General features: G+C 39.6%; 2 protein-coding genes across 2 annotated transcripts in view; both read right to left on the reverse strand.

Annotated features, from left to right (window-relative positions):
* Positions 1 to 14,600: 14,600 nt before the first annotated feature.
* On the reverse strand, positions 14,601 to 35,189 carry LOC108711668 (hepatic lectin). The gene is made up of 6 exons (XM_018253616.2): positions 35,071 to 35,189; positions 26,767 to 26,952; positions 25,029 to 25,088; positions 18,722 to 18,867; positions 17,507 to 17,613; positions 14,601 to 15,270 (listed from the first exon to the last, which is right to left on the reverse strand). Exons 1-6 carry the CDS (start codon positions 35,078 to 35,080, stop codon positions 15,147 to 15,149), a joined length of 633 nt encoding a protein of 210 aa, XP_018109105.1. The 5' UTR covers positions 35,081 to 35,189; the 3' UTR covers positions 14,601 to 15,146.
* A 24,033-nt stretch (positions 35,190 to 59,222) lies between these two features.
* LOC108710352 (hepatic lectin) overlaps positions 59,223 to 72,089 on the reverse strand; it is a 15,834-nt gene continuing 2,967 nt past the window's right edge. Inside the window, exons 2-9 of the mRNA XM_041587173.1 lie at positions 71,226 to 71,357; positions 70,501 to 70,617; positions 68,931 to 68,963; positions 67,010 to 67,063; positions 65,409 to 65,471; positions 61,108 to 61,253; positions 60,349 to 60,464; positions 59,223 to 59,494 (exon numbers count right to left, since the gene is read on the reverse strand). Of these exons, the coding sequence (XP_041443107.1) occupies positions 59,368 to 59,494; positions 60,349 to 60,464; positions 61,108 to 61,253; positions 65,409 to 65,471; positions 67,010 to 67,063; positions 68,931 to 68,963; positions 70,501 to 70,617; positions 71,226 to 71,357 (788 nt within the window). The 3' untranslated portion in view covers positions 59,223 to 59,367. The remainder of the gene's footprint in view (positions 59,495 to 60,348; positions 60,465 to 61,107; positions 61,254 to 65,408; positions 65,472 to 67,009; positions 67,064 to 68,930; positions 68,964 to 70,500; positions 70,618 to 71,225; positions 71,358 to 72,089) is intronic.

Here is a 72,089-nt window from a genome sequence, read left to right on the forward strand (position 1 = left end):
GGATATAGAGGACATATTATCTAAGAGAGAATTCTATTAGATATTGACCCTAAATACTGTCAAGCCGAAAGGTCTCAATAAAGAAGGGGATATAAAATATTTCATAAGATAAAAGTGCACACTACAATGAAAATAATTAAAATATAAATATCAACATTATAACAGAGACATCATGATTCTGAATCTGCCCAGGTATATTAATGTTTGAAGAACACTCAAAAATTTTTTAAAAGGGAAATAACACTGATAACAATGTTCACATAGGGCTCAGTAGCTTCTATTTTAAAGTGTACATCATATGTATTAGCTTCAGCCTGGCTTTGACATCTCTCTAGACAAATTAAATAGAACATTAGTGTTAAGAAATTAAGTGCAATACAGATTAATTACTGCAGTTGTAATCCTTAATCCACTCCTGTATTTGGAATTGCACTCTAGACCTTCAGATTAGAGATTTAGGGGCAGATTTATCAAGGGTCGAATTTCGAAGTGAAAAAAACTTCGAAATTCGACCATTGAATAGGGTAGTCTGACATTCGAAATCGAAGGATTTTTAAGATCATACGATCGTACTTTGAATCGTATGATTTAATTTAATCGTACGATCGTACGATTTAACAAAAAAAATCCTTCGACTTCTCAAAACTTAGCCAAATACTGGTTATAGGTTCTAGGAGGTCCACATAGGCTAACATAGCAATTCAGAAGGTTTAAGGTGGTGAAGTGTCGACGTTTTTTTTAAAGAGACAGTACTTTGATTTTCGATTGGCCGAATTTGTGAAGTATTTTCAATTCGAATTGAAGTCGAATTTGGCCTATTCGATGGTCGAAGTACCCAAAAATTACTTCAAAACTCGAAGTTTTTTCATTCGAAAAATCACTTTGACCTTTGATAAATCTGCCCCTAAGTAAACAGACTGGAATAGTCATTATAAGCATTTATAAGCCACTCAACTAATTATTACCTTTGTTATTATTCCAGTAGAATTGAATTTCATCATGTTCAGTTGGATTTGTTGTCATCACGGCTGCTTTCTGTGCTCAGTGTGTATTAGTATGAAACACAGGTGTGTAACTGGTAGATAGGATCCTATGTGCTAGAGAACCTTTACAGCACATGTTAGGGGTTTAATTTAAATAAAACTAAAGTTATTTATTAAAAAAGTATAGTTTAATAAATAAACACAATTACCTGGGGTTTTCCAGAGAAGGGTTTATTTTTGGATCACTAAACCTTGAGTCTACTAAAAACAATTAAACATTAAATAAATTCACATAACAAACAGGAAGCAGAAATACCACACATTTTCCCCATTAGTTTAAACCAAACTAGTTTCCTTCTCCTATTTCCTGTTTTTTCTTTTATTTGACTAACCTATATAAATTGAACTGTACATTATAATGAATATTGTACCCCCTGCTAAAATGTTTTAAGATATTAAAAGTCACCTCTGAGTTAAGGTGGCCATAGACGCAAAGATCCTATCGTACGAATAGAGGATTCGTACGATTTTCGGATTGTGTGTGGAGTGTGCCGACATTTTTCGTCCGGCGGAGATCGGTCGTTTGGTCGATCGGACAGGTTTGATTTTGACCCGACCGATCCCGCCGGAGCCCATTGCCATACGGCCGAACGATCAGATTACCCCCCGATATAGCCATGCTCGTTAATGGCATATCGGGGAAAGACCCGCTCATTTGGCGATGTCTTCTATGCGTCTATGGCCACCTTTACGTATAAAAGCACCACCTGTGACCTTGTGCTTTTATATGGTCTTGTAACTCCTCGGTGACTTATAATATCCTTCAAAATTACACTAGGGGGGTACATTATCCTCTATATAACACACAAGCCAGGAAAATCCTTCAAGTATATCCTTATACACAGTCATCAGTTCTAATCAGTGTTTAGTAATGTCATCTCTGTTACACGACTCAGTAAAAAAACAACTATAATATTTTATAAGAAAGAATGCACCATCTGCTGTGCCTTTTTTTTTGGTCATTGAACTTCTTGGTGACTTCTAATATCCTCATAGTTTATAACAAAGGGCTCATTATTCTCTATATGACAGCTACAGATGCAGCCACTTTGGTTTGTCTGTTTGACACAGAATAACTAAACACAGATATCCCATTTATCTCATTTAACACAGAAAACTGCGTCACAACATCCCATCTAATTAAGGCATTCACCATTGTTCACAATGGTGCTTTGGTATGCTAATGGAAAGGTTAAATGCATTAAATGAGTTAAGATGACTTTAGATAACGCAGTTTCTTCAATTAACCATGAGTCATGACGCATTTATCTCACAAATCCAAGTGGCTTCATCTGTATGTCATAGGTTTCAGAATAATGACTTACAACAAATTCTTTAGACTAGAAGACCAAAACCAAGGTTTATTTTTCCCCAGGGATCCAAATTAAGTCTGAGCAGCATCGGACTAGGTGGGTCTGGACCCACCAGGACTTCTGCAACAAGGGCCGCACACACCAGCCTAGGGGGCCCCAACCCCCCTCCGCCAACTCCACAGACCCTACGACAAGATGCAACTCTCTTCTGCCATCCTCCCCCCACCCCTCTATTGAGTACCTTCTTTTCCTCTGCATTTCTTCTATCAATCGGGGCAGGTGGAGGTCAGGAAGCGATCTTTTCAGATCAGATCAGATGATAAATAATTTTTGGATTCAGCCAACTACTAAATCCCTCACAATAGAAGGATTCCGCCTGGGATTAAGCAAAAAGTGCTTGCATTGACCCAAATCCTAAAGCTGCAAATAGTGATTCTGTGTCAGCACACAACTCCTCCAATGTTTCAGGTGCACGTTCAATGGTGGCCACCCCACACCGTAGACAATTCAATGTAGATAAGAACAGCACCTTCTTAATAGGATAAAAGGCCTTTATTTAATCATGGCACAGACCAACAGCAGCAACGTTTCAAGCCATCTCTGGCTCTTTATCAAGCTAACACACCTGGTCACAAAGATTTCCTTTTAAACAAGTAAAAACAGCGCCATCTATTGACAGAATTGCAACAAAGTAACAGCAATTAACATATAATATAAAGCATACTTGTATCCATTTTAACTGTAGCCATTTGGCACAAAAGTTATTCAGTTTTCTTCAATAGTATGTGCTGGAATCAATTACCTGTAAAAACACAACAATAAAAAATACTATAAAAACACAAATATCTTTTTTATAAAATAGTATGTAGCTCATACTCTCTATTTAGGCCATTAGGCGTGAGAGTATCGAGGCGACGAATCCAAGAGGCTTCCTTCTTAAGTAGCCTTTTCGCTCTGTCACCCCCACGCCGTAGTGGGGGGACATGGTCAACCACTTGGAATTTGAGCTGGTGTATCCCATGTCCCAACTCCACAAAATGGCCCGCAACTGCTTGATCTACCTTTTTCGTTTTTATAGCAGATTTATGCTCTCTAATTCTATCTCTGACCTGACGAGTGGTCTGTCCTACATATAAAAATCCACACGGACATTTTATAACATAAATAGCAAACATAGTCAGGCAGGTATAGTATCCATTGATGTTTATAGGGGTACCTTTTCTGGGATGATAAACATGGGGGCCTTTAAGGCAATTCGTGCAGCAATTGCAACTCAAACAGGGAAAAGTGCCGTGCTTTTTAGGCTGCAGTAACGACTGGGTGTCTTTTTTTCCCCCAATGTCAGATTGCACCAGAGATGACCCTATTGTACGACCCCTTTTATATGACATCATGGGGGGTGATTGAAAACTCGGGATATTTGGAATCCCGTCCCTTAATACCCGCCAATGTTTGCGTAGAATATTTGCTATCTGGGGACTTATACTGTTATATGTAGTGACAAATGGTATACGATCTAATGACCTGCGGGGACGTCCCTGTAACATGTTCTCTCGATTAGAGAGTTCAACTTCAGAGCGCTGTTGGACCAATAATGAGGCAGGATAGCCTCTATCAGCAAATTTGGATTGCATCTCGTCCAGTCTGCGTTGGCACATTACCTGATCACTCACAATTCGCTTCACACGTGAAAATTGTGCTTTAGGCAGTGACTTCTTCACCTGTACCGGGTGAAACGAATTGTAATGGAGCAGGGTGTTTTTATCAGTAGGCTTGGTGTATAAATCAGTCGATAATCGACCAGACATCACATATACTCTGGTATCCAAATAAGGTATGTCACTCTCACTAACATGTATGGTAAATTTAATATGCGGTGAGTATGAATTAATGGAATGAAAGAAGTCATCCAGAGAAGACCGAGGTCCCACCCAAACCATGAACACGTCATCGATGTAAAGGTACCCCTATAAACATCAATGGATACTATACCTGCCTGACTATGTTTGCTATTTATGTTATAAAATGTCCGTGTGGATTTTTATATGTAGGACAGACCACTCGTCAGGTCAGAGATAGAATTAGAGAGCATAAATCTGCTATAAAAACGAAAAAGGTAGATCAAGCAGTTGCGGGCCATTTTGTGGAGTTGGGACATGGGATACACCAGCTCAAATTCCAAGTGGTTGACCATGTCCCCCCACTACGGCGTGGGGGTGACAGAGCGAAAAGGCTACTTAAGAAGGAAGCCTCTTGGATTCGTCGCCTCGATACTCTCACGCCTAATGGCCTAAATAGAGAGTATGAGCTACATACTATTTTATAAAAAAGATATTTGTGTTTTTATAGTATTTTTTATTGTTGTGTTTTTACAGGTAATTGATTCCAGCACATACTATTGAAGAAAACTGAATAACTTTTGTGCCAAATGGCTACAGTTAAAATGGATACAAGTATGCTTTATATTATATGTTAATTGCTGTTACTTTGTTGCAATTCTGTCAATAGATGGCGCTGTTTTTACTTGTTTAAAAGGAAATCTTTGTGACCAGGTGTGTTAGCTTGATAAAGAGCCAGAGATGGCTTGAAACGTTGCTGCTGTTGGTCTGTGCCATGATTAAATAAAGGCCTTTTATCCTATTAAGAAGGTGCTGTTCTTATCTACACCAAATCCTAAAGCAAAACCTGGTTTTGGTACATCCAAAGTTTTTATTTCCATTGTATTGAAAGAACATTAGAGGACATTATAGACAAATGGCAGGGGACCTTTTTACCCATAAAGTGGATCACCGTACCAGAGGCCTCCCCTTCAGACTAGAAGAAAAGAACTTTCATTTGAAGCAACGTAGGGGGTTCTTCACAGTCAGGACAGTGAGGTTGTGGAATGCACTGCCGGGTGATGTTGTGATGCTGATTCAGTTAATGACTATAAGAGGGACTTGGATGATTTCTTGGACAGACATAATATCAAAGGCTATTGTGATACTAAACTCTATAGTTAGTATAGGTATGGGTATATAGAATTTAATTAAAAGTAGGGAGGGGTGTGTGTATGGATGCTGGGTTTTCATTTGGAGGGGTTGAACTTGATGGACTTTGTCTTTTTTCAACCCAATTTAACTATGTAACTATGTAACTATGTAACACATGGCAGGGAGCATGGATTAGAGATGTCGCGAACTGTTCGCCGGCGAACTTGTTCGCGCGAACATCGGGTGTTCGCGCTCGCCGGAAGTTCGCGAACGTCGCGCGACGTTCGCCATTTTGGGTTCGCCATTGTTGGCGCTTTTTTTTGCCCTCTCACCCCAGACCAGCAGGTACATGGCAGCCAATCAGGAAGCTCTCCCCTGGACCACTCCCCTTCCCTATAAAAACCGAAGCCCTGCAGCGTTTTTTCACTCTGCCTGTGTGTGCTGAAGAGATAGTGTAGGGAGAGAGCTGCTGCCTGTTAGTGATTTCAGGGACAGTTGAAAGTTTGCTGGCTAGTAATCGTTTTGATACTGCTCTGTTATTGGAGGGACAGAAGTCTGCAGGGGTTTGAGGGACATTTAAGCTTAGGTAGCTTTGCTGGCTAGTAATCTACCTTCTACTGCAGTGCTCTGTATGTAGCTGCAGTGGGCAGCTGTCCTGCTTCTGATCTCATCTGCTGACTGCTGCAATAACAGTAGTCCTTGTAAGGACTGCTTTTATTTATTTTTTTGTTGTTTTACTACTACTACTACTACTACTACTATAAGAGCCCAGTGCTATTAGTCTAGCAGTGTTGGGGAGTGGGACTGGTGTGCTAATCTGCTGCTCCTAGTAGTTCAGCAGCACCAACTTTAATTTTTTTTTTTTAATATTCATTTTTTTTTTATTTTACTTTTTTTTATTTTACTACCGCTGTAGTAGTGTATAAGTTGACCTTTTAGGCATTATTTGCCCTGTAGGCATTATTTGCACAGTGTTTTCTTCAACCCGCCATCTAGCTGTGTGACCTTGTTCACATTCTGTCTAAATATCCATAATATTACCGTCTCCAGAAAAAACACCGGAGTGACTTTTTTCAAGCAGCCATAATATATTTTACGTAATCCGTATCCACCGCTGTAGTAGTGTATACGTTGACCTTGTAGGCATTATTTGCACAGTGTTTTCTTCAACCCGCCACCTAGCTGTGTGACCTTGTTCACATTCTGTCTAAATATCCATAATATTACCGTCTCCAGAAAAAACACCGGAGTGACTTTTTTCAAGCAGCCATAATATATTTTACGTAATCCGTATCCACCGCTGTAGTAGTGTATACGTTGACCTTGTAGGCATTATTTGCACAGTGTTTTCTTCAACCCGCCATCTAGCTGTGTGACCTTGTTCACATTCTGTCTAAATATCCATAATATTACCGTCTCCAGAAAAAACACCGGAGTGACTTTTTTCAAGCAGCCATAATATATTTTACGTAATCCGTATCCACCGCTGTAGTAGTGTATACGTTGACCTTGTAGGCATTATTTGCACAGTGTTTTCTTCAACCCGCCATCTAGCTGTGTGACCTTGTTCACATTCTGTCTAAATATCCATAATATTACCGTCTCCAGAAAAAACACCGGAGTCACTTTTTTCAAGCAGCATTCATATATTTTACGTAATCCGTATCCACCGCTGTAGTAGTGTATACGTTGCCTTGTAGGCATTATTTGCACACTGTTTTCTTCAACCCGCCATCGAGCTGTGTGACCTTGTTCCATTCTGTCTAAATATCCATAATATTACCGTCTCCAGAAAAAACACACGGAGTCACTTTTTTCAAGCAGCATTCATATATTTTACGTAATCCGTATCCACCGCTGTAGTAGTGTATACGTTGGCCTTGTAGGCATTATTTGCACACTGTTTTCTTCAACCCGCCATCGAGCTGTGTGACCTTGTTCCCATTCTGTCTAAATATCCATAATATTACCGTCTCCAGAAAAACACCGGAGTCACTTTTTTCAAGCAGCATTCATATATTTTACGTAATCCGTATCCACCGCTGTAGTAGTGTATACGTTGGCCTTGTAGGCATTATTTGCACAGTTTTCTTCAACCCGCCATCGAGCTGTGTGACTTGTTCACATTTGTCTAAATATTGATAATATTATCGTCTCTAGAAAAACCACTTGAGTACTTTTTTTCAAGCAGCATTCATATATTTTACGTAATCCGTATCCACCGCTGTAGTAGTGTATACGTTGACCTTGTAGGCATTATTTGCACACTGTTTTCTTCAACCCGCCATCGAGCTGTGTGACCTTGTTCCCATTCTGTCTAAATATCCATAATATTACCGTCTCCAGAAAAAACACCGGAGTCACTTTTTTCAAGCAGCATTCATATATTTTACGTAATCCGTATCCACCGCTGTAGTAGTGTATACGTTGGCCTTGTAGGCATTATTTGCAAGTGTTTTCTTCAACCCGCCATCGAGCTGTGTGACTTGTTCACATTTGTCTAAATATTGATAATATTATCGTCTCTAGAAAAACCATTGAGTTACTTTTTTCAAGCAGCATTCATATATTTTACGTAATCCGTATCCACGCTGTAGTAGTGTATACGTTGACCTTGTAGGCATTATTTGCACACTGTTTTCTTCAACCCGCCATCGAGCTGTGTGACCTTGTTCCCATTCTGTCTAAATATCCATAATATTACGTCTCCAGAAAAAACACCGAGTCACTTTTTTCAAGCAGCATTCATATATTTTACGTAATCCGTATCCACCGCTGTAGTAGTGTATACGTTGGCCTTGTAGGCATTATTTGCACACTGTTTTCTTCAACCCGCCATCGAGCTGTGTGACCTTGTTCACATTCTGTCTAAATATCATAATATTACCGTCTCAGAAAAACCACGGAGTCACTTTTTTCAAGCAGCATTCATATATTTTACGTAATCCGTATCCACCGCTGTAGTAGTGTATACGTTGACCTTGTAGGCATTATTTGCACACTGTTTTCTTCAACCCGCCATCGAGCTGTGTGAGCTTGTTCACATTTTGTCTAAATATTGATAATATTATCGTCTCTAGAAAAACCACTTGAGTTACTTTTTTCAAGCAGCATTCATATATTTTACGTAATCCGTATCCACCGCTGTAGTAGTGTATACGTTGACCTTGTAGGCATTATTTGCACACTGTTTTCTTCAACCCGCCATCGAGCTGTGTGACCTTGTTCACATTTTGTCTAAATATTGATAATATTATCGTCTCTAGAAAAACCACTTGAGTTACTTTTTTTCAAGCAGCATTCATATATTTTACGTAATCCGTATCCACCGCTGTAGTAGTGTATACGTTGACTTTGTAGGCATTATTTGCACAGTGTTTTCTTCAACCCGCCATCTAGCTGTGTGTATTATCGTTTCCAGAAAAACCAACTGAGTTTTTGTTGTTGTTGTTGTTTTTTTAAAAATAATGCCAGGCAAAGGCAGGCCGCCACGCAGAGGCCGTGCTAGGGGCCGTGCTGCTATGCAATCCTGTGGCCCTAGCAAATTGCCCAGTTTTAAAAAGCCAATGACCCTGAACTCCCAAAATGCTGAAGAGGTAGTTGACTGGCTTACACAGCACACCCCATCCTCTACCGTTTCTAACTTTACCACAACATCCTCCTCATCCTCCACTGCTATGGCCACCCCACGTAACACTTCCTCCACCACCGGTGCCCCTTCTTCACTGGGGTCAGAGGAGTTATTTTCCAATGAGTTTCTTGAACTGAGTAATGCGCAACCATTATTGCCAGAAGAAGATGAAGGAGATGAGGACCTTACACCAGATTTAATTCTGGCAGAGAACACGATAGAGATGGACATAATGAGTGATGAGGAGGAGGTCCCCGCTGCTGCTTCCTTCTGTGATGTGTCAGAAGAAATTGATGCATCTGAGGAGAATGATGATGAGGAGATTGATGTTTTGTGGGTGCCTAGTAGAAGAGAGCAAGAGGAGGGTAGTTCAGATGGAGAGACGGAGAGTCAGAGAGGCAGTAGGAGAATAAGACTTAGAAGAAGCAGGGAGGACAGCCCGCAGGGATCAGCAGGGCAACAACATGTATCGGCACCTGTGTTCAGCCGGCCAACGCACCCGCCATTGCCGCCAATACCGCCAACTCCGCCAACTTCTACTGTTACCGCCAGATCGCACACTTCCAAAAAGTCAGCAGTGTGGGATTTTTTTAATGTGTGTGCCTCTGACAAAAGCATTGTAATTTGCAATGAGTGCAGTCAGAAACTGAGCCTTGGTAAGCCCAACAGCCACATAGGTACAACTTCTATGCGAAGGCACATGAGCGGCAAGCACAAAGCACTTTGGGAGCAACACCTCAAAGGCAACAGGCAAACTAAAAGCCACACTCCTTCTGGTCCAGCATCTTACTGCTCTACCTCTGCTCTCCTTGACCCGTCTGAACCACCCTCCACTCCGCCTTCCACCTTGACCACCTGTTCCCATTCCCAGTCATCTGCCACCAGCCAAGTTTCTGTGAAGGCCATGTTTGAGCGTAAGAAGCCAATGTCTGACTGTCACCCCCTTGCCCGGCGTCTGACAGCTGGCTTGTCTGCACTCTTAGCCCGCCAGCTTTTACCATACCAGCTGGTGGACTCTGAGGCCTTCCGCAAATTTGTAGCAATTGGGACACCGCAGTGGAAGGTACCCAGCCGCAATTTTTTTTCTAAAAAGGGAATACCACACCTGTACCAACATGTGCAGAGCCAAGTTACCGCATCTCTGTCACTTAGTGTTGGGCCAAAGGTCCATATGACTACTGACGCATGGTCCTCCAAGCATGGTCAGGGCAGGTATGTCACCTACACTGCCCACTGGGTGAACTTGGTAATGGCTGGGAAGCAGGGAATGGGTAGCTCAACAACAACAGTGGAGTTGGTGTCACCGCCACGGATTGCACGCGGTTCTGCCACCACCTCTACTCCTCCATCGCTCTCTACCTCGTCTTCTTCTTCTTCTTACTCTGCTGCTGGGTCCTCCTTCTCCTCCTCCACACCTGTGCACCCCCAGCTCCCCCTAGGCTATTCGACGTGCCAGGTACGCCGTTGTCACGCTGTCTTGGGGATGACGTGCCTGGAAAGCAAAAACCATACCGGATCTGTACTCCTGTCATCTCTGCAGTCACAGGCCGATCGGTGGCTGACCCCACACCAACTGCAGATCGGAAAAGTGGTGTGTGACAATGGAAGCAATCTGTTGGCAGCGTTGAGACTAGGCAATTTAACACATGTGCCCTGCATGGCACATGTGTTAAATTTAATAGTCCAACGTTTTGTCTCCAAGTACCCAGGATTCCAGGACGTTCTCACCCAGTCCAGAAAGGTGTCGGCCCATTTCAGACGTTCCTACACAGCCATGGCACGCCTTGCTGACATTCAGCAGCGCTACAACATGCCAGTCAGGCGTTTGATTTCTGACAGCCAGACTCGCTGGAATTCAACGCTCCTTATGTTGGAACGTCTGCTGCAACAACAAAGGGCCGTCAACGAGTACCTTTTTGAACTGGGTGGTAGGACTGGATCTGCACAGCTGGGGATTTTTTTCCCCCGTTACTGGGTGCTTATGCGCGATGCCTGCAGGCTCATGCGACCTTTTGAAGAGGTGACAAATATGGTCAGTCGCACCGAAGGCACCATCAGCGACCTAATACCCTTCGCTTTCTTCCTGGAGCGTGCCGTGCGACGAGTGACAGATGAGGCTGTAGACCAGCGTGACGAGGAGCTGGAAGCGCACGATTTCTGGTCGGAATCACCAGAACGAACCCAGGCACCTGCTGCAACGCAGGGAGAGGTGCCAGAAGTGGAGTCAGAGGAGGAAGGTGGCTTTGTGGAGGAGGAGGAGGAGGACCAACAGGAGCAGGCTTCCCAGGGGGCTAGTGGTGACCTTTTGGGGACCCCTGGTCTTGTACGTGGCTGGGGGGAGGAGACCGTGGATGATGCAGTCCTTGATAATGAGGAAGCGGAGATGGATAGCTCTGCATCCAACCTTGTGAGAATGGGGTCTTTCATGCTGTCATGCCTGTTGAAGGACCCCCGTATCAAGAGGCTTAAGGAGAAGGACCTGTACTGGGTCGCAACGCTACTAGACCCTCGGTACAAGCATAAAGTGTCAGAAATGTTACCAACATACCACAAGTCCGAAAAGATGCGGCATTTACAAACCAGCCTGCAAAACATGTTGTACAATGCTTTTAAGGGTGATGTCACTTCAGGAACTCATCAACATTCCAGGGGCAGAGGTGCCAGTAATCCTGCCACGAGCACACCTGCAAGGACAAAGCCCTTTGGCCAGTCTGTAACGTCAGACATGCAAATGTTTTTCTGTCCAAGGCAGCGCCACAACCCTTCTGGATCCACCCTCAAAGAACGCCTCGACCGGCAGGTAGCGGACTACCTGGCATTAACTGCAGATATCGACACTCTGAGGAGCGATGAACCCCTGGACTACTGGGTGCGCAGGCTTGATCTGTGGCCAGAGCTGTCACAATTTGCCATGAACCTCTTGTCTTGCCCAGCCTCAAGTGTGCTCTCAGAAAGGACCTTCAGTGCAGCAGGAGGGATTGTAACTGAGAAGAGAACTCGCCTAGGTCACAAAAGTGTCGATTACCTGACCTTTATTAAAATGAATGAGGGGTGGATCTCGGAGGGTTACTGCACGCCGGAAGACTTGTTCTGACTTCTATGCAGCTGTCCTTCTCTTCAAGCCTCATGACTCCACACACAGCTGTCCTTTAGCGTCCTCCTCCTCCCTCCGCCACCGTTACAAACTAGGGTGCAAACCCTACTGGTTTAATTTTTTCTGGCCTCTGTGCTTCAGTGGCTGCAACCAAAAAACTGGGCAAACAATGTCTACAAGGTCAACGTATGGCAAAAAATGACTATTTTCAGCATTTATATGGCATATTTTTCTGGCAACTGTGCTTCAGTGGCTGCATCCAAAAAAAATGCATATTTTCTGCATTTATATGGCATAATTTTTCTGGCCTCTGTGCTTCAGTGGCTGCAACCAAAAAAATGCATATTTTCTGCATTTATATGGCATAATTTTTCTGGCCTCTGTGCTTCAGTGGCTGCAACCAAAAAAATTTATATTTTCAGCATTTATATGGCATAATTTTTCTGGCAACTGTGCTTCAGTGGCTGCGACCAAAAAAATGACTATTTTCAGCATTTATATGGCATATTTTTTCTGGCCTCTGTGCTTCAGTGGCTGCGGCCAAAAAAACTGGGCAAACAATGCCTACAAGGTCAACGACGTTGACCTTGTAGGCATTGTTTGCCCAGTTTTTTTGGCCGCAGCCACTGAAGCACAGAGGCCAGAAAAAATATGCCATATAAATGCTGAAAATAGTCATTTTTTGCCATACGTTGACTCAACGTATATGGCAAAAAATGACTATTTTCAGCATTTATATGGCATATTTTTTCTGGCAACTGTGCTTCAGTGGCTGCGACCAAAAAAATGCATATTTTCTGCATTTATATGGCATAATTTTTCTGGCCTCTGTGCTTCAGTGGCTGCAACCAAAAAAATGTATATTTTCAGCATTTATATGGCATAATTTTTCTGTCAACTGTGCTTCAGTGGCTGCGACCAAAAAAATGCATGTTTTCTGCATTTATATGGCATAATTTTTCTGGCCTCTGTGCTTCAGTGGCTGCAACCAAAAAAGTTTATATTTTCAGCATTTATATGGCATAATTTTTCTGTCAACTGTGCTTCAGTGGCTGCGACCAAAAAAATGCATATTTTCTGCATTTATATGGCATAATTTTTCTGGCCTCTGTGCTTCAGTGGCTGCAACCAAAAAAATTTATATTTTCAGCATTTATATGGCATAATTTTTCTGGCAACTGTGCTTCAGTGGCTGCGTCCAAAAAAACTGGGCAAACAATGTCTACAAGGTCAACGTATGGCGAAAAATGACTATTTTCAGCATTTATATGGCATATTTTTTCTGGCAACTGTGCTTCAGTGGCTGCGTCCAAAAAAACTGGGCAAACAATGCCTACAAGGTCAACGTATGGCAGTTGTTTAAAGAGAACAGCAGATTACTAGCCAGCAAAGCTACCTAAGCTAAAATGTCCCTCAAATCCCTGCAGACTTCTGTCCCTCCAATACAGAGCAGTATCAAGCAGATTACTAGCCAGCAAACTTACTATCATCTGTCCCTGAAATCACTAACAGCTCTCCCCCTACACTATCTCTTCCAAGCACACACAGGCAGATTTTTCAGATACATTTTTGCCCTTGATCCCCCTCTGGCATGCCACTGTCCAGGTCGTTGCACCCTTTAAACAACTTTAAAATCATTTTTCTGGCCAGAAATGTCTTTTCTAGATGTTAAAGTTCGCCTTCCCATTGAAGTCTATGGGGTTCGCGAACCGTTCGCGAACCGCTCGCGTTTTTGCGCAAGTTCGCGAATATGTTCGCGAACTTTTTTTCCGACGTTCGCTACATCCCTAGCATGGATATCCATCCTAACATGGTGGCATGGTGGCATTTTTGGGTCCCAATACCTAGATTAATCATACTCACTCAACAAAATCTAGATATCTGTTGACATCACTTGGACTCATCAGAGACAATCAAGGGTTTCATTGCAGCAATTTATTAAAAAGCAGATACAGATTTGAAGGCCAGCAATTTTTTGAGAAAGATACGTGGCTGTGCTTACACATTAGTTGACTGTAGGTTGAGGTTTTGAGGCTCATAGGTGAATGGTAAAACAACACAAAATGCAAATGAATAACTGCTGCCTTACTTGTGTCATAGCTTTGTCATCCCTACTGAAAAAAAAAACAGTAGGGACAAAAGCAGGCTAAGCAGCAACACTTCGTTCCTTGCAAGTGTGCATTTACTGTAGGTGGAATGGCACGATAAATGCCCACTTACAAAGAATGAAGTTCTACTGCTGAGCTTGCTTTTGTTCCTACAGTATTTTTATATTACAACACCAAATGTGTAAGGCTGAGTTGATACTTTGGGGCAAATTTATTAAAGGGAGAAGTGACTAACGATGGCGCAAATTCGCTAGCGAAGGAGATAGACTGTAGCGCTATTTCGCACTCTAACGCCAGACGAATGTCCGCTCTGGTGAATGGACGTAACTACGCAAATTCATTAAGATGCCGATCTTAATGAACTTTACCTCTTGCGCCAGACTTGCCTTCGCCACCTCAGACCAGGCAAAGTGCAATAGAGTAGATAGGTCCCAAAAAACGCTGGCGACTTTTCAGTTTTTCAGGGTGATAGGCTGCAAAAGATCGTAATTTTTTTAGGGTACCTGGCTTCCCTCCTACTTTCCTTACATATATCATATACACTATACACTGGGCACATGTGTAGGGCATTATAACAACTTTATTTTAATTTATTACGGTTCCCTGGGCTTGTGTAGTGTAATGTATTTCTGCAACAAATGCCATATGCAAAGTAGCTAACTCTTGCGCAACTTCGTTTTGATTGCCGAATTAATGCTAGCGAAACTTTCTCCATCGTTCATCGCCCTGGACGCAACTTCGTATTTTAGTGAATTAGCGTTGTCCTGGTGAATTTGCCCCAGTATCTTCCATAAAACATGATTTACAAGCCTTTTCTCTAAGTGTTTTTAGTTTAGTGTCTGAATTTAATTCTGAAATGGCTTCTCTAAACCCTCAGCTGTGTGGGCCATAGATTCGTCTTCATGTTATAGGTGATTTTCTGGACATTGACCTTCTAATAAAGTGCTCATAAAGCTGACATCCATGTCTTCAACACAACATGTCATTATTTCTCACAGAATGCTTTCTGCTGTAAGGTGCAATTTTCATCATTCCACTTATTTTCTATCCACATGTGAACACAGTCTTCAGCTTCATTTTTATTATTTGGCTCCCCCTTCATCCAGAATCTGCAGAAGAATTGCAAACTGACGTAAACTGGGCATTGCATGTTTATGCTCCACAAAAAGAATGGTGTTATGAGCCATATAGCCCCAATTTAAAGACTGAAAGATAGTAGGCTGATATAGAAAAAAACAACATCACTTCAAAACAGCACTTTTGGAGCATAAACAGAAAAGAGTCAGGAAATAATTATTTCCCCCTCTGAGGCAAATTGGATCAGCTTCAAATGGGGTTTTCCACCTTCATTTAGGTACAGAGAAGGGCAATGAGGGTACAGAGAAGGGCAACTAAGCTGGTAAATAGTGATGGGCGAATTTATTCGACAGGCGCGAATTCGCAGCGAATTCCTGCGATTCGCCCCAGGTGAATAAATTTGTGAAACTACCGTGAAAATTTGCCGGTGTAAAAAAGAATTGCCGTGGCGTCTGTTTTTTTGACGCAGGCTTCAAAAACAAGACGCCGGCGCCATTTCGCAAATTTTTCACCGTTTCGCAAATTTCGCGGGAAATTCACAAATTTTCCGGCGAAGCGAAATGCCCTAAATTCGCCCATCACTACTGGTAAAAGGTATGGAAAATCTTAGCTATGAGGAAAGACTGGCCAAATTGAGGATGTTCACGCTGGAGAAGAGGCGCTTAAGGGGAGATATGATAACTATGTATAAATATATAAGGGGATCATATAATAATCTCTCTAATGTTTTATTTACCAGTAGGTCTTTCCAGCTGACACAAGGTTACCCATTCCGATTAGAAGAAAAGAGGTTCTGCCTAAATATTCAAAAGGGGTTTGTTACAGTGAGAGCTGTGAAGATGTGAAATTCTCTCCCTGAATCAGTGGTACAGGCTGATACATTAGATAGCTTTAAAGGGCATGTAAAGGCAAAAAAATAAAATCCCATTTTTACTTTCTATAATGAAAAAGAAACCTATCTCCAATATACTTTAAGTAAAAAATTTGCACCATTTTTATAAGAAACCTGACTGTATGCAGTGAAATTCTCCCTTCATTTACTGCTGTGGATAGGAATTGTCAGACGGTCCCTAACTGCTGAGCAGGGAAACAATCATACTTATGAACAGCAGGGGGAGCCCCCGCCTTACTTCCCAGCCATGCAGAACTCAAGCAGATTTGTTTATGACGATCCCTAAGCAGCCCAGACCACACTGAGCATGTGCACAGTCTTAGTCTTGCAAAGATGTTTAACAAAGTTACAAGATGGTGACCCCCTGTAGCCAACTTTGAAAGCATAAATTATTTGTTTGATTAGGCTTGTGGTGCAGTAAGTTCATGTTTATATTTAGTATACAAAATACAGCATTTCTAGCCTTATTCAATTTTAGACTTTACATGCCCTTTAAGAAGGGCTGGATGGCTTTTTAGCAAGGGAGGTAATACAGGGTTATGAAAGATAGCTCACATACAAGTTGATCCAGGGACTATTGCCATTTTGAAGTCAGGAAAGAATTTTTTCCCACAGATGTTTTTTTTTTTTGCTTTCCTCTGGATCAACTGGCAGTTAGGCAGATTAAAAAAAAAACTAAGAGGTTGAACTTGATAGACGTGTGTCTTTTTTCATCCTTACTCACTATGTTACTATGTTACTATGTAACTAGCAATTAGGCAGGTTAAAATAGAGTTAAAATGTTGAACTTGAAGGACAGCATCTTTTTTCAACCTAATTTACTATGTTACTATGATCAGACAGAAAGAGAAAAAATATACTTACATACACATTGTATGAGCAAACCAGAAAATATCAAAAGCCAGCACCAAAAGGTCCCAATAGGATCTGAAACGATGGTTGCATATAATTTGCAATAATATATCACCCATGGTGCTGCCTTTTGATTTATTTGATTTGTATATGTTGGCTTTAGATTAGTTTAGTTGCGTTTAAGCTTCACAAGTGCCGGTATGAACTGATACCTCTATAACTGCTCAAAATACTGGTTTAGAGAATACGGTCTACTGGGTAGCAGTAGGATGTTGTCGTGGTGGGGAAAGGACTCTAACAGCTAGACCTTTTCTCTTTGCTATTATGTAGTTTACAGCATTTTAAAAATAGTGTTGAGATTATATATATACTTTATATACAGTCATTTCATATAACTATAGACATTGCTTCATGTTTTATTATACTGTGAATGTTACATACAATCCTATTCATCATTAAATTGACTCAATAAAATGTTATGGAAAATCAGAACTTTTAACTGAGGACCTGTTTCTTCAGCTTACCCATCAGATGAATTAAGAAGCGTTCCATCAACCCATCTCCACCCATCTTTATACCTTTGGAGACCAATCCAAAAGTCTGTCTGATTAGTAATATTTTCAAGGAATTTCTAGGGAAGCAGAAGACACATCTCACTACAGGATAACGTTTAAAACACTGACATACTACATATTTACATTTTTGCAAAGACAACATCTTTCATCAGGTTGGTATCTAGGACAATTCCTTTTGCAAAAAAAAATCCAAAAACCTCTAAAAGTCTGAATGGTTAAAAAAAGGTCCAATAGGATCAGCCCAGCTCTAACTGACCTCTATAGGACAACGACTATTGTTACTTTACAGTTTTTCGTGTTTTTTACACTTAATAAATTTCAAATCTTTTGAGTTTTAGAGAAATAAAAAAACACTTTTTTTTCAGAAAAACTACAATTTGTGAAAAAAATAGAAATCCAAATATTAGTAAATCGGTCCTTTGGACACCCCAAATGTACCTTCCGAGGCCCTCTTTACCTCTTGTATCAGTTATAATTTGTTTCTTTGTATGTGAAATGCAGTAGTCATTTGTGAATGCATCAGTAAGTATATTATGAATATATCCAATGGAGAGCTTACATTTATGCACTTATTAAGGTACTTATGTCCATCCTGCCTCTACTAATAAATTATGTGCAACTGTGCCTAAAAATATTGGAGCTTCTGCCACCCTAGACCTAGCAGCGGCTCCAGGGTTCCCACAGAGGGTTGCATAAGTAGGTGCACTAGACTTGCATAAAGTGAGTTGGTTCTAAATGCCAAACTCTGAAATTCTAGATGCAACTTACACCCAATTTGTGGCAAAATGCAAGTGCAATCGCATAGAAGATTTAAAAAAGATGTGGTCTGTTCTTCAGAGGCTGTAACTGCAATATAAACAAGTATCCCAGAGTTCATTAGAAGCCTTTGCAGAGATTTTGAAAAACTGTGAATTTTATTGAGACCTCTGCAAATTTTTGGACGAATACCCTTCTTCAAGTCCATCAGGAGCATATCGATACAGGAACTCAAATCGATTCAATTGACAGTAGCAGTGATTACATCCATTTTATTACATAGGTTCAATCGTATGGTCTTTGGAGCAGTGTTTTTTTTTTTTACCTTGATACAATACAATTTAGAGATGGGACCTGGATATCTCCAGAATAATAAGATTTCTGTAGTGGATAGAGTCATTGCCTCACCTGTTCCTTCTCACTGTTGATAATAACCAGGTCACTGTTCATTGATTTACAAATGGTCTGGGCCTCCGTCCAGTTCTTCTCAGTTGTAACAATATAATAACAGCTTCCATCAAATGCTTTCCAGTTAGAATCACACTTACGACTCTCTGAAAGAGAAGACAAAGTTGGGTCTGCATGAGTGAACTCAGATAATCCACCTGATGCCTGGGCTGCACTGTTAAAGGAATATGAAAGTAATCACCAAAATTATATTGAAATCCATTGTTGCATAGACATTTTACTGCTCAATGTGGAAATTACTGCACTGGGCTCCTGAAAGAAGGTACCCTAATAAATAAAAACATTCACAAACAGTTCTTTCCCAGAATGATAAATCATTGTTGTTTCCAAAAACTATAATAAATTGTGAAAAAAATCAAGAACATTCCTTAAAACCAATAAAAACAATAATAAATATGTGTAATGGTTGGCACTCTAAAGTCAGAACAGATGCCAAGCACCCTGGTCTTGGCTCGTGCTTCCATCTGTAGCAGCCGCCTTTGGCCTTGTGAGGAGCCCTCAGCTACTCAGCCGCCAGGTCTTATAAAGAGAGGTGCAAGGCCAAAGGTTCTGACCAGGCAAAAGGGGCACAACGGTATGCAAAGTCTTTGGGCAGAAGGTCACAGTACAAAATGTAAGACAGAGTCGTAGTCAAATCAGGCTGGGTCAAGGCAGGCAGAGTGCAAATGAAGTCAGGCAGGCAAGGGTCAAACCAGGTAATCAATCAGAAGGGATTTAGCAGAATCGGAGTCAGATAACAAGCAAGGGTCAGGTTACAGAATTCAGGATAGTCAATAGCCAGGCAGGGGACAAAAACAGGATTCAGATCAGGATACAAATAGCACAGAGCTTCAAACACCACAAGGTAACGAAAGCCTATAACGGCAGTGTGTAAAAATAAAATGTACCTTTAAATACTTTTAAATTTCGCACCATTGCACGCTGACGTCATACGTCAGTGCGCCTGCGCCTTTAAATCCCAAGGAGGCGCGTCGCGCGCCCCCTAAGGTACCGGCGCCTGAGGCGCTGAAGACTTGCACAGCGGCCGTCCCCCCACTAGACCACCAGGATGAGTTTTTATTACAATATGATTATTCATGTCAAATTTATTCTCTGAGTCTTCATCCTGTAACTGTAATTTCATTGCATTTTTTCTCCTGTTTTTCCTTTTTTTTTTCAAGGGAGGTTCCTCGGTTCTTTTTGTATTGTTTTAATATTCCCTTTGACCCTTTTCATTTTGCTGTCACCTTGTGCCTGTTTTCTGATTCTGACTAGGTCTAACTTTTCCAGAAAAATAAATGGCCCCATGTCCGTGGTATTATTAGGCACTAATGTTAGTGTGAATGGGGAGGCCTGTTCAATGTTGTGACTAAGTATGCAAAAGTTCCATGCAGGATGCTGCTGTGAGATTTGAATAAATTGGGGAACTGAGTGATAAACTGGCAAATGAGGTTAGATGTTGATAAATACAAGGTTATGTGTGTATGCAAAAATAACACAAATGCTGATTATATACAGTACTTAATGGGATTGTGTTGGAGCCTCTCTAATTAAAAGTATTTGGGTGTTTTTGTGGATATTTTTTTTATATTTTGCAACTCTATTCAGTGTCAGTCAATGGCTACTATTTCATAAGATAAAGTACTAGCTTGCATAAAAACGGGCATTAATTTGATGGATGAAACATATTTTTTCTCTTTGTAGGTCCCTGGTAAGGCCTCAGCTTGAGTATGTAGTTTAGGGCCTCAGTTCTTATGAAAGATATGTATGAGCTAGCAAGAATGTAGAGTGTTATAATTACAACTTATAGACACAAATTTCATGGAAAGTGATCACCACCACTAATAAATATCAATCAAGTTGTAAAAGCACTTGTAAGGTCATCAAGCTCTAAATAGTAGAGCCAGTAGAGACGCTGAATAATAAAAAATACAGGACGCTGACACCCTGGATAGCAGCTTGATTAAGGATACTGAAACGTATGGGGTACGTATCGGATTGCGCACATGCGCATCTGTTTCGTCCACAGCCGGAGCACTGAGACAGGACGCAGAGTCCCTAGTGCTCTGGCTCTGCATAAATTTAAGTGTGGCTGGGTGGCACGCCGTCCCTGAGCTTGTGCCGCCCTAGGCCCGGGCCTTTGCTGCCTTGCCAAAAATCCAGGCCTGGTAAGCCATATAAACCAATCAGTAGGTAGCATTTCCTGGGTGTCGGTAAACGTAAGACTCTCTATACATTTCCCAGTTAGTAGTGTCAAAGGACACTAATGGATATATGACAGTGTGATGGTAACCTAAGTAATCTGATTGAGCACTTGAGCACGGGAAAAACCAGGTTAATATGACAGTGGTTAAGTTAAGTATATTACTAATAGTCCAACCAGAAATTTAGAAATTAAGAGTTACACTCAAGTGAAGTAATGTTATCGCCAAACTAAAATCTAATGGTTCTCGGAAAGAGTAGTCACAAAAGTAGCCAGGTCAGACGTATGTAATCTATCTGTCAAGGGGGCTTATCGTCCTATCTATATGTCAGCAGGAGTTGTCAAGACCAAGAAGGAAGCTTCTAGGTCAAAGTCCAAGTTCAAAGTACAAGCAAGGGTTCAAGAATGAAGCAAAGTCAAAATCCAGGCAGAAGTCAAAGGGCAGGCAGAAAGTATCAATGTCACAGTTCAGGCAGGGTCAGAATCCAGGAATCAGTAAATCAGCCAATATAAAGCACCCAGGAATGTTAGAAAACAGAACCTATACTTTTTTTCAGTTCCAGAGCTATTCAAGTTTTTATTAACTGCTAATATAATGAATTATATACAGTAACAACAGCACCACCAGTCAGGCCCTGTTACTGCACAGTTAAAGAGATACTTTCAAAAGGAAAACAGAGTAGTGTTCTGATGTTGCTCTACTCAGGAAAGAGATCAGAAGCATCAGGTGCCCTTTCCCATATCCTTTCTGAGCATCAGAACATCAGAACACTTTTTTTCCTTCAAAAGATCTCTTTGAATGTACAATTACAGAAACTGAACAGCAGGTGGAACTAATGTTACAGAATTAGTTATATTGGCAGTTGATAAAACTTAAATAACCCTGAAACTATCAAAAATAATCATTGTAAATTGCAAAAGTGCTTATAAAAGCACCCTGAACAATTTTACATTACATTTTTTTAGGCTTTCATATATTAGAGTTAATAAGTTAAAAGAAATGAATGCTGTGACAGACTAGGTATTGATGGAATGCAAATTATTTTCCACTAATACTCTTTATCAGTAACTGATTTAAAGGCGATTACATATTAATACTTCTTATGAATGAGAGAATCACAATTTCAAAACCCAATAGGAAAATGATTGAAGTTTCCAAAAGTTAATAGGGTTTCTTTTTAAGAAATTTTTATGTTAACAGATTTCTATGCAAATATGATAAACTTGCAAATGTGAGATTTGAGTCTATACTGTATAGACTGAGAACGAAAAATGACCTATTAAAGACAAACAATTTCCAAGACAAAGGTCAAAATAGCTGGTCTCTACATACATTTCTATAAAATGTCCAAATTCAGTGTAATTTTGATATTAGTGTTGTACAGGTATGGGAGCTGTTATCCAAATGCTCGGGACCTGGCATTTTCCAGATAACAGATCTTTCCATAATTTGGATCTTCATACCTTAAGGGCAGGACTCCACGGATCATTCCAGCGTGATCTGACGCGATGTGCAAAGGAGACCACAATTGTGACTTTGTATCTATCACTTCCAAAATCCCTTCATTACGCCCTTTCACACTAACGGACTACTAATTGTTTTACACAATCGCATGCAAACTGTCCCATACCTGATTAATATAATCATTTAATGGGGTTAATGTCCATTCGGAAGGGATCCCTTCCGTCTCATATGCAGCAATACTTGTTTTTAAATGGTTTTAACTCTATTTGACCAACATGACATAGTGGTGAATAAAAATCGCTTTTTATTTTACTTCGAGGTGTAATCACTTATATTACATTATCTTTAGATCGTTTCGGACACATGTACTGTGGAGTTAAAAGTCCCTTGTGGTTCTTGTATTCATAAGGTTGAAAAAAATAAGGTGAGTAATTCTATTGTCGGATTGTGTCGAATTGTTGATGCGATATGACACGACTGTTGGATGCAGACGCAGCGTGAAGCTTCTGCATTCGACAGTTGTGTTGAATCGCATCAATGCTGTGACGCGATCCGACAATACAATTACTTACCTTATTTCGGTCGCATTTGACGTGACGCCTGCATTTTTGCGCAGCGAATCATCCGTGGAATCCTGCCCTTAGTCTACTAGAGAATCAAGTAAACATTAAATAAACCCAATAGGCTGGTTTTGCTTCCAATAAGGGTTAATTATATCTGAGTTGGGATCAAGTACAAGATACTGTTTTATTATTAGAGAGAAAATTGTGGATTATTTGGATAAAATGGCAATCTGTATGTAGGGATGTGTAGAATAGCCATCCCCAATATTATTTAGCAGGCAGTTTCCCTAGTGTTATAGACACCTACCTAACTGGTCCTAAAATACAGTTGGGAGGGGTAACTGTTTCCTATTCCTACTGCTTTGAGCTATGCCGCTTGTTGTTTTTCACAGTGACCAGCAGATGGCACTGTGCTAGAGTATAAAAGGTTCTGAAGCCATGCTTTCAGGGTCCATCTTGTGCTGGCTCTAGCCTGAGCAGGCAGGCAGAGCTCGAGTGGAACCTAGACAGGTCAGGTCTAGTAAGGATAGGCTACTCACCTTTACAGGTCACTCTAGGGGGCCCATTCACTAAGCTCGAGTGAAGGAATAGAGGAAAATAGAGGAAAAATATTTCGAATTTCGAATGTTTTTTTTGGCTACTTTGACCATCGAATTGGCTACTTCGACCTTCGACTTCGAATCGAACGATTCGAACTAAAAATCATTCGAATATTCGACCATTCAATAATCGAAGTACTGTCTTTTTTAAAAAAACTTCGACCCCCTAGTTCGCCACCTAAAACCTACCGAGGCCAATGTTAGCCTATGGGGAAGGTCCCCATAGGCTTTACAAGGTTTTTCTGATCGAAGGATAATCCTTCAATCGATGGATTAAAATCCTTCGAATCGTTCGATTCGAAGGATTCAATCGTTCGATCGAACGATTATTCATTCCATCATTCGATCGAACGAATTGCGCTAAATCCTTCGACTTTGATATTCGAAGTCGAAGGATTTCAATTCGGCAGTCGAATATCGAGGGTTAATTAACCCTCGATATTCGACCCTAGGTAAATGTGCCCCTAGGAGTGATAAACAGTCAGGATATTTATCTGAGCAGCTTGAGGCTCCTCCGAGGATTGTGAGTGGGATTAAGATTCCAGGATACTAATTGCCCAGAAGTAGGGACTAAGTGTACAGACCTAGGGTAGAAAGTATTCCCCTACTGGTTCCACTTAGGGAAAAGGCTGAAAGCTGGGTGTACCTCCTCAAAGCTGCATACATTGTCTCCTATCTCTGAGGAGAATCATATTGACCAAAGGTGCTGTGAGTATTGCCTATCCAATGTAATGTTGATCCTTCATGTGCTGATTTGTACACTCCACTGAGGATTGCATATTCTGTTTAATAAATCTGTTCAATGGTTAAGTTATAAGAACCACTGGCACCCAATTATTTGCACCCTGAATACAGTTACAGTTGCACTACACCCTGCCTCCACACTGCTGCGAGGGCTCACTCCCTAAGATTTTAAGGTCTCATCCAGAGCACATTTATTGGGAGTGGAGCTTATAGTAAAGTAAATTGCACTCAATTTACTATAGCGCTATACGTAATTTGGAGCTTTTTGGATAACGGGTTTCCGAATAACATATCCTATACCTGTATTATTCTTATAAATGCTGTAGTAGCACAGTATTAGTTAAAACATTTGTATTCGTGTTATTATTATTATTATCATCATCAGCTCCAAGCCCCAATGGTCAACTCCATCAATAATGGGGGAGTAAGCACAAGACGCCACGGTATAATTACATTAGGCTATTCTAGTTACACAGAGACACCTCCGTTTTTTAGATGATTTTTTTCATCATACCATAAAATATTCCCACTGAATTGACTGTAGATCCATGCCATGTTATCACAGAAAAGAAACATTCAAAAGTCATCCATGTGATTTAAAATCCACATCTATGGACGTCTGTCTTTTGGGAAACACCACAACAGCACTGAGACTCCATTATATCACTTTTTTTATAACACTTTTATTAGTTACCTTTTCGTATCTGTAAAATGTCATGCTTCATAATGTCCATAGCTTCTAATATACGGGAATCTGAAAAGAAGTGAACTGTTTAATATATAGTGAATAAAGTACCCCCTCTTGTAAAATATAAGGATATTATAAGTTATAGAGGAGTTTCATGACCATATAAAAACACAAGGCCGAAGGCCGAGTGTTTTTATACAGGTCATGGAACTCCGAGGTAACTTCTAATATCCTCATATTTTGCAACTGGGGGTAATTTATTTATTATAATACACAAGTTTAAAGGAAAACTATACCCCCAAAATGAATACTTAAGCAACAGATAGTTTATATCAAATTAAATTACATATTAAAGAATCTTACCAAACTGGAATATATATTTACATAAATATTGCCCTTTTACATCTCTTGCCTTGAACCACCATTTCGTGACTCTATCTGTGCTGCCTCAGAGATCACCTGACCAGAAATACTACAACACTAACTGTAACAGGAAGAAGTGAGGAAGCAAAAGGCAGAACTCTGTCTGTTAATTGGCTCATGTGACCTTACATGTGGTTTGTATGTGTTCACAGTGAATCTTACGATCTCAGGGGGCGGCCCTTATTTTTTAAAATGGCAATTTTCTATTTATGATTACCCAATGGCACATACTACTAAAAAAGTATATTATTATGATAATGGTTCATTTACATGAAGCAGGGTTTTACACATGAGCTGTTTTACGCAGTATCTTTTAATAGAGACCTACATTGTTTGGGGGGTATAGTTTTCCTTTAAGTGAGTCATGTGACAGAAATGACATCAGAACTCACCATTTATAACTGATGACATCAGAACTCACCGTTTATAAGGATATAATTTACAAGATATTCATGGCTTTTGTGTATTATATATATATATATATATATATATATATATATATATATATATATATATATATATATATATATATATATATATATAGATTATCACTATCAGCCCTCCCTGTTTGTTTGTTTGTTTTTAACAAAATAAATACAGATCATTTAATATAGTTAGATGCAAGTAATGGAATGGGAAATGGAAATCTTCCAATGAATGACCAATTAAAATACAAGCACTAAGCTCTTACACATACTCCATGGGGCCTATTTATGAAGCCTTAATCTATTTCTGGTCGAGTTTTTTAGGGGAAACTCAAATGTTTAGAGGATAAAAAACTCAAGTTTTTAGAGATTTATTATATCCCAAAGCTGCTAAAAATCTGAATCTGAAAATACTCCAGCTAAAACCCGTCAAGGTCGTCTCCCTGGCAGATCTCCCTTTTACAGTTTGAAGATGTTTCTTGACATCGTTATCTGAGCTGGTTTTTGTACAATAATTCAAAAAAGTTGGGATTTGCGGATGACAAATCATACGATTCGTGCTGAAGTCCACTTAAAAGTAATGTAAGCATTAATAAAAACCAGTAGGATAGTTTGCCCTCCAATAAGGATTCATTATATGTTAGTTTGGCTCAAGTACAAAGCGCTGTCTTTCTAGTAGAGGGAAAAAGGGAATAATTATTGAAAAATGTATTATTAATTATTTTGTTAAAATGGAGGAACAAGATGGGAAGTATTTGAGCAAAAGGTTGACCATAAATAATTTTCTTTTGTCTTCCCTCAACGGAGAGCTACAACACACAAGTGAAACAAGAACCCAAGTATAATTTTGTGAGTGAAATCTGACCAATGAAAGTTAAAAATTGGGTGAAACTCACAGTAGATAAACATGAGGCTGGTCAGGGTTACTAGGAACATAAAGACAAACACCAGCAGGGTCACCAGAACTATCAGGAGTCTCCTCTGTCTTCTCCTTCCTTCACTGGTTTCTTTCTGAATCTTCGTCTGCTTCGTTGCAGGTATATTTTCATATGCTTCACTATCAAAATGGTTTCGGTATTCTCCTGGGTATTTCAAATGTAATAAAATATTCTTAGCAATGGTGAATAAAGAGCACATGTTAATTTCAATTGTAGACGAACAACAAGCAAAGGCAGCACAGTAGGGGTTCATATATTAATAACTGTCCCTCCCATTTACTAAAGCACTAGCTGATTGTTTTCATATAGATACAGTTCTGTAGCGAGCGACTCCCAAACCTGCACAGTTTGCCTCATCATGTTACGATCACTGGTCCCTTCTCTGTTACTGTGTTACTGCAATCGGATGCTGCCTGCCCCCTAGTAAGCTTGTTGGTTCAGTAATGTCAGGGTTTAAACCCATAAGGCAGAAAGACAAATGTCTGTCTTTCTAGAACATTGATCTTGCAAATCTTACTATAAGGAAGCCCCTCTATTTCACACACATGGTTTGTGCAAGTCTCGTGCCAAGCGATTGCCCCACTATAAACACTCAGCATCCTGTCTGCTGTGGTTAAAGTGAGTTGCAACAGACAATGTTGTATTGGGAAAGTTTAACAGTGGAAGCACAGAACAGAGAAGTGAATAGGCAGTCATGGGAGAAACTCTTTGAAAGGTATGTAGGAAGGTAGATAAATAGATCTATAGATATAGATAGATGCATGTGGTTCAGAGTTACCTAACCTTGGGTTCTGTGTTTTCATGTTGAGGGTTTTTTCCTAATTTGTGCCTCAATACCCTAAAGCTTAACTAAAGAATTAGCTAGAAATGTTGTACATTATGTTTGTGCTTCTGTACCAGCCCAAGGCAACCACAGCCCTTCAGCAGTAAAGATCTGTGTCTCCATAGATGCCCCAGTAGCTCCCCATCTTCTTTTCTGCTGATTCACTGCACATGCTCTGTGCTGCCGTCACTTACTGAGCTTAGGGACCCACTCACAATATACAGTACACACAGAATAGAAATGTCACAATATAAGGCTGATTAGTAATTAATACAGATAATTACTACATGGCAGCACAGAAACCAGTGCAATTAGCATCAGGATTTAATAATCAGCCCAGTAGCATCAGCTTACAGATGCAGCCACTTTGGTTTGTCTGTTTGACACAGAATAACTAAACACAGATATCCCATTTATCTCATTTAACACAGAAAACTGCGTCACAACATCCCATCTAATTAAGGCATTCACCATTGTTCACAATGGTGCTTTGGTATGCTAATGGAAAGGTTAAATGCATTAAATGAGTTAAGATGACTTTAGATAACGCAGTTTCTTCAATTAACCATGAGTCATGACGCATTTATCTCACAAATCCAAGTGGCTTCATCTGTATATTACAGACAAACATTTTCTGCTGGATAATTAGTGACGAGCCCTAAGCTTAGCTTCTCAACAGCCAATCAGAGCCCACTGAGCATGTGAGTGTCACAGACACTTTCCAAGATGGTGACCCCCTGTGACAAGTTTGAAGTCCTGGATCATTGCTGCTATTGACAAGCTGAAACTTTAGGCTGATGCAATAAGTTCAATACATAAAATATGGCTTTTTTAAACATATTCCTTTTTAGGGTTGAGTTCTTCTTTAAGTCTACTAAAATAGGCTTTAAACAATTTAACCCAACAGGATTGTTTTGCCTCCATTAGGAATTATCTCCTAGTTGTTATTGTTATTATTACAGAGATAAAGGAAATAACTTTTAAAAATTTTGACTTTTTTTGCATTTTTAATATTTTTATTATATTTTTCAAACAAAAGACATAAAAAAAGAAAAATAAATTACAGGGAAAAAAAAGTGACATTCACAATATTTCTTATACATAACAACCCCTAAAAGAAAAAAAGAAAGAACCAAAAAAAAAAAAAAAAAACACAACCCCCTTTGGCAACCAGGGTTTTTGTATTATGATTTACAACCTTTGCCTTTTTAGCAGTGGCCCTAATTATTCATTTCTCATAATTCCAGTATATTTCTCTAGATACGTAGTACTAAATTAAGTGTTGCGTCTTTTTCATATATTAACCATGGAAGCCAAGTTTTTTCATATGTTTCCATATCATTTAATAACATATGATCCAGTTTCTCATTAGCTGCTATCTGAATTATTCTCGTTTTGAGAGATGCTATAGATATATCTGTCTTTTTCCAATTACTGGAAACATTTATCCTAGCTGCCATAAGTATATGTTGACATAATCTGTATGTTATTTTAGACATCTTTTTTGGTCTCATTCCTAACAGCATAACAAAAGGATCCTTAATAAATCTAGAACCTATCACTTTTGATAACAGGTGAACTACCTTATCCCAATATTTAGATACAACCTTGCATTCCCACCATATGTGTACCATGGTTCCCCTTTCAGTACACCCCCGGAAACATCTCGGATCACATGAGGGATAAATTCTATGCAATCTAGCTGGAACCAAGTACGCTCTATGTAACAATTTTACCGATGTCTCCATGACAGCCACACAGTTACTCCCCTTGTTCGCTATCAAGTTGCAATTTGACCACTGTTGAGTTGAAAATTGGTCACTAAAATCTTTTTCCCACTCAAGCATATAGGGGAGCTTCTTGTTGTTCGGGGCCAATCAATTTAATTTTTTATATACCAGGCTAAGTATCCCGGGAGCCAATGGTGTTTGTTTACACACTGCTTCAAAACTAGACAAAGTAAGTGATCCACTTTCAGTTAATGCAATCTGCTTTTTTACATAATGTAATACTTGTGAGGCTCTGAATAGTTCTTGCGGAGGAAGTTGATAGGTGTCGACAAGCTGTTTTATAGAGAGACATTTTCCTCTTCTAATTAGAGAATCTAGTAGTGATTCCCTTATTGATCCACCACCCAAACTGTTGCTGTGAAAGTCCTGGAATAAATTCTCTATTGTTTAAAAAAGATCTGAGTAGTGGGGGGGATGATATAAGCTCGTTCTTTTTTGCAAGCATTCGCCAAAGATCTAGCATATCAGCTGTAATAGGGGAGACCTCATTGAAATTTTGGAATGGTATTTTTGCTAACCATAATACTTGCTGCAAGCTATATGGGTACAATAGATTATTTTCTATTTGGACCCATATAGGAGCCGATGATCCTGCATATACTAAAGTCCATTGTGCCAGTCTGGCCGCCTGGTAATATCTTATAACATTTGGAACCGAAAGGCCTCCATTTTTTTTATGTAGATACAAAATATTTCTCGAAATTCGTGGGCGTTTATTCTGCCATATGAAATTGTTTATGTGAGATTGGAATTTCTTCAAGTCTGCTATAAGGAGCTTAATCGGCAAAGTGCGAAATAAATAAACAATTTTTGGTATTATCCTCATTTTAACACAATGTGTCCTCCCTATCCAAGATATATGATGTTTACCCCATTGCAACAAGTTTTGTATTAATGATTTAAACATCATAGGAAAGTTGGCTTTATATAGTTCAGAAAGCTTAGCTGTAAGATTAACTCCCAAATAGCGTAGATATGTACTTTGTGTTTTAAATCCAAAATTCAATTCTATTAATTTTATTGTGTGGCTAGGAATATTACACGGAAGCATTTCAGATTTATCCTGATTGATTTTTAGCCCTGATATCTTTTCAAATCTTGTAGTCATGTTTAATAGATTGGGCAATGAATGATGTTAAGGGGTTTGTTAAGTGTACCAACAAATCGTCAGCAAACAGGGACAGTTTATATTCATTCCCCTTTATCGTAATGCCCTTAATATCTACATTACTTCTAATGGCTCTCGCCAAAGGTTCCATAGCGAGGGCAAACAAAGCTGGTGAAAGTGGACAGCCCTGTCTAGTCCCTCGTTGAATAACAATAGGATCTAAACTGGTCGTAGAGGGTAAATTCAACCTAGCTGTCGGCGCATTATAATATGCTTTTAATGTATTTATAATTTTAGGGCCACACTCTAACCTTTCCAAGAGACCGAACAGATATTGCCAGTCCAGTGTATCAAAAGCCTTCTCAATATCTAATGTTAAAAGGCAATAAGTTCAATACATAAAATATGGCTTTTTTAAACATATTCCTTTTTAGGGTTGAGTTCTTCTTTAAGTCTACTAAAATAGGCTTTAAACAATTTAACCCAACAAGATTGTTTTGCCTCCATTAGGAATTATCTCCTAGTTGTTATTGTTATTATTACAGAGATAAAGGAAATAACTTTTAAAAATTTAGACTTTTTTGATTAAAATTTTAATTATTTGATTATAATCGTTTCTATGGGAGATGGTTTTCCTTAGAGTCAGACTGTGTGGCCTGGGTATAATTGGGATTATTAAGAGTATGGATGCACTTAATCTACTATTTTAGGATTCGGCTAAATCCCAAATCCTTTTTGAAAGATTCAGAAAGAAAACCGAACCAAATCTGAACTCTAATTTGCATATGTAAATTAGGGAAACAATTAGGAAAGAGAACTGAATGTACAGCACATGGTTAAAAAATTTTGACTTCTTTGTGTGATGAAAAGTCACATAACTTTTTTGGATTCGGATTCGGTCAAATCTGGATCCTGCTGAAACAGGCCAAATCCTGTCTGAATCCCAAACCAAATCCTGGATTTGGTGCATCCTTATTTGTGTAGACAGAACTAAAATAGTTCAGAATCTCTGCCTTTAATCTGTTCTCATCAATTAACTGATCCCCTCTGACATTAAGGGTCCCACAACACCCTGCTTAAATTTTTTACTATTTACATATTTAAAAAATCATATTTTTCCGTTCCTTGCTGCAGTATCCTTTTCCATCTTAATTTTAACTTGTCTGACAACGTTTCTTGCTTACAAGTGGAATATACTGACAAGTAGAGATGTCGCGAACTGTTCGCCGGCGAACTTGTTCGCGCGAACATCGGGTGTTCGCGCTCGCCGGAAGTTCGCGAACGTCGCGCGACGTTCGCCATTTTGGGTTCGCCATTGTTGGCGCTTTTTTTTGCCCTCTCACCCCAGACCAGCAGGTACATGGCAGCCAATCAGGAAGCTCTCCCCTGGACCACTCCCCTTCCCTATAAAAACCGAAGCCCTGCAGCGTTTTTTCACTCTGCCTGTGTGTGCTGAAGAGATAGTGTAGGGAGAGAGCTGCTGCCTGTTAGTGATTTCAGGGACAGTTGAAAGTTTGCTGGCTAGTAATCGTTTTGATACTGCTCTGTTATTGGAGGGACAGAAGTCTGCAGGGGTTTGAGGGACATTTAAGCTTAGGTAGCTTTGCTGGCTAGTAATCTACTTACTATCATCTGTCCCTGAAATCACTAACAGCTCTCCCCCTACACTATCTCTTCCAAGCACACACAGGCAGATTTTTCAGATACATTTTTGCCCTTGATCCCCCTCTGGCATGCCACTGTCCAGGTCGTTGCACCCTTTAAACAACTTTAAAATCATTTTTCTGGCCAGAAATGTCTTTTCTAGATGTTAAAGTTCGCCTTCCCATTGAAGTCTATGGGGTTCGCGAACCGTTCGCGAACCGCTCGCATTTTTGCGCAAGTTCGCGAATATGTTCGCGAACTTTTTTTCCGACGTTCGCTACATCCCTACTGACAAGTATACTTAGTAAGCAGCATTTTAAAAACTTCCCATTTTTGTTCTGTGTGAGGTGGTTTATAACATACACCAATGATAATTTTCTTTGTTACCTTTTGCCCAGTCGAAATCTCTACCCAGAGGTATTCCACACCCTCACCAGTGCCAGCAATGGTTATTTATTTAGCGCATAGCTTTAATTCAGGCTTTACATACAAACACACTCCTCCACCCTTTTTAATCCCTCTGTCCCTCTAAAAAAGGGTGTAACCATTTAAATTCACATTCCAGTCACATGTTTTATCTCACTAGGTCTCAGTGATACCAATTATATCATAATTTTTAGAGCATGCAATTAATTCTAGGTCTCCCATTTTATCTGACAAACTATGTATATTTGCCAGCATACAGTTACTACTTATCCATTTGTAATGTACATTACTTAATGGAGAATTAGATATTAATTTAGTATTATCCTGTTAGGGACCTCTTTAGCTGGTAAACTGTATCCCCCCCTCGCTCCTCCCCCATGACCCCTTACTAATCCCACTGCCCCGTCTACCCTAGCTTTCCCATAATTCTTTATATCACCCACCTCCCTTGCCTAGTTTAAACACTCCCCCAACCTCTTAGCCATTCTTTCCCCTAGCACAGTGTACCCGATTCCACTGAGGTGCAATCTGTCACGGTGATATAGGTTGAACTCCAAGGAAAAATCAGCTAAGTGCCCTAGGAACCCAAACCCTTCCTTCCTACACCAAGACTTGAGCCTCACATTTAGCTACCTTAGGTTTTCCTAAACTTGCACATGGGTGACATTGGAAGACCTTTCCTTAAAGGGATCCTGTCATCGGAAAACATGTTTTTTTCAAAACACATCAGTTAATTGTGCTACTCCAGCAGAATTCTGCACTGAAATCCATTTCTCAAAAGAGCAAACAGATTTTTTTATATTCAATTTTGAAATCTGACATGGGGCTAGACATTTTGTCAATTTCCCAGCTGCCCCAAGTCATGTGACTTGTGCCTGCACTTTAGGAGAGAAATGCTTTCTGGCAGGCTGCTGTTTTTCCTTCTCAATGTAACTGAATGTGTCTCAGTGGGACATGGGTTTTACTATTGAGTGTTGTTCTTAGATCTACCAGGCAGCTGTTATCTTGTGTTAGGGAGCTGCTATCTGGTTCCCTTCCCATTGTTCTTTTGTTTGGCTGCTGGGGGGAAAAAGGGAGGGGGGTGATATCACTCTAACTTGCAGCACAGCAGTAAAGAGTGATTGAAGTTTATCAGAGCACAAGTCACATGACTTGGGGCAGCTGGGAAATTGACAAAATGTCTAGCCCCATGTCAGATTTCAAAATTGAATATAAAAAAATCTGTTTGCTCTTTTGAGAAATGGATTTCAATGCAGAATTCTGCTGGAGCAGCACTATTAACTGATTCATTTTGAAAAAAAATTATTTTCCCATGACAGTATCCCTTTAATCTTAGAGCCTAGATCCATGAACTCACTCTATAAGGTCCTCTATCTACCATTAATTTTGGCATTAGTATCAATATGTACTAAGACAGCTGGGTCATGTCCAGCTCCACCCAATAATTTGTCTACCCAATCAACCACATCCCGAACCCTGGCACCAGGAAGAACAGCAAACTGGTTGTAGCGATCCAGATGACATTACAATATACACATTCCTAATAACTGAATCCTTTACAACCACAATCTATTTAGGCCTGACTCTGCTCTCCTCCCCACCACTACTAGAGAAACTGGTCTCCTGGGTGATCAGACCCATCTAGAACTACCAATCCAGAGTTCATACTCCCATCTTCTTCACACAATTTGGTGAATCTGTTGGGATGTATAAACCCTGGGACAGCCTCTCTTTTCCTTTTTCCCACACTAGATGATCTAACTGTCACCCAGCTAACTGCCTCGTCATCCTGCTGCTCTTCTGTTCCCCCCCCAACTATCTGACCCACTAGGTCCTGCTCAAGGTGTAAGATACTCCTCTCAAGGTCAATTGACTGCAGTGTTGACATTTGTTGTTCTAGTACTCTAACACGAAATGAGCATCTAAAGTGGCAATTTGCTCACAGCCACCACAGAGGTAAGCATTTCCAAATCTGCATACATATGGCAGACTGTGCACTGAGTCAGACCTTCAATCCTGCTAGCACTCATTATCCCAGTTACAAATCAATTAACAGGAACCAAAAAAATTTAATTTATAACAAACTTTTTACCTTGTTTGAATCCCCTTTTGTTTAAAACTCCTGTGTTTGTAACTCCACTTAAAGAGAACCCACTTAAAAGAGCAGCTAACACTAGAGCAAGCTCCACTGGAGTCACAGGTGTTCTATTTATACAGTCTGTTCAGGTGCAACTAATCAAACCCCGCATAGGCAAACTTTATGTAAGCACAATAACACACCAAACTTTGCTATTTAGCACCTAAGACAGAATTTTTTTTGCTCATCCTTTTCTGTTGATTTGTTTCTGTCAATTGCTTTTACCAGTCACCAGCCTGTTAGTAAGCAGACTCAATGGTGCCCATTCTTTGATAATACTACTGATTACAGTATGTTACTTTTTCCCATCCCAGAACCTTGTTCTATTCCTTACCTCTGTCCATATTGTGCCAATGGATTGGAATATCTTTCTGCCCAGTTGACAGGTTCCTTCTCAGTGTTGTTCTGCCTCCTCCGTGTCACATACAACCGTTGGTCTCCACTTCTGCTTTCTCAAAGTAGTTCCTTTAATATTGTAAAGGAACCTTTTTTTATTTCCCTAACCACATCTGTCTCTCAACCTACTATATGCACAGCTGTATTTATTTGCTTGTATTTATGTAGTGCAAACACATTTCCACAGCGCTTTACAGAGATTACATTGTCATTTTGTCATATTTAGGGGCAGATTTACTAAGGTTTGAATGGTAAATTCAAAATTGAATTTTCAAAAAACTTTTTGGTCAAAACTCACAATTTCTAATGAGAAACCACCAACTCAAATTGAAATTGGAGCATGAAATAGATCATACCTCGACCCTGGAAACAGTTCTGATGCGACCAGGGGCGTAACTACCGGGGGAGCAGGGGGTCCAACTAGGCCAGGGCCCGCACCCCCGCAGGGCCCCCCCGGCAGATCGCGCGCACTGCAGCCGGCTGGAGTTGGCTGCAGGCACAGAAAAAAATCACACGGACGAGGGTGGGGGCGGGCTCGGCTGCATGGCCTGCACCAGGGCCCGCACCCACTTAGTTCCGTTACTGAATGCGACTATTCACCACCTTAAACCTGCCGAGTTCATGTACAAGTCAATGGCAGAGATCTGTTGACCCATTTGTAGATGTTTAGATGTTAATAGACTTCCTGACATTCAAGTTTTTTCCAGAGTAAAACTCGAATCAAATTGCATTTTAGATGTTCAACTTTTTTCATAAATAACCTCCTATTTGAGTTGTGTGTACATTCGAATTTATTAGGGTAAAAGAAATTCACATAACTTTCAAAATTTGATCTTTGATAAATAACCCTCTAAAGTCACATTATGTTTACAAGTTGTAACATATCTTATTTATACTTTTTTTAAACTCCTGTATAGTTAATGACTGTGCACTTAACACATGCTGATGACTGCAATCCTCCAACAAATAATTTTATATACAATGGACAAGTGAATCTAAATAATTACAATTATAAAAAATAATTATAATCTTAACCTGTTGATTGTGGTTCATCAGACATTAGCATATGTATAAGGTTTGTCCATGTATTACACTAGAGAGTGTGTTCAATGAGGTTTTTAAATATTTTAAATATATGTTTTAAATACTTTATAATAACTATTATAGACTATAGACTTTATAATAACTATACAATGATGTGTACATTATTTCTTACTAGTGATGGGTGAATCTGACCCATTTTGCTTCTATGAAAATGCGACGAAATTGACGCTAGCATTTTTTTTTCAACCATTGTCTATAAGCATCATATCTGCGGTGAAAAATTGTGCTCATCACTATTTCTTACATATATTTACCGTAAAAGATTTAATATTAAAAAAAATTTTTTTTTATACCAAAATGATTTATTGTTAACATTTTCTTTCAAGTTATTTAACTACAAATATGTAATTGTAACAAAAAATATGAGCACATTAGCCAACAAAAATGTTTGATGTTTTGAATTTTTCTTTCATGTTTTTACACTTTTTTTCTTTAAATATTTAAAGCTCATGCCACATTTTTTTTAGGGTGGGCTCATGGCCTAGGACAATAGAGGATCTCTATCTTCCTTTTGGACATTATTTAATAAGAGGTGGCCACTTCCAGCAATCCAACATCACTAATAACTTCATATATACTGTATGACCTTTATATACCCTTTAAATTGTCACTAGAGTAAGAACTTTTTGTGCCAGGGAACTTACGCTAGAAAAAATGAATCAAATGTTCGCACCATCGAAACATCACTAATGAAAGTACGCTAGTACGCTGAGATGTAATTGCGCAATTTGCTCGAGTATAAGCCGAGTTTTTCAGCATCCAAAAGGTGCTGAAAAAGTCTACCTCGGCTTATACTCGAGTCAGCGGGCAGTAGCTGAGATTGCTGTCACTTTTAATCATTCCTATACCAACAGTTCGCTTGGGGAGAGACTGCAATATCACACAGCGCCCTCTGTTGGTTATATGAAAGAATAACAGTGCGCCCTCTGTTGGTTTCATGAAAGAATGACAGTGACTGCAATATCACACAGCACCCTCTGTTGGTTATATGAAAGTATCACAGTGACTGCAATATCACACAGCGCCATCTGTTGGTTATATGAAAGAATAACAGTGACTACAATATCACACAGCACCATCTGTTGGTTATATGAACGAATAACGGTGACTGCAATATCACACAGCACCCTCTGTTGGTTATATGAAAGAATAACCGTGTGCCCTCTGTTGGTTATATGAAAGATTAACAGTGACTGCAATTTCACACAGCACCCTCTGTTGGTTATATGAAAGAATAACAGTGCGCCCTCTGTTGGTTATATGAAAGAATAACAGTGACTGTAATATCACACAGCGCCCTCTGTTGGTTATATGAAAGAATAACAGCGACTGCAATATCACACAGCACCCTCTATTGGTTATATGAAAGAATAACAGTGCGCCCTCTGTTGGTTATATGAAAGAATAACAGTGACTGCAATATCACACAGCGCCCTCTGTTGGTTATACGAAAGATTAACAGTGATGGCAATATCACACAGCACCCACTGCACATGGTAGTGGGACAGTGGGACAATGCACACAGTAATCCGTTTGGCAATTCTCTGTCACCATCAACTTTGCAAAGAAGTCCGGTTGATCACTGGGGGGGTCGCTTTGGCAGAATGTGCGCTGCTGGGAGACAGGGCTGTAGTTGTGTCTAGGCTAATACTTGAGTCAATATGTTTTCCCAGTTTTCGTAGGTAAAATTAAGGTACCTCAGCTTAATAAATTCACTAAACCGCTGGGAAAATTCGCTGGCGTCAAAAAAAATGGATGCCGGTGTCTGTTTTTTTTTTTATTTTCACCAAAACGGATGCCAGTGTCCAAAAAAACAGACGCCGGCGTCAAAAACAAGACACCGGCGCCGTTTCGTGAATTACACAGAAAATTCGCAAATTTTTCGGTGAAGCTAAACACCCCAAATTCGCCCATCACTAATTGCAAGGTTCCTTAATCTTATTATCCTAGGATTCTGATTAAATCCATGCCCAACCCAAAGAACTGCTTTCGAATTAATACATTTTTGTTTTAAGAATAACATTTTATAGAACGACATAATGCTGCATTCAAACAGGGATCATCCTAAACAACATGTGACCTATTTTAGGGTCCTGGACCTTAGATTAAATATCCCTGGTTTCGGTCCTACCCACCCTAGAAAGCAGGGATATCTATTGAAAGCTTCACTTGTCACTGATCAGAGACACGCAAGGATTTCATTGCAACATTTTATTAAAAAGCAGACACAGCTCCAGGGCCGGATTTACAGAATGGACGCCCCTAGGCCCGCTGCCGTTCGTCGCCACTGTCCCTTCCCCTTTATTCGTGCACATTTTCATCATTTGGATTGGAGCAATGAGGATTGGTGCATGGGAAATTTAAAAAATGATTGTATCTTCAGCACATCCTCAGTGTTTTTGAACCAATGTGGGTGTGGTTGGGCAGCATGCCGCCCCCCTAAAATCCTGCCGCCCTAGGCCCAGGCCTAGGTGGCCTTTCCACAAATCCGGCCCTGTCCCCTGCACAGCTCTCAATGCTGTAGGCAAGTAATTCCCTGAGGACAACAGACGGTTGTGCTTACACATCACCCTTATCTGTTAATCAGAACATATGATGGCCAGAGGGACAGCAGTATTTTTAGGAGTCAGAGGCCAAGCATTTTTATATATATAAAATTAAATGGTGGAGGTTGAATTGGGAAATCTTTTCAGCACTTTTCTCCTTTTTTAACTAGCTCTAAATATAAACCTCTAATACAAAACTTCACCAGGTAAAATTTATCAAGGTCTGATAGAAGTAGGAGGGAGCTGCGCTCATTCTATTGGACTGCTTTAAGTCAATTTGGACTTTTAGAGGATTCCTTTTTTTTTTTCTAGGAAATGTCTAAAAAAAAAACCTTGCATTTTTAGAGGTTTTCAATCGCATTATTCAGTATCATTTTCTGTTCGTACTTTTTTAATTCCGATTTTTTTTTTTTTATAAATCTCACGTCATTCCTAGTTTTAAAGTTTGTGAGTTTAGTCATGGTTCCAAAAACCTCTAAAACCACTAATATCCGAGCTATGATAAATTGGCCCCCATGAGTGAGAAACTGCTGATTAAAGGGGTTGTTCATAATTTTTGTTTTAGTATGATGTAGAGAGTGCTATTCTGAGACAATTTGTAATTGGTTTTAATTTTTTAATATTTAAGGTTTTTGAGTAATTTAGCTTTCTATTCATTAGCTCTGCACTTTGCATTTTAAGCAATCTTGTAGCTAGGGTCCAAATTACCCTAGCAACCATGCACTGATTTAAAGAACCAGTAACATAAAAAATTTTTTTAAAAAAATTCGTTAGTACACATCAAAAAAAAAACACCAACACAAATTATACTTTAAAATCACAAAGCTTTTATTAAGAAATAACTTACAGAAACTGCACTTCCTGTGCTGTACAGAAACGGCGAAAGGGCGGCCATCGATCCTGCTGGGCTCTATTTCTTCTCCTGGCTACTCTGCTGACAGCGTGTGAAGGAGCAACTATTCACTGGCAGGCATTGCCTCTCCTCTCCTTCACTGTCCCTCCTCCTTGCTGCTCCCCCCTGCCAGATTCCCTGACCGGAATGATGGATGATCGGCCCGCTTCACACTTCACAGCCGCACGGCCTTGAGAAATTGTACCTTTATTGCTGCGTATGAACGGTGCGCAGGGGGAAGAGGAGACTGGGTTAACACATTCCGATTACAGAGAAAGCTGCTCAGACCATTGCCCTCGCATTTTAATCCTGACCCCTTGTGCCGCGGTCTTGTGGTGATCCGAAGTTTAGGAAATACATTGCTACTTCCCTCCCGTCTGTACACATGCTGGCTTCCCAGCCAGCATCATACCTCCCAACATTTTGGAAATCAAAAGAGGGACAAAAAGTTGTGCCCAAAAATTTTTTTGGCCATGCCCATTTTGTGGCCACACCCCCTAATTACCATGTTCATCAATGCAATGCACTAATGACACTTACAAGCTGCTGGGGGGTTTGCTATAGCAAGGCAGAGTAATAAACAAAAGGCAGGAGATGCAGAGTAACTAAGGCAGGGAGAGTATTGTCCTTTGCTTCCAAGGATGAGTTTAGCCTTGCAGCAATTAACAGGGGGTAGCAGGTCACCAGCCAGCCCTCCAATTCTAAATATCCGGAGGAAATGGCGAGTCCCTGCAATAAACACCAGAAGAGTGGACAGATACCTGTAAAATGGTGCATCTATTTGCATGGCAGACTGGCAACAAAAACATCCATTCATATTCAGGGGGGAGCGTGTTCTATGGGCAGGGTGTGGCGGGACTGATTGGGAGAGAATCGGGGGCAGCATGAATGCAATAGACCCCTTTATCCACACGTCGTATGCGGGAGACCCAGGGCTACAGAACAAAGAGAGCCTCACTCAATGGGATCCTCACATGTCTGGGCATGTCCCCCCCCCTACAGAGCAGTCAACTTCAGAGGAATGCTGTCCAGGAGAAAGTGTTTGTGACATCACAGGAAGTAAAACGTGGAAGTGCTTAAATAGCCAGAGTCTGTGATAGATGCACATTGCCTTCACAAGGCAGAATCGAAACTCGTGTCGGTACAAGACGAAACTTAGCTATATTATCTTATAACCTTAAAGGTTTGATTTTAGTGATCATTTTTAATTCTTGCGGTCATGCAATCTTAGTTTAACAAATTCATTGTTCTCTCTTCTCTAATTCTCCTTGTTTCCAAGAGTCCTCCGATTTGTGGTTTTATAGGGAAGTCAGTTTCCTTAAACTGTTAGGAACAGTACTTTGAGACCATACTTTGAGAGATATAGTCTCTTTTTCCACTTGGTGACTGCAGGTAATTTTTTGATATCCATATTAGGCATTACCGTCTTGTACCATAGGGATATTCCCCCTTTAGTTGGTGTTGAGTTGGTCAGCCACCTTTCCATAGGAGTTGGTTCCTTGAGAGGAATGGCATTATTAGATCTCAGAAAATACCTTATTTGTAATTATTGATAAAACACCATTTTAGGAAGGAGATGTCTTTGTTGTAGCTCCTTAAATGACAGTAGTTGCCCTTTCTTAGTGAGGTAGCGTATTGGTGCTAGGCGAAAATCTCCCCATCGAGTTAATTTAAGATCTGGCATGAGGAGTTCCAATGTTGAAATTGGTGCCATAGGAGATATCTGCGGAGATGTTTTAAAACATTTTTTATGATTTTGCCAGATATGTATTGAATGTATTACTGTCGGTGGGGCATATTGTAAGTCAATAAACTTAAGAGGATTTGGAGTGCCAGTAATTGTGGCAGCAATAGAGGGAGTATTGAGCTCTGTACTATTTGCACCCATCGCTTATCCATATTCAAGGTCATTCACACTTTAACTTGGTCGAGGGTAGCAGCTTTATAATAACCCATAATATTTGGGGCATTAAGTGCTCCAGAAGATCTTGGCAATTGCAGAATCTTTTGTGATCCTCTAGTTGTTTTGTTTGCCCATAAAAAATGGTTAAAGAGCTTCTGCAGTTTCAGTATGTAACTTGTTGGAATATGTACAGGGAAGGTTCTAAACATATACAGGATTTTTGGTAATGCTGCCATTTTTAAAGCCTGAAGCCTTCCCAACCAGGATAAATTTTGTGTCTTCCAAGTATTAATATCATTTTATAAATTGTGATACAACTTAGTGAAATTCACTTTAACAATGTCACCTGGAGGGAAGACAAGGTCAATACCTAAGTACTTTATAACATTATCCGTCCATTCAAACTTATACATTTGCTTAATAGAAATAACTTCAATTTCCGGTACATTGATGCAGACAGCTTGTGTTTTAGTTTCATTGAGTTTGTAATATGAAACTTTAGAGTAATCTTGTAGTAATAACATTAGTTTATGTAGTGAGTGAGAAGGGTGAGACATGTAATTAATAGTATCATTGGCAAAAAGGCCTACCTTATGAACAGAGCCTAATAAGTTAATAATCTCTTTGATATCATGATCCTGGCGTATAGCTTTAGCCAAGGGTTCAATCATAAGAGAGAAAATCAAATGGGACAGTGGACATCCCTGGCAGGTTCCATTGGTTATATCAAAGGGGGCAGAGAGAGTTCCATTAGTATTAATTTGTGCTGAGGGAACCGTGTATGGCGCCAATATTGCTTTAATAATTTCTACTGGGAATTTAAATCTATGTAGTACTCTTGTCAAATAGGTCCAATTGACTCTGTCAAACGCCTTCTCTGCATCTAGAGAAAGAAGCAGAGAAAGCGTCCTATTGCGTTCTATCTAATGTTGGATGTTTATAGCTCTTCGAGTGCCATCAGGAACTCCCCTGCCTGTTGTAAATCCCACCTGGTCAGGGTCTATTATTTCTGGCATAATTGCTTGTATGCGTGTAGCTATGATTTCGTCATAGATTTTTAAATCTGCATTCAGTAAGCTGATTGGTCTATAGTTTTGGTATAGTTATAATTTGCGATATAAGTGTTTCTAGGGAAAGATCCTCAGCTAAAGGCTGCATTAAAAGTATTAGTTAAATATGGGATTAATAGAGAAGAGTATGTCTTGTAGTATATATGGGCGAGCCCATCTGAGCCTGGGGCCTTATTGCTGGGGAAAGATAATATTGCTTTCAAGACTTCCGAATCAGTTATTGGGTTTTTGAGTTGCGCCCACTTTGTTTGATGCACCTGTGCTAGTTTAATTTTGTCTAAAAACTCATCTACTTGAGATATAGTGGAGGACATTACATTGGGGTCCTCTTCAATATTATATAAGAGTTTGTAGAATTCAGCAAATCTATTCCCTGTTTCCTTCAGATCGTAAATGGGATTATTTTGTTTGTCTTTTACCATATGAATTCGTTTCTTCACTTGATTATGTTGTAACTGTTGTGCTAAAAGTATAGATGCTCTGTTCCCCATTCTGTAGTGCGTAGCTTTAATAAACGTTAGTTTACTTCACATTTGTATCATAGCCATGTTTTGTAATTATTTTTTGGCTTCAGTAATTAAAACATTTGTTGCTTGATTAGGTAATTGTTTATGAGTATTTTCTAAAGTATATAGTTTAAGCAACAGATTGGTAAGTCAGGTTCTTTTCTTTTTTGTATTTAGAACCCATTTTAATAAGAAAGCCTCTAACACATGCCTTGTGGGCATTCCATAAAATGAAGGTACTACATTGGTTATTATCATTCAACAAGAAGTATTCTTGAATGGCCTTACGTACTTTCTCTTTGAATGTTGTTTTAGTTATCAATAATGGGTTCAGTCTCCATTGAGCTCTTCAGGATCTATGAGTCTGATCTTTTATCGTCGCCATCACAGGGGCATGGTCTGACCATGTAATGAGGTCTATGTGGGTATGATCAAGGTAATCTAACAAGTCTTTTTGTATCAATTTTCGATCAATCCTGGAATATGTTAAATGTACATGGGAGTAAAATGTATAATCTTTTTCACTAGGGTGCTGAAGTCTCCAAGTATCATAGAGTCCATATTTTTGCATAAATTTCTGAAATGAGGAAAGTCTAGTCTTGGACTTACTCTTAGAGGTTTGAGATTTGTCCACTGTGTGATTAGGGGCAAGGTTAAAATCTCCCCCTTTTATCAAAGATCCGTATTTCAGGGACATTATTTCCTGCATAACTCCTCGGTATGTGTTAGGGGAGTATATATTTACTAGGGTGAATGGCTTCTGATTAATAATACAATTCAGTACAGTACAGTGTCCATTGGGGTCCACATGGAGACTCATGTATGTGAAGTCTAAGGCTTCATTTATTAATATTGCTTCTTTTGTGCTGGGGCAGAATAAATTATAGAGAATTTTCAATTTTTTTGCATACATGTTGCGGATAGAGTAAAATGGGTCTCCTGTATAAATACTATGTCAGCTTTTTGCTTTTTTGTTTCATGTAGTAAAGAAGATCTTTTATAAGTAGTGATGGGCGAATTTGCGCCGTTTTGCTTCGCTGAAAAATTCGCGAAATTCGCGAAACGGCGAAAAATTTGCGAAACGGCGCCGGCGTCTCATTTTTGACGCCGGCGCCCGTTATTGACGCCGGCACCCGTTTTTCCCGTCCGTTTTTTCGAGAAAAATTTTTGACGCCCGCGAATTTTTGCCGCAAAATTTCGCGGGCGTTTCACGAATTTATTCGCTGGCGGCGAAACGCGCAAATTCGCCGCGAATTCGCGCCTGGCGAATAAATTCGCCCATCACTATTTATAAGGACTATTAAGACCCTTAGCATTGATTGTTACTATATTAAATGGCATGTTGGTTAATAAATTGAAGGCATAAAGTCACCCATGTGTTAACCTCACTGGACCATGTACACAGAGTAGACCAAAAAGTAAGCAAAATCCTAGGATACGCATACCAAGAGAGGGTAGGAGGAGGGAAAAAGAGAGAAAGAGAATAAGCATATGAGAGAAAAAACTTTAAAATAAAAGTGGATATTTCCACTGAACCATGGGACTCCATACATGTAAGAGCCCTAAGGGTAGAGTCTATATCGGGTGTTGACCTATCAGCCAAGTAACAACTAACATGTACTCAGCAGATTTCCCGGGAGAATGTCACCCTTAGATAGGCCCAGTTAACATTTTTCTAATACTTCACTTGTTTCTTCATGTGTGCAGAGTCGGATCTTCCTCCAATTGTTTCTGCAGTTGTTTGGCCTGTTTGATGTGATGTAGGCTCCAGATGTGGACTTGGGTAGCCCCGAGGTGCTGGAGTTGTAATTATAGTCGGGGATCCGTCTTTTATTATTATTAGCCACAGTTGTAATCCCCCCCGATAAGGAATGCTGTTCTGTCGCAATAGAGTAGTTGTTTCTTGAAATTCCCTTCTGGCTTGTAATGTCATCGGATCTGTGAATAGTTCTATATTCTTGAATTTTTGCAGGTTTGGTTTCTGAATTTCTAGCTGCCTGGAGTAACTCTTCCTTTGCATGGAAGAAGTTCATTCTGGCTATGGTATCTCTCTGTGGCGTTTGAGGAACATTTTTGGATTTGTAGATACAGTGAATCCGATCAATTAGTATAAACTTTTTGTCAACATCCGGCAACATAACCTGCAAAAATTCTGTAAAAAATTCTTGTAGTTGCATTTGTAGGATCTGTTCCGGAATACCCCATATGCGTACATTGTTCCGCGGGGATCTGTCCTCCATATCCATAATTTTGCACTTCATATCGGATAGAGTTTCCCCCGTTTTGTGCGTCTCATCCACCAGGTTATTGTGAACACTCACCATTTCCTCCATTTTATCCTCCAGGTGCCCTGTTCTATTGCCTAGGGCAGTTATCTCCGGCTTCAGGTCTTTCATCATATTTTTAAAGTCCGTTTGGAGATCTGCCTGGAAGGCCGATAGCATATCCTTGATATGTTGCTCCGATGCAGAGGGTTTGTGTGGAGTGGAGGGTGCAATTTTAGTTGTACCTGGGGAACTCTGTTGCGACACAGAGTTTCAGTGCCATCTTGGATATCTTCCAGCTCCGGATTTTTTGTGTAGAAAGAAGTAAGTTTCAGCGGGGATTGCTTCTTTTTCACTCTGCCCATGCTGAGGAGTAATCCGGTATTAGCAGTGATGAAATATATAGTTTTCTGCGCCATGTATCGTGTCTGGATCAGTTATTTGTTAAATTATCCTGGGAGCTGCCGTAAAATAGCTGCTAACGCATTGCATGCTTAGGCCATGCCCCCATTTAATGACTTTTTAAACTTTTCACTTTCTGCTGGGACTTTCAGTCTTTATACAAACAAGCACAAATTTTAAAAAACTTTCACTTAGTACCAGTTCTCCTACCAACTAGTATCCAGTCTCCCTACCATTTTTATTCTGTAACCCTTGTTTAAATGATTGCAAGATCCCTATTAGATAAACGTTAATGTAAAGCACTGCTCTGCTTGTTGGTGCAAAATAAATGAAATGATGAAGACCGTTACCTTTTCTTATTGTCTGTAAGATGTCCTGCTTTATACTGTCCATAGCCTTTGATATACTGGAATCTGAATGAGATGTAAAAGATAAAATCATCCATTTAGAGACCTACAGATCATTCAGTCACCTAAAATAATATAGTTTCTTTTGTAAAGGTAGATGCAAGTGATGGAGAGTGAAATGGAAAAAATTGCATCCCTTAAAATACCTATAGTACCTACTCAACAAAACATAGGAGTAAGATTCACAAAAAATCTCTATTTAACAATGCCTAAATTAAACAGAAAACAATGCAGTTGCTTACCCAGTGTCTGGTTTAAGGTTATGATTTGTGTTAGAAGGTTGGCTTTTTTCTCCTCTGCAAAGAAACAGAAATCAAAAATCTATTTCTTAAGGAAATTTTATAAATATGATTAATATTGGGTTATATATAGGGTTGTGTATGTGTAACGGTTGGCACCCTAAACCCAGAACCGATGCCAAGCACCCTGGTCTCGGCTCGTGCTTCTGCCTGTAGCAGCTGCCTTTGGCCTCGGGAGGAGCCCTCAGCTACTCAGATGCCGCCAGGTCTTATAACGAGAGGTGCAAGGCGAAGGGTTCTGGACGAACAAAGGGGCACAACTGTAAAGCAAAAGTCTTTATGCAGAAGGTCGCGGTACAAGACGTTAGACAGAATTGTAGTCAGATCAGGCCGGGATGAGGCAGGCAGAGTACAAATTAAGTCAGGCAGGCAAGGGTCAAAACCGGGTGATCAATCGGAAGGGATATAGCAGGATCGAAGTCAGATAACAGGCAAGGGTCAGGTTTCAGACATCAGGATAGTCGAATAGCCAGGCAGGGGTCACAACAGGAATCAAACAGGATCAGAATACAAATAGCTCAAAGCTCAAACACCACAGGATGAAACCTATCACGGGCAAAGTCTGGAAGCCCAAATGAGCTGTTTATATGATTCAGATTTCGCACCATTGCACACTGGCGTCATCACGCCAATTCTGCAGGAGCTTGCCGCGCACGCTATGGAACAGGCGCCTGCGGCGAACGGAGATAACAACGCGGCGGGCTTCCCCGCTGTCCCCCCACTAGACCACCAGGTACGTTTGTTACAGTATGGCTATACATATTATCTAGAATTTTCATCTTTACTGCAGATCCTGCACTTTAGGTGACCAGTTGGGGTAACTTGATTGACTTGATGAAGGATGGTGTGCATCGTCATGCCATTTATTGTTGAAGCAAGTGGGTTTCCTCCATTGTTTGTTCATCAATAGACCAATGTCTCTTGACTGCACTGGGACGCTGGGCTATTTGGTGCAGCCAGTCTCTGCAAGTCTTTATTCTGACCGTAGCAAAAAATTTGCAGAGATTTTCCTCTGATAGGCTCTGTACCGAGTCAGCTTCCTGTGTGACTCCGTCTTTGTAATTCTATGGCAAATTCTGCCTCTCTTTCTCTTGCTAGGCTCTAATAGAGGTAGTAGGGGCCATACCAGACAGGGGTGTATTCCATCAAGCCTTGATGCTTTATCATGTCTACATATTTTGTAGGTAATGTCTGTCAGCCAAGGTGATCTTGTTTGCTTTTAAAATGCTGCACCATACATTTTAAAGATGTGTCTACCCTGCTTTTGGGAAACAATTTTAAATGTCCAATTTTAGCACTGATTACTGCTGTACAATAGCTGTTGCATATTACATAGTATGAGTTTTCTTATGACCTTACTTTTAGTTTGTGAACTTTTTTGCACTTGATAAAAATACTATTTTATAAAAAATCTACTTTTTTGCATTTTTAAACTGAATATATAATCGCAGTATTTATATAATCAGATGAAGATTCTGAAAATGTTTTTCAATTATAGTTAGTAAATCACTTTCGTTAAACAGCCTTATTTAATAAAATTCACAAATATACTTATATCTGAAAGTTGACGGTGTAAGAATATATGTAAATGTATATTAAATGAGGCTGTTTTTTGGTCAGTCTTCACCAACCCTGAACTGGAAATCTTGGATGTTTGGCAAAGCCTGGTCAGTTTCCTGGTCACCTAAATTCCTTGTGGGTTTCTCTGATTACCAAATGAAGCTAAATTCTCTCCTGTATTCTATATATCTAAAGATAGGGGTTTGATTTATATTTGAATCTATATGAATTATCTTTTGGATTGCAATTTCTTTTTTGGATCACTTTTGGAATATAATACAGGTATGGGATCTGTTACCTGGAAACCCATTATCCAGAAAGTTCTGAATTACAGGATGCCCGTCTCCCATAGACTCCTTTTTATCCAAATAATCCAAATATTTAAAAATAGTTTCCTTTTTCACTGTAATTAGTGATGGGCGAATTTATCCCATTTTGGCAGAAAATTCGAAATGCAAATTTTGATGCCCGAGTCAATTTTGACACCAGCCTTAAAGTCAATGGGCGTCCGAATAATGTTGACACACAACACTTTTGACGCAAGTGACTTTTCTGTAATTTTTGGATACTTCGACTATCAAATAGGTCAAATTCGACTTTGATTCGAAGTTAAAAACTTCGACTTCGAAAATCGAAGTACCGTCTCTTTAAAAAACTTCGACACTTCACCATCTTAAACCAGCCGAATTGCTGTTTAGCCTATGGGCACCTCTTGAGTGTTTGGGCAAGTTTTGAGAAAGCGAAGGATTTTTGGCAAAATCGTTAGATTTCGAAGGATTTCATCGTACAATCGTATGATTTTAAAAATCCTTCGACTTCTGATGTCGAACTACCCTATTCGATGGTCGAATTTTGAAGTTTTTTTGCACTTCGAAATTCAACCCTTAGTAAATGTGCTCCCAAGTATTATGTACAGATATACAAAGTACAAACATTTGTAGTGTAAAAAGGAAGTGATGTCATCGCCTCATTGGGTGGTGTAATTAACAAAATTAGCATAAGGGTTCATATATTACAGGTGTGGAAAATACAACATTAGAAAACACTAAAAAAGGTGCATAAAGGTTTCTGGGGAAACCACAGATGGGAACCTTTGGCTCAATTGTATTTGCTGCTCATCTATTATTAAAGGAGAGGTATTACACCACCCTACACAAGGTACCCCAATAAAAATTAGACACTTTGCCACATGAGAAACAAGTTATGTTATTTATTTACTAAAATGTCCCTGTGGAATGGGGTATGTAGGACAAACTGCAAGAGCCATCAAAACACGGATTTAAGAACACAGAGGCAGTATACGGAACTTTAAAAAGGGAACGGCCACAGACACAACAGTTGCAAGGCATTTTAATTTAGCAAACCATAACCTTGCCCAATTAAAGTGGACAGTAGGGATGTCGCGGACTGTTCGCCCGCGAACTAATTCGCGCGAACATCGACTATTCGCGTTCGGCGAATGTTCGCGAACGTCGCGCGACGTTCGCCAATTTGGGTTCGCCTTAGCTGGCGCTTATTTTTGCCCTCTCACCCCAGACCAGCAGATACATGGCAGCCAATCAGGAAGCTCTCCCTCCTGGACCACCCCCACACCCCCTGGACCACTCCCCTTCCATATATAAACTGAAGCCCTGCAGCGTTTTTTCATTCTGCCTGTGTGTGCTTGGAAGAGCTAGTGTAGGGAGAGAGCTGTTAGTGATTTGAGGGACAGTTGATAGTAACTTTGCTGGCTAGTAATCTACTTGATACTGCTCTGTATTGTAGGGACAGAACTCTGCAGGGATTTGAGGGACATTTTAGGTTAGGTAGCTTTGCTGGCTAGTAATCTACCTTCTACTGCAGTGCTCTGTATGTAGCTGCTGTGGGCAGCTGTCCTGCTGCTGATCTCTCATCTGCATCTGTTCTTCAAACAACTGCCACCTAGCTGTCTAAATATCAATAATAATACCGTCTCCAGAAACACCACCCGAGTGACGTTTTTCAAGCAGCAATAATATATTCCGTATCCAACGGCTGTAGTGTATACGTTGACCTTGCAGGCATTATTTGCCCAGTCTTTAACCAAGTGCCACCTAGCTGTGTGAGCTTTTTCACATTCCGTGTCCAGAAACATCACCTGAGTGACGTAGTGTGATTTCTGCCCTTTACAGCACAAAACGCAGCGCTGTGTCAACAATGGATTTTTCAGATACATTTTTGCCCTTGATCCCCCTCTGGCATGCCACTGTCCAGGTCGTTGCACCCTTTAAACAACTTTAAAATCATTTTTCTGGCCAGAAATGTCTTTTCTAGCTTTTAAAATTCGCCTTCCCATTGAAGTCTATGGGGTTCACGACGTTCGCGAACTATTCGCATGTTTTGTCGCAAGTTCGCGAATATGTTCGCGAACATTTTTTCCGCCGTTCGCTACATCCCTAGTGGACAGTACTTGAAATAGTTCAACCACTACAAAGAGGAGGTGACATGCAGAAATTCCAGTTACAGAGAGAAGCATTCTGGATAAAAAAGTTAGATACATTACAACCCAAAGGCTTAAATGATAGCTGGAGCATAAAATGTTTTCTAGGAAAATCCTATTCCTCGATGGTGTTATTAACTCTTTAACCTTTCCTTCACAGATAAAGTTACATTTGTGTACCCAATATATACAAGCAAGATAGTGAATACTATACGTAGCACCCAGAAAAGGTATATGGTAAGATTATGGGTATATTCCCCCTTCTGTGCCTTATTGTAACGGTTGGCACCCTAAATCTAGAACCGATGCCAAGCACCCTGGTCTCTGCTCGTGCTTCTGCCTGTAGCAGCCGCTTTTGGCTTCGGGAGGAGCCCTCAGCTACTCAGATACCGCCAGGTCTTAAAACGAGAGGTGCAAGACGAGGGGTTCAAGACAAGCAAAGGGGCACAACTGTAAGGCAAGAGTCTTTGGGCTCACAGTACAAGGCGTGAGACAAAATCGTAATCAGATCAGGCTGGTTCGGGGCAGGCAGAGAACAAGCATAGTCAGGCAGGCAAGGGTCAAACCGGGTAATCAATCAGAAGGGATTCAGCGGAAGAGGTAGTCGTATAACAGGCAATGGTCAGGTATCAGGAGTTCAGAATAGTCGTTAGCCAGGCAGGGGTCAAAACAGGAATCAAACAGATTAACAGATAGCTTTAATCTTAGGAACCACAGGAAACAGATCCTATCACGGGTAAAGTCTAGAAGCCCCACTGAGCTTTTATAGCGTCAGTTTCGCGCCAAGATTTTCGCTGCGCGCGTCCACGTCATTAAATTGAACAAGACGCGCGCGCCCTAAGAGACCACAATGGCGGCAGAAACTGATTGGCGTGGCGGGCGTCCCCGGTGTCAATTTTTTTTTACATGCAACAAATTTTAATTCACATTTTTTCTCAATCCAAATGCATTAAAGTCAATTGGCGTTTTTTTCTTATGGGAGTTTTTTTCTTATATAAAATTTTTGTCTCTGCAACTTTTATGCTGCGGCAAAATTTCTCTGCAGCAAATTTTTGCTACAGTTTTGAGAAAACATTTGCAGATGGCAAAATGGGAAATTTCCCAGCGAATCCATGGTTGCTCATCGCTATTGATCGGCTTTCTGTTTTTTAACAAGCAGAACCAATGTGTATCACTTTTGTTAATTAACCCTCGATATTCGACCTTAAGTAAATTTGCCCCGTTGTGTTTTTAGTTGCAAATAAATCACATTGTAGCAGGTATTCTGCTGTTTGGATTGCTCTCCTCGTTCATCTGATTGGACCATTTATGTTGAAGACTTACGGTGAAGTCTTTTGAGGAAAGAAGCACCAGTCTATTTTAAAGTTTGGTTGTGCGCTGAAGTAATTCACGAATAAATTATTGGTATATATAGTTTATATATGTGAGTGTATAAATAGATTGTTACTATTAAGTGTATAAATGTGTGCTAGGAGTCATTTGAAAAGATTGAACTTGGTCTTGTTTTTCAACTTAACTTAACTATATAACTATGTAACCAGCAGATAAATCAAGTTTAAGTTCTTGAAGAATATGTAGTTACATACTGTATTCCATAACTATTGCAGCTTTGGTTGAAACTCACAGTAGATAAACATGAGGCTGGTCAGGACTATCAGGAAAGTGAAGACAAGAACCAGCAGGGTCCCCAGAACCATTAGGAGTCTCCTCTGTCTCCTCAACATTTCACTTGTCTTCAGAACTGAAAGAGAAATGAATATACAGATTATTTACTGATTCTGCTGGGAGAAGAATGATGTGTTTCTGGCTATTAAATACTATATATTCAATGTAATTCTTATTGAACTAAACAAACATATTATTTTATATCCAGATAAAAAGGAAAACTGCAGGGTAAAGGCATCACACACAGCCTCCCATTTAACAACCGAGGGATAAGTTGGAGGCTAAATAAAAACGTCTGCAATTGAGCATTTGGGTATCTACTGTAGTTCCAGTGATGCAACAACCTCTCTGGAATTCAGTGTTTTGTCATCCTAATATCTTTTGATTTGCCATATATCTGTGGGGAAGGGTGTTGGAGTTTCATATATATTTATTCATCCACTGGAAAAAAAAAAAAATCTAACCTTTCAGCAGAAATGGCCTATTATTTCATGGACCATTTCCTGATTTCTAGAACAGAGGAAGTCATGCTAATTATGCTCTTTCTGGTCATTGTAATAAAACGTTCTAGGCTTAACTACATCTAGTAACTGATAGCATTCAGATGTGTGTTTTTTCAAACACCTGACCAGTAAACACCACCTTTGGATTTGTTGCCGATTTGTTAGTAGCACATGTAAGGCCTGCACATGTATAATATTACTCACTTTGTTGTGGTTTAAAATTGCAGCAAATTACATCATTTGAAACTGACACGTGGCCAAAGTATAGAGCTCTATAGATATCAATCCTCTGCAACCAATGGGAAGAGGCCCTACAATGAGTTGTCATAACGGGGATGCCACATTAATAGAAGTTACAGATTACGTTTTGGTGAGAGGTTTTCTTCTTTAGGTTCTTGTTCAATCTCCATCATCTTCAATGAAGACTCAGTTGATTCCTTAGTGCCAGGGAAATTTTCATATAATTCACTTTCATCAAAATCATCTTGCCACTTTCCTGGTTATTTGGAATAAAACATAATATTCTCAGCAGCACTGAATTAAGAACATTAGCATCAGTTCTATATTAACTGCAAGCATAGTTCTGGTTTAGATATCATTACTGGTCCCTCTCATTCTCAAAAGTACTGGTAAGGTCCTATCTACATTATATGCAGAGGAGTGTTGGACTGAAAGTCTTAAAAAAGGATATTAAGGAAATAAAGGAAGCCAAAGAAGAGCAAATAAGCTGATAAATTTTATAGAAGGTCTCCATTATAAATAAAGACTATTTTATTTTGGAGAACAGGCACTTAAAGGATAAGTAAACCTTTAAAATAAGTAAATATAAAATTGACGAGGGGGCTATTCTAAGAACTTTTGTAATGTACATTCATTATTTATTTTGTTTTAATTCCAGGATATTAAGGGATACATGTAGTTAATATGAATGAATTTTGTTACAACAGCGCCACCTGCTGGTCATTTTCAAACCATTCTCACCACCAAGTAGTCAAGGAAGTAGTCAAGAGAAAGAAAGAGGCTGCTCTGATGTTCTTCTGATTAGAAAAAAAATAGAAACCTTTCTCTAAACTTCCCTAAGCAGAAGAACATCAGAGCAGCCTCTTTCTTTCTCCTGACAACTTCCTTGACTACTTTGTGGTCAGGCTGGTCAGAAACTGACCAGCGGGTGGAGATGTTGTATCAAAAATGATTCATATTAACAGTACATGTGTGCTTAGAATAGTTCCCTCATCAATTTTACATTCACTTATTTTAAAGTTTTATTTATCGTTTATGGACAGATATGAATGATTTTGAATTCCAGGCTTGGAGGCAAGCTTTGGTTGCATAAAAACCAGGTGTACTGCCAAACAGAGCCGCCTGTAAGCTGCCAGTCCACATAGGAATTTTTATCACTAAAAACAAGAAAACTTCATCACATCAAATCAGAGATTCATATATGTAATACCAACTATAATCAAACATATAAATTGATGGTACATCAGATATCAGATGAATTTCCTAAATCTATTCCCCTTCACAGTCTGATATTCTCTTTATCCACACAAATTTCTTTAACTCTGCAAGGCACCAAAGTGGGTAACGTTGGGTGCCCGGGACTGTGGGGAGGTACTGGGAGCAGAGGGAACCCTGGGAATGGCTATATGGGATGGAAGGATTGGTTGATGGCACTAAGGGAGGGCTGTTATAAAAAGTGGAAGCTGCTTACCCTCCTCTTCTTGTGACGTCACGGGCACCTGGAGCGCTGTGCCGATTATCCCACCCCCCCACCCTTTGCACTGTTACACTTTTATTGTTACATTTATGTGTTAAAAAATTTTCAATGGATTGTCTTCCATATTGTTAAGAATTGTGTTAAAAAATAATATATATGTATATATGGTGAGCACAACTTTCCCTTGTTTGTTATAGTTCTACAAGAGCAGTGACCAGCTCTATGTTGTAGCTCCCACCCCCTCCAACTATAGTCAGGTGATCCCACTGGTGTCTAATAAAAGGGCAGCCAAGTTTGGGAGTTTTACTTTGAAAGCAGCTAGTAAGTTGCAGGTAAACGTATTCGTCCCTTTTATAAAATGTATAATTAAACCATAGAATTCTTAATGAATCAGATGAAAATTGAGCATAGGACTGGCCAGATATGGGATGACTTTGACGTAGTTGGCCAGCTTAAATATATTGCAATATATGAACAAACAATCCCTGTTTTGTTTAAAGGGTAAGGCATTTTTCAGTAGCAGTATGCACAAAATGTCGCTGTCTTAAATATATTGATAATGGGTTGAGTGCAGAGGACTCTTGTATTTGTCTATATATCTATATCTATATATATATATATATATATATAAGGGAAAGTTGTGCTCACCACTAGTTTTTAAAATCATTAGGCGGGGGTGCAATGAGGGTGTGACCACAAAATACATATAGACAAATACAAGATTCCTCTGCACTCAACCCATTATCAATATATTTAAGACAGAGACATTTTGTGCATACTGCTACTGAAAAATGCCTTACCCTTTAAACAACACAGGGATTGTTTGTCCATATATTGCAATATATTTAAGCTGGCCAACTACGTCAAAGTCATCCCATATCTGGCCAGTCCTATGCTCAATTTTCATCTGATTCATTAAGAATTCTATGGTTTAATTATACATTTTATAAAAGGGACGAATACGTTTTACCTGCAACTTACTAGCTGCTTTCAAAGTAAAACTCCCAAACTTGGCTGCCCTTTTATTAGACACCAGTGGGATCACCTGACTATAGTTGGAGGGGGTGGGAGCTACAACATGGAGCTGGTCACTGCTCTTGTAGAACTATAACAAACAAGGGAAAGTTGTGCTCACCACTAGTTTATAAAAACATTAGGCGGGGGTGCAATGAGGGTGTGACCACAAAATACATATAGACAAATACAAGATTCAAATATATTGATAATGGGTTGAGTGCAGAGGAATCTTGTATTTGTCTATATGTATTTTGTGGTCACACCCTCATTGCACCCCCGCCTAATGTTTTTATAAACTAGTGGTGAGCACAACTTTCCCTTGTTTGTTATAGTTCTACAAGAGCAGTGACCAGCTCCATGTTGTAGCTCCCACCCCCTCCAACTATAGTCAGGTGATCCCACTGGTGTCTAATAAAAGGGCAGCCAAGTTTGGGAGTTTTACTTTGAAAGCAGCTAGTAAGTTGCAGGTAAAACGTATTCGTCCCTTTTATAAAATGTATAATTAAACCATAGAATTCTTAATGAATCAGATGAAAATTGAGCATAGGACTGGCCAGATATGGGATGACTTTGACGTAGTTGGCCAGCTTAAATATATTGCAATATATGGACAAACAATCCCTGTTTTGTTTAAAGGGTAAGGCATTTTTCAGTAGCAGTATGCACAAAATGTCTCTGTCTTAAATATATTGATAATGGGTTGAGTGCAGAGGAATCTTGTATTTGTCTATATATATATATATATATATATATATATATATATATATATATATATATATATATATATATATATATATATAATATTATTGTCACAGCTGTTGGTGGGTAATTGGTGGGTAATTGTTTTTGGTCCTTGCCATTTGGGTATGGCCAGTAGGTTTTTCCTTTTACATGCCCACTGCGGCTGCGGTGTCTGGCATCTGTGGTAATTTGGGCTTGGTATAACATGGCAAGGACAGGGTTATCGTTTTTTTTGGCAAATATGGTTTTAATAAAAGCTGTGGCCAAACTTCACCCACGAAAAGGAAAAATTGAGTCTTGTGTTTTCTTTAAATGTTACCTCACAAGCGACTGCCTCCCACAGTCTTATGAAAAATAATTCTCAGACAGTAATGTCAGTCGTATCCTCCTCTCTCCTGAAAGTTTTATAGCATCTCCTTATCCACAAGAAAAATCTGATGATTGTAAACACGATGAAGATTGTTTATTTTTCAAAAGGATGCTGTCGACTCAGTACTCCATAGGCTCTTTCCTCATAGGTGCCTCTACACAATCTTTTAATCCCTAAAATGGACAGAACCTGATCATATACTGCCCTGGGATACTGGGCATTGTAATAGGGAATGATCTGTGGTTTCTTCTTTCCCACTTTCCCAAGTACAAAATCTGCTTATAATGCTTAAATAGCTCAGGTTCCCTCTTACAAATAATTTCCCTTGAAAAGCCCACCATGCTGTGTCAAATAACTTATAGAGCAGCCGACGACTATTTAAAAATTGAATACAGTCTTTTCATTATTACAGTAGGACAATCTCTCGGACTCAGTGGAAAGTCAATAAAAGATTTGCTGCCAGTCCACATAGGGGCTACTGAATAGCCAATCACAGCCCTAACTTGGCACCCCAGGAACATTTTTTTGCATGTGTCGCTCCCCAACTCTTTTTACAATTGAATGTGGCTCATAGGTAAAACATGTTAGGGACCCCTGTTATAGATCGATGCATGGATAGGTAAATACAAGAGAGATAAAAAGAGTAAAATACTGTTGGTAACATAGTGGGGGTCATTTATCAACACTGGGCAAATTTGCCCATGGGCAGTAACCCATGGCAACCAATCAAATTGCTGCATTCATTGTTCTACTTGCAGCTGACTTTAAAGAGCTAATCACTGATTGGTTGCTATAGGTAACTGCCCATGGGCAAATTTGCACTGTGTTGAGCCCCAGTGAGTTTTAAGAAGAGCATTTTTGTGATTACACAAACAGAATGTATATCTTGGCATTCTCATAACTGGCAAAGAAAGTTTTTGCACATATCACTCCAACTTGCAGTACAGCAGTAAAGAGTGATTGAAGTTTATCAGAGCACAAGTCACATGACTTGGGGCAGCTGGGAAATTGACAATATGTCTAGCCCCATGTCAGATTTCAAAATTGAATAAAAAAAAATCTGTTTGCTCTTTTCAGAAATGGGTTTCAGTGCAGAATTCTGCTGGAGCAGCACTATTAACGGATTCATATTGAAAAAAATGTTTTTTCCCCATGACAGTATCCCTTTAAGGGAGGGGGGTCACCGACCCTGTAAACTGTTTTAAATTCATACAATTGGGGGCCCATTTACTAAGGGTCAAAAGGAATTTTCAAATTCAAAAATTTCGAATTTCGAAGTAATTTTTTGGGTACTTAGACCATCGAATAGGCCAAATTCGACTTCGACTTCGATTCAAAGTGAAAATCCACTTATCCACTGAGGAAAGGAGCGTGAAGCTCCTGAAACGTTTGGCTTCATTTCCGCACATTAAAAGATTTGGACGTACTTTAAGTACACCAATTGAATTGGCATCGTGTCTTTATCGTCTTTTCTACAGTTTTGGATATCACGCTGAGTCACGTGACTGGGAGACACGCTGAGCCTTTAATTTACAAGTTACTCAAAGTATCGTGAGTGTATTTGAACTTTCTATACATTGCCTCCAGTCATGTGACTTGTGCTTTGATACACTTCAATCACTCTTTCCTGCTGTACTGCAAGTTGGAGGGATATCACTCCTCCACCCTCCAGCAGAACAATGGGAAGGTAACCAGATAGCATCTCTAACACAAGATAACAGCTCCCTGGGAGATCTAAGAACAGCACTTAATACTAAAAGCCATGTCCGACTGAGACTGATTCAGTTACATTAAGTAGGAAAAATAAAATAACAGCCTTCCAGAAAGTAATTCCATCCTAAAGTGCAGGCACAAGTCACATGACTGGGGCAGATGGGAAACCGACAATATGTCTAGCACCATATCAGATTTCAAAATTGAATATAAAAAAATCTGTTTGCTCTTTTGAGAAATGGATTTCAGTGCAGAATTCTGCTGGAGCAGCACTATTAACTGATGTGTTTTGGAAAAACATTTTGTCAAGAAAACATACAAACCTCTTGTAGATAACACCCTGGCTGGAATCCAGCTCAAAACCCAAGTGCTGTAAGGCAACTGTGCTTCCAACTGAGCCACCATACTGCAGGATTTATTATCCAAAAACTTGCAATCTAGAAAGCACCAAATCATTAAAATTCCATTTCCCAAAATGCCCTTCTGTATATAACCCATTGCCAGCCAAGCTTCTAGAGTCTTTGTTTGACAGACAAAGACATGAAGCATCAGCAATTAATGTACATTTGTTGGTACATCTGGCAGCTCTAGTCACTGAAGCACATTGTACTGCTGCACAGAACCTTAGAAAATGACAACATGGAATGTGTAATTAATCTGGGACCCAAATATTCCAGGAATAATCCCAAAACTGCAGACAAATGACAACCAAATGGGTTATTTACCTGACAGACCACAAAGAGTGACAAATGGACATTTTTTGCAGTTCATACACATTGTCGTGCTGTTCCTTCAGTGCAGCAAAAAGCAGGAGTGACTAGTTACATAATACATAGCCAAAAATATCATTTACAACTAATTATAAGCATGGAAGACCTACAGCAAGGTTCCTTAATCTTATTATCCTAACATGCAGATTACGTCAGTGTCCAATCCAAAGAAATGCTGTCGAATCAATTATTATTTTTTTATTAGTAGTTATGGATATATATTGTATTTGAGAGATTTACATTTTATTTATGTGTCTTCTAGATATTAGTATTGTGATAAGTTGCTCATAAAACTGATATTTACACCTCCGTAACTAAACACGCCATATTATTTTTTCTCGCAGATGGCTTTATACTGATTAGTGCAAAAAACATCATTCCACTTTTTGTCTTTCCACATGTGGACACAGTTTTCGATTCCTGCTTCATTATTAGGCTCATCCTTGTACCAAAATCTGCAGAAGAATTGCAAACTGAGTTAAATTGGGAACTGCAAATTTGAGAGCTGCACAAAGAATCGTGTTATGAGTCTTGTTATACCCATTACAGTAAAAGTCTGACAGAGCAGATAAACATAGAAAAAAAATCAGCCCATACCAGCACCTGTGATAATTAAAGATACTGCACCTAACTCGCATGCGGCGATTCGTTTTCCGTAGTCGCCCGAAGTTGCCTCACAAGGAAACTTCGGAAAACGAATCGCCGCGTGTGATTAGCGCTGGCGTTTTGTCATTTTAGCCGGCGCAGAGTCAGGGAAGGCGTTTGGGGAGATTGGTCGCTGCAAAGATGAGGCGATTAGTCATCAGGCGACCAAATCTCCCCAAAACGGCCAGTATGGCCTAACCCTAAGGGATAATTTACAATCCCAGTGTGCACATTTACTAGCTATTATGCCCCCCTGTGGTTGCTCCTTATTGCATGGTGTGCCAGATTAAAAATCTGAGGCTTTGTGCAGAGAGTAGAGATGCAGCCAAGCCCTCTCATTCCACTCCATTACTAGCACGTCTGAATAAAATGCAAGGTTGAGACTGGAGGAGAGGACAACTATGTGCCTCGCCTCCCCTGCCACCTTTGAAGTGAGCATGGCATAAATGGAACTCAGAGGCCTGTTATATACACAATATCCCCCTTCACATTTCTCTGACATCCATTGGTTGTTGCTTCAGTTTCTCCCCCCTTTCATTTCCCTTCCCGCTGCCTGTAGGGGTGGGGTCAGCGGCAGCTTGTGGAAGGTTGGACAGGGTGGAGAGGGCAAGAGTCAACTGGGGCTTTTGATGCATTTTGCTGAGGGCCAAGAACAGAATCTTACCCCTCTGATAGATTAAGGAATGTTCCATCCTGCCATCTCCAAGCATTCTTATCATTCTTATCCCTTGTGAGGCCAATCCAAAAAAAAGAGTCATCGGTTATATTTTCAGTGAAGTTCTGGGGAAGAAGAAGAAACATCTCATTGCAAGACAGAAATAAGATGCAGATGGACTACATATGAACATATGCCACAAACGCAAAAACTTCAACCAGCGTGTGCTAATATAAATGGTAGCCAACAACCCTGCATTGGTAAAATAATAAATAAGTGAAAAATGAGACTATTAGAAGGCCTCAGGCAAATTAATCAGTTGATAAAGCAGTGCAACTGGCAACTGAGTATTTGCAATGATGTGAAACCTCAAAACCAAGTGACTTTGGTGGACCAAGTGCTGAAATCACAGTGACTCCATTATACTAGTATAAGTCACATACTGCAAAAAACATTTCATTGGCTGACATAATGGATCTTCACTATAGGGTTGCTACCGGTTTGCAGAAGGGCTATCCAGGTCAAAACTTGCTGCCTAGTTTTCCAAATATGGACGCTAATCTCCATGTCATAACCTCACCCCTGACATCATCGCCTGCCTCTCCAACTCAACTGCTATACCCCATGACAACACTGTCCAAGCCTCTGTGACGTCACAGCCCCCCTGGATTCATCCAATTGAAAGGTGACAACCCTACCTCATTACAATGTAATGAGAAGTCTATAATAAATAGATCAGTTGAGATATATGTGCAATAAGTGTCTCACCTGTTCCTTCTCACTGGTGATAATAACCAGATCACTGTTCATTGCTTTACAAGTGGCCTGAGCATCCTCCCAGTTCTTCTTAGTTGTAACAATATAATAACAGCTTCCATCAAATGCTCTCCAGTCAGAATCACACTGAGGTCTCTCTGAAAGGGAAGACACAACTGAACTGGAGCTAAAGATCCCACATATATAAAGGCCATAATAAATATGAGTATTCATGTGACACTTTGGGTACTCGCATTTGTTAGAGAGAATTTTTCTATGGCGGCAGGAGCTTTTTTTTTATGGTCGGTGCTGTTGATATGCTGAATGGACACCTGTGTTTAAATGAACTGACGAAAGTGTCATGTAAAGGGCAATGTTTCCTCTTAAAGAGAAGTGAAATTCATGAAATGCACTCTATTAAGATTCCTGACATGGAAAAATGGAGAGAAATATTCAATCTCTGAAGTTGTGACAGATCTACAGATGCCTCAGCTTCTCATTCCCAAACCAAGGGCATTAATATAAATTTGGTCTTCCCTTTGCTGCTATAAAAGTATCTACTCTTTTTATAGAGCACTTTCATTTCTTTTTTTTTTTTTCTTTTTATTCTCTTTTTTTTAGCACATTAACTGATGCGTTTTGAAAAAAACAAGTTTTCCGATGACAGGATCCCTTTAGGTTAAGATAATGACATGCTAAACAATATGGGGCAGATTTATCAACCGTCGAAATGAAAATTTGAATTTATTGTAGTGTAATTAAACTAGGGAACAGTTAATATTTGATTAGAGTTTTTCAAAAAATCCATTTGATTCAAGTTCTCGGGTCGATCCCATTCACCCAAATTTAAAAAAATGTGATTTTTTTTTAAAAAAAAAAACAAAAAATTTCAATAGGTGGTTTTGAACTAAATTTTCAAGTTCATGAGAGTTTACGGCAGTTTGTGGGTTGATTCCATTCACCTGAATTTAAAAAATTCGATTTTTTTTGAAAAATTTCGATTGGTCGTTTTTAACTTGATTTTCAAGGGAGTTTATGGAAGTTTTTACAAACTCCCACGAACTCTAAATTTGACCCTTCATAAATCTGCCCCGAAATGTTGCTTGTTTTTGAAATGCTAAAAGTGAATATTCTTTGGAGGATGGTAGTACAAAATGTAAAATAACAGTTTAAAGGAACAGTAACGTCAAAAAATAAAAGTGTTTTAAAGTAATGAAAATATAATGCAGTGTTGCCCTGCACTGGTAAAACTGCTGTGTTTGCTTCAGAAACACTACTATTGTTTATATAAATAAGCTGCTGTGTAGCAATGGGGGCAGCCATTTAAAGGAGAAAAAGATCAAGTTACACAGCAGATAAGCTCTGTCTGTTTAATGGTGTTATCTGTTATCCATTATTTAACCTGTGCCATATAGCCGTTTTTCAATTTCCACCATTGCTCCACAGCAGCTTGTTTATATGAACTATAGTAGTGTTTCTGTAGCAAACACATCAGTTTTACCAGTGCTGGGCAACACTACGGGGCACATTTACAAAGCTCGAGTGAAGGATTCGAATTAAAAAAACTTCGAATTTCGAATGGGCTACTTCGACCTTCGACTACTACTTTGACTTCGAAGTAGCTAAAAGCTACCGAAGTCAATGTTAGCCTATGGGGAAGGTCCCCATAGGCTTGCCAGCGTTTTTTTGATCGAAGGATATTCCTTCGATCGTTGTATTAAAATCCTTCGAATCGTTCGAACGAATAATCCTTCGATCGTTCGATCGTAGGATTAGCGCTAAATCGTTCGACTTCGATATTCGAAGTCGAACGATTTTAGTTCCTAGTCGAATATCGAGGGTTAATTAACCCTCGATATTCGACCCTTAGTAAATCTGCCCCTTCATGTTATTTTCATTACTTTAAAACACTTAATTTTTTTGGTGTTACTGTTCCTTTAAGGGGGAAAACGTGACTGCCTTTTTAGAAGTAGTAAGTGAGCAACAGAACATTTCATGTTGGATCAATCCTCAAATTAAATATCTTGTCCAAGTACAGAAGATCAGCATTTCCACATAGCAGAAAGTAAATATGTCACCTGGTAGAGAGAAGCCCCCATATGTAATAAAAGGCACTTTCATTGTTTAAGAAAAAAGAAACCCCACCAAATAGAAGGTTACTATATCTATACCAAGTAGACTCACAACAAAAATTACAAAACCAAAATAATCAATGAGGATAATAATTCATTCATAAAGGTGCTAACTAATTAGGTAAATTAGGTAAAGTGCTAGTGCGATTAATTGAAGTGAGAACGATCAGTCTAAGGACTGATAAAAATTGATTATTCCTGAATCAAAAGGGTGTGTTACCCCACCAGTAGATTCCAGAAACACCCCTTAATAAATAAGTTCATTAATTGATTAATATATAAAGTGTAGTTAATCAAAATAGATTAGGCGAAATGATATTGCAATAAGTTACACCAATAAAGTGCAGTGCAATAAATAGGCTAAAAAATTAGGCTTGGTAATTGATTAAATGGTTAAAAAGGATTTAGTAAAAAAATTGCCAGAAGAAAAGGTTTTTTATATATATGGGTTAAAAAAATAATTCGGTCATATTCCAAGAATAAGGTTAAGAGAAATTTGAAAAATATAGAGGGTGGAGTTGTCCCAAAAACTAACTACCTATTTCGTTTCTAAGGCCTGGGACACCACAAAGTTAAGGCAGGACAGGGTAACCGGAGCTGTGGCCTTGATTGATTATTTTGGTTTTGTAATTTTTGTTGTGAGTCTACTTGGTATAGATATAGTAACCCTCTATTTGGTGGGGTTTCTTTTTTCTTAAACAATATTAACATTTTTTCATCTGACATTGTCAGACCTCTACCTATAGTTTGGGCTAAATAAGGATTAAATATATATATACATACAGGGATACCAACCAGTGTTGCTTCTTTAAAAGGCACTTTCATTCCATTAGGTATGAGCAAACGTTTTCATCTGGCATAATTTTGAGGCAAAGTGCAAATCTGTTTATGAAGCTTTCTGGGCCTCGTTTAGAGGAACTTTGCACCATAGGAGTCTTCTTTAACAAGCTACAGTAAAGTATGTGCTATATTACCTTAACTGCAATGTAATTTTGCCTTTCATTGTCCTTGCCTTATTCCTGCCTGGTTCTCTGTTCCGTTCCCTGTTCCTCCGCTCAAGTTCCCCAAGCCTGAATTCCATTGGATCTCCTGGTAATTGACCTCGGCCTGTTTATTGGACTACCCTCTACCTTCAGCCTGCCCCAACCTTGGTCTGTTATACAGACTTGTCATTGTTGCTGTCTGCCCCTGAGCTCTGGCCTGGTATAAGGACTTGAATATTTCTTACATTTCATCTGAATCTTGGAGTCTTCCTGTTTATCATTAATAAACAGTTTCTTTATTAACATAACTTCTGCTTCTCATATGGCCCCAATTGTGTGTTAACCACATTACTCAGCATTTAGGCACCATGTATGCTTTCCCAAACCCAGAACAGACACCAAGATTCTGGTCACAGCTCACACTTCCGCCTATAACAGCTGCCTTTCACTTCGGAGGGGGCCCTCCACTACTCGGATGCCTGCAGGTCTTAAAGTGAAAGAACCAGGGCAAGAGTTTTGGCAGACAAGGTAACTGTAACATGCAACCGAAGGAATGGGGTTAGGGCAAAGTGTAGTTGTAGAAAAGGTCGTGGTTGGGGTATAGAATCAGGAGTCAGAAGCGTAGTCAAGGTCAAAGTACAAAGTCAGGATCTGGAAGAATAGTCAAATACAGGCAAAGGTCAGTTCAGGCAGCAATACAGGAATGATCAAGAACAGGCAGAGGTCAAGGAACAGAGAAGCAGACTAGAAGTGCACCCATGAATTATGTACAATAGATCTACATTGGGCAGGGAGAATAGGAATGTGGTGCCTTTAAATATTTTAAATTCATGCCAAGCGCGATGATGTCATGGAAGAGGAAAACCAGAAGTTATGTGCCCCAAGGAAGAAAAAGATGTGCGCAAGAGAGGAGGTGGTGGGGACTGGGGTATTATTACACTAGGCTCCAACCTGACAGTTACCCACCTGTGTTCCAACCTGATAACTGTGTCCCCACCACATACTCCACCCACTACTGTAAATGCTCTAAGCCTTGCTCATTTCTTCTTATAAACAAAATAGATAACACTTCACTTAATCCCAGGTCTCCTACCATCTATAATCCAGTTTCTGTCCCATTTTTATTGTATAAACTCTTTTTGTTAAATTATTTCAAAATGGCCCTATATGAATAAATTAAATGATGCCAGTTAGTTACCTCTTTGTAATGTCTGTAAGGTTTCCTGTTTTATACGTTTCTCCGCCTCTGATATACGGGAGTCTGAAAAGAGATATGAATGGAATCCATATATAGACTAAAGTTCATACAGTCACCTAAAAATAATGCGGTCCATTTAGTATAGGTAAACGCAAGTGATAGAGAATAAAATGAAGAGAATTTGTATCGCTTACCCTGAAAAAACCATGGGGCAAATTCACTAAAGGACGAAGCGCCTAACGCTAGCGTAGCGCATTTTCGTTAATTTGCCGATTCACTAACGGACACTGGCGTAAATTCGCTAGTGTTACTTCGAAACCCTAACGCCTGGCGAATTTGCGCAACGGACGTAACTACGCAAATTCACTGATGCACGCATTTTTCCGAACACTACCTTTTACGCCAGACTTCCTTCGCCACCTCAGACCAGGCGAAGTGCAATAGAGTAGATAGGGATTGCTTCAAAAAAAGTTACAAAATTTCCCAAATGCTGGCGTTTTTTCTTTTTTTATGGGTGATAGGCTGAAAAAGATCGAAAAAATTTTGGGGCTACCCTCCTTCCCCCCTACATTTCCTAACTCATGGCAACTTAACTATACAGTGGGCACATGTGTAGGGCAAAATAAAAATTTAATTTGCTGTTTTGAAGGTTTCCCAGGCTTGTGTAGTGATGCTACATATTCCTCCATTGTAAAATTTGGCACCATATGCAAATTAAGCATCGCTAGCGTAACTTCGCTTTGCTTGGCGAATTAACGCTAGTGCAAATTCGCAACCTTATGCTTCCCCTGAGCGCAATTTCGGATTTTAGTGAATATGCATAGCGTGGGCGAAAATACGCCTGGCGAAGTGCGGCGAAGCGGACACTGGTGCAACTATGAATCTTAGTGAATTTGCCCCCATATACCTCATCAGAATATAGCTGTAAGATTCATAAAAGATCTCTATACTTTCCTTAATCAAACAGAAATTAAGACAATTGCTTACCCAGTGTCTGGTTTATGGTTGTTATTTGTGTTAGAAGGTTGTATCATTTTGTCTGATCTGCAACTTTGCAGATATTTGGCTCCCATGATAGACTCTTTGTTGAGTCATTTATTTTTAGTTTCCAGTGTGACCCTATCTTTGACAATGAATTATTTACTTTCAGTTCTGCCTCTTTCTCTAGCTTGGTTCTTTGCCACGTAGATGAAGCCAAACGCGTCAGCAGAAGGTGTAAGAAGCTTAAAAATAATGATTTGGCTGAAGTTGAACCAAGTTTTCTGAAGAACCCAGGGATGTATTCCATTAGACCCTGATGCTTTGTTATCTTGTCTTAATAATATGGGAGTAATGTTTGCCAGCCAGGAGAGGAGAGATAATATAATTAACAAATAGTTTATGTCTAAAAGTTGATGGTGTAAGAATATATGTTTATTAAATGAGGGTGTTTTGTGGTCAGTCTTCATGAACCCTGAACTGGAAATCTGGTAAGAGCTAAGTTGATTTCTGTCCAGTTCCAAGTTAATTTCTATGATACCCAGACCATGGCACTGTTGTGCTGCCCATGGATCTGCTCTAGTTCACCACCTGAATACTAAAGGAAAAGGGAAATGGCTTACCGAATGTTTGGTTTATGGTTGGGATTTGTGCTAGAAGGTCGGCTTTTTCCTCTTCTGCAACAGGTAGAGTGGAATTAGAATTTCTCATATCGAGCAATTCCAATATTTTATTATATATATATATCAAACACACACACATATATGCAGGAAACAAGGACTTTGTAACTTTACACACACACACACATATACACGCACACAGACACACACACACACACAAACACTACACACATATATATATATATATAGGAAACAAGGACTTTGTTACTTTACACACACACACAGACATACACACTCACACAGACACACACATATATACAGGAAGCAAAGACTTTGTCACTTTCACACACACACACACACACACACGTATATATAAAGGAAGCAAGGACTTTGTTACTTTACAAATGCATATTATGATCCCTTGACTGTACTATAAAAATCTAAAAAAATGACGCTGCAGTTTCCATCAGCAGGATAGTTTTTAGTTCTTAAAATAATAATAAAAATGTTTTTTCTCAATCTCTTTGAAAAAGCTGATCTCAGTATCTCTGTTATCTAGTGACTATGCAAACCACAAGAGAGGTTGGATTTTAGCCTTTGAGGCTGAATAATAATTTTTTTAGTTCAAAATGATAAATAGAGATGTTCTACTTAGATTCTGCCAAGTCTTTTCAGGTGACTGTGACTGTTTGTTGGTTAAACTATGGTTTATGTGTACATAAAGTAGCATTTTGGGTTTTGTACCAAAGGTTTTTGAATTAGGTTGAGTTTATTTGTTAGAAATGGGAAATAAAAGTACAGAATGGGACCTGTTATGCAGAATGTTCGGGATCTGGGGTTTTTCAGATAGTGGATCTTTCCATAATTTGGATCTTCATACCAGAAATTCATATAAACCCAATAGGCTGGTTTTGCTATTAATAAGGATTAATTATATATTTGTTTGAATCAAGCACAAGCATAAATGTTTATTCTGGCTGTTCAAAAACTGCCCAGAGGGTTACAGGATTAACTAGTTAATAAAAGGGGAAGGCCCCACATGATATTTCTCTCTTTTCTGAAGGGCCTGGGATGGGTCTATGTTCCAGTAGGTGTAGCGAGTGTTAGACGTGTTGTAATTGCTCATTCTAGGAGTGAGAGTCAGGATCTGTGTAGTTAGTAGAGCAGCCATAGGCTCCAACAGTGAGTTTTAGTACCCTGCAGTAACAAGGCCACCAGTGTAAGGGACTCAAGTGGTCAGACTCATGGGTAGGAAATTCCTGGAGCATGGGACGACTGTGAGCTTTACCTAGCACTGGGGATTGTTTGGCCAAGGCAATAAGTATTAGCTCTGGGGTGTTGTGAACACTACAGCTAAACAGAAGGAGTAATATCTGAGGGGTGAAAGTGTTTGTAATAACTGTGAAGTGATTGATGTTCATACCATAAGATCAGCAACAGCCATTGGTGAGATTGTGAACCAGTTAGTCGATAAGGATTTTTATTTGTTTGTGAGAAACACTGGTGTCCGGTGTAAGATCTGTGGGTGGAATCAGTGTGGTTAACCCTTCCTCTAACAGTACAGAGAGGGGCCACTTGAGAGGTAAAACTAACTTGCAAGAAAATTTTACTGCACCAAGCCAGCCTGGGTAATACCTAAACAAATACAATTCTGACTCCCTGGTTTTGACCATTGGCCTGTTTCTTGGTCTTAACTTGTTTGCCACTTGTTCTGACCGAGTGCCAGATTTTGGATTTGTTTTGCTTGTCACCTGCCCGGACCAATTGCCTGTTCTTCAGAATTGTATTCTGCCTTTACCTTTTACTCATTTCTGTTGGGTTCTTGTCGTTTTTCATTATAAAATCTTTTGTTAAAACACAACTACAAGGGTAGTTCCTTAAGTTCTGAAACCTTTAAGTATGTGTTAATCTAGAAAATACTCACCTAACTGCTTGAGCCGACTGCTCACAATAGAATCTGGAAAGAATCAGTAACAGGTGATAGAATAGAAGCAGTATAGAAACCAATCCTATTTTTATAATATAATTAGCTGTTACATGTGAACCTCAGGACAGTCTATCGTTTGCTTGTATAATAATTCCAGTTTTGTAAAAAGTCATTATTTTGTTGTGCAAAGAGACTGTGTTATCCAGTAGTATTTAATTATAAAAAATGGCCCATACAGATCTGCAAAATGGGCACACTTGATCCTTGAGGTCAAAATGAGCAGTGCTGGGGTTTTTTTTAATGCTGTTTTATCTATCCTGAACTTTTTAATATCATCACTAGTGATGGGAGAATTTGTACAGTTTCTCTTCGCCGAAAAATTCGCAAATTTTCAGCGAAATTCGCAAAATAGACGGAAATTCGCAAAACTCAAATTTTGATGCCAGCGTCCAAATTTTCCGATGCTGGTGACAATTCCGAAAATTTTGACGCACATTAAAGTCAATGGGGGCATTTAATTTTCGCTGCCACCGGAATTGTCGATGGCATTGGAAACATTGCCAGCGAAGAAAAATCTGACGCCGGTGAAAATTCACCGGAGAATTTTCGCGACAATTTTGCGAATGTTTGCTGGCTGCGAAACACAGAAATTCACAGTGAATTTGCGCTTGGCGAATAAATTCGCCCATCAATGATCATCACTAATAATTATTATTTTTATTAGTATATAATGTCTGCCTGGGATTACTGTAATATGTCTAAACATAGAAAAACTCCATCTGGTATGGTAGAATTCAGTTGGGTGTATCTACAGATGGAGGAGGGCACCAAGGTCATTATAGTATCGGACTCATCTCCATATCATTTAATACAGGTTTCATATATGTTCTGATTCTTCTGTTAATACACAGACTGTTAAACTGCATCTGCTGTGGATTCATTTGTGCGCTATTATATCTCAATAAGGGCTCTTACAGACGAATGTTTGAAGCTGTGCTCCCCTGCGTTCCGTTTTTTTCGGTTCAACCGCAGGAGTAGATGCATTCAGTTTTTTTCAATGGGGCTGTACTCACACAGGCGCATGTAGGCACTGAACGCAGGAAAAATGCAGCATGTTGTGTCTCAACCTACGTTCAGCGCCTACATGCGACTGTGTGAGTACAGCCCCATTGCAAAAAACTGAATGCGTCTACTCCTGCGCTCCCCTGCGGCTGAAGGCATAAAAACGCAACGTAGGGGAGCGCAGCTTCAAACCCTCGTCTGTAAGAGCCCTAAGGATATATGTGATGCACAATCCAATCCCATACTGAGTGGAGGCACCAGCTCTGGATTCACAGAGCATTCTGTTCTCCAATAAGATCTGGTTTTACTTAACAGGGGCATAACACATCTGTCCGGCCTAAAAGGAAAGTGTATATTTAATGGGGTTATTCACCTTTTATAATCTGTACCCTGTTATAAAATGTTGATCAGCCTCATCCCCCATATTTCATCTCTTCATGGTCAGTATTTGAAGAATATGTAGTTACATATTACAGAGCTCATTGTCAGTATGGGTGAAACTCACAGTAGATAAACATGAGGCTGGTCAGGATTATCAGGAAAGTGAAGACAAGAACCAGCAGGGTCCCCAGAACCATCAGGAGTCTCCTCTGTCTCCTCAACATTTCACTTGCCTTCAGAACTGAAAAGAACATGGATACACAGATTATTTACTGATTCTGCTGGGAGAAGAATGCTGTGTGTCTGGCTATTAAATAACATACATTTAATAAATACGTTTATCGTCCCAAAGCATCAGATCTTTGTACAGAGAGAATAAGAGAATTGAATGGTAAAGGCACATGGAAGAGTCCAAATGCAAATTTCGGCACTGGAGCCTTCTTGGACTTCTAGTTCCAGTGATACTACACTGGTGATTATCTGTAAACCCCCTGCAGTTCAGTGTTTTGTTCCTTGTCTCATGAAAGATGAGAAATAACCTAAAATTTAGTAAGTGGTATGTACTATATAGCTGAAGTTGGGGGGATTTTCATTTGTATTTCTCTACTAAGAAAATAGAAAAACAACATTTCAGCAACAATGGATGGCCATTTCACTGGGTCCTTCCCTGATTTCTATGACAGAAGAAGACATGCTAGACCATTTATTTCATTACATGACTCCCTTTGTAACTTAAAGTTGTAGTATGCTATATAATTTCAATCTCACACATGGGGCCAAAGTATAGAGCTCTATAGACATGAATACTGTGCAAGCAAGCAAGAGTCCATACAATGAGTTACAGATTACTTTTTGTGGAGAGGTTTTCTTCTTTGGAATCTTGTGGAACCTTCATTTTCTTCTTTGAAGACTCAGTTGGTTCCATTGTGCCAGGGACATTTTCATATATCTCATCAAAATCATTTTGCCCCTTCCCTGGGTCTTTGAAACAAAATCTTTTTTTAGCACATTTGAATTACGAGCATTAGTTTCAGTTCAGAATTTAAGACAAGCATAGTTCTGGTTTATATATTTTCCAAAGCTCTGGTAAGTGCCTCATTTACTATATGCGGGGGGGGGGGGGGGTTGGTTTGGAATCCTTTAAAAGGATATTAATAAAATAAAGTCCAAGGAAGAGCTACTAAGCTGGTAAAGGGTATGGATAGTCTTAGTTATGGGGAAAACTGATCAAGTTGGGGTTGTTCAGAAGATGCAATTAAAGGGCATTTAAAGTAAAAAGAAAATAAAATCCCATTTTCACTTTCTTTAATGAAAAAGAAACATATCTCCGATATACTTTAATTAAAAAATTTGTACCGTTTTTATAGGAAACCTGACTGTATGCAGTGAAATTCTCCCTTCTTTTACTGCTGTGGATAGGAATTGTCAGACGGTCCCCAACTGCTGAGCAGGGAAACAATCATACTTATGAACAGCAGGGGGAGCCCCCACCTTACTTCCCAGCCATGCAGAACTCAAGCAGCTTTGTTTATGACGATCCCTAAGCAGCCCAGACCACACTGAGCATGTGCACAGTCTTAGTCTTGCAAAGATATATAACAAAGTTACAAGATGGTGACCCCCTGTAGCCAACTTTGAAAGCATAAATTATTTGTTTGATTAGGCTTGTGGTGCAGTAAGTTCATGTTTATATTTAGTATACAAAATACAGCA

This window comes from Xenopus laevis, chromosome 3L, assembly GCF_017654675.1.
Source record: "Xenopus laevis strain J_2021 chromosome 3L, Xenopus_laevis_v10.1, whole genome shotgun sequence".
NCBI lineage: Eukaryota > Metazoa > Chordata > Amphibia > Anura > Pipidae > Xenopus > Xenopus laevis.

Excerpts from the sequence above, each read along its gene's own strand:
- LOC108711668 (XM_018253616.2), bottom strand. Across the intron at positions 18,868-25,028 it reads CATTTTACAGATACGAAAAG|AGAGTCGTAAGTGTGATTCT; the intron begins GTAACTAATAAA and ends CTTCTCTTTCAG. Across the intron at positions 17,614-18,721 it reads TCAACAGTGAGAAGGAACAG|AAATTCCTTGAAAATATTAC; the intron begins GTGAGGCAATGA and ends CTGCTTCCCTAG.